At 35.0% G+C, this 72089-nt stretch overlaps 3 protein-coding genes across 6 annotated transcripts in view; 2 read left to right on the top strand and 1 right to left on the bottom strand.

The window, feature by feature from the left end:
* Window positions 1-3263, top strand: part of LOC110092510 (frataxin, mitochondrial) — a 15355-nt gene extending 12092 nt beyond the window's left edge. The window contains exon 5 of the mRNA XM_020817090.2: window positions 2876-3263. Coding sequence (XP_020672749.1) covers window positions 2876-3005 — 130 coding nt within the window. The 3' untranslated portion in view covers window positions 3006-3263. The remainder of the gene's footprint in view (window positions 1-2875) is intronic.
* Window positions 3264-23548: 20285 nt separating this feature from the next.
* Window positions 23549-32047, bottom strand: LOC110092491. The gene is made up of 8 exons (XM_020817061.2): window positions 31810-32047; window positions 27602-28842; window positions 27320-27523; window positions 26952-27264; window positions 26661-26847; window positions 25238-26547; window positions 24116-24841; window positions 23549-23640 (listed from the first exon to the last, which is right to left on the bottom strand). The coding sequence occupies exons 1-8, from the start codon at window positions 32045-32047 to the stop codon at window positions 23549-23551; spliced, it is 4311 nt and encodes a 1436-aa protein (XP_020672720.2).
* On the top strand, window positions 31794-64089 carry LOC110092469. 4 transcript variants are annotated; one of them, XM_028700029.1, is made up of 9 exons: window positions 31795-31991; window positions 32088-32180; window positions 32693-32753; window positions 35138-35446; window positions 36251-36439; window positions 36669-36752; window positions 48814-48873; window positions 49057-49101; window positions 64054-64089. In XM_028700029.1, exons 4-9 carry the CDS (start codon window positions 35138-35140, stop codon window positions 64072-64074), a joined length of 708 nt encoding a protein of 235 aa, XP_028555862.1. In that variant the 5' UTR covers window positions 31795-31991; window positions 32088-32180; window positions 32693-32753; the 3' UTR covers window positions 64075-64089. The 4 variants fall into 4 exon arrangements, with proteins under 4 accessions (XP_020672691.1, XP_028555862.1, XP_020672690.1 ...); XM_020817031.2 differs by lacking the exon at window positions 64054-64089 and adding an exon at window positions 56902-56961; XM_020817032.2 differs by lacking the exons at window positions 32693-32753; window positions 64054-64089 and adding an exon at window positions 56902-56961 and having other exon boundaries at window positions 31794-31991.
* Window positions 64090-72089: the final 8000 nt, after the last annotated feature.

Genomic DNA, 72089 nt, shown 5'->3' with positions numbered 1-72089 from the left:
GTTATGTATAGCCGTTGATGTAGAGGGTTCAGGCTCAGAGAATTTCAATATCTTCGCTAATCTTTGCAGATCTATTATGCTTTCTGACTCTATTTCATTTGACCAAACTGTAATAAGTCAAACTTTTAAATTTTAGTTGTATGTGTTGACCTCATTTTTGGATGAGATCACTTTGACCTTTTTCTGAACTCTAGAGCCTAGGACTTCCTAGATCATAGGATCCTTCTAGTTTCAAGACTTTAGGATCAATCTAGATCTTAGGACACCCATACCAAAATCCAAGGCCAAGGGCTTAGATCCTAAAAGCCTTATCCAGTGCTTTTTCAAATACTTCAAAACCAAGTTAACTTACCCCCGATTCAGAGTCTATCAATTCCACCCTCCAAGTTTGAGCTCAATATGATGTTTTTAAGCCTAGAAACTAAACTTAGTTCTAAAGGTTGTAAAACATTCAAATATTTATGACTTATGCCACTATACTTGTCACCTAGCGGGATTTGACCTTGGGACCTTCCCCAAACCACTTGATCATGTCCATGGCCTCCCCCATGACATATTGACCAGCAACCTGCACTTTTCCAGACCCAATTTAACCCATATTTGACTAGGGGTCAAAATGACCAAAATATCCTTTAAGGAGATTTTTTATCTTTTCCCCAAGTTTCAACATGTCCAACCCGTATCAAACTCTAAATTTCATTCTAATGGATCCTAAATGACTTTAGTAACACATTGAACACAAACTTACTATTTGGTTTGACCTGGTTGACCAAAATGCCCTTAATGAATTTAAACATCTATTTTTAACCCAAATGACCTACCCAATATATGGGATCATTTCCATTGATCTCAAAACACTCATTGAACTTGTTTGACCCAAACTTGACTCTTGGTTTGACCAGGTTCACCAAGTCAACCATGGTTGACCAAATCAATCCTTAACCTACACACTTGTCAAATTCAATCATTCAACCCATTTGAATCAAATCAATCCTTCAAAATTATTTAATTGGACACCCTTCACATGTCCAAACACTTTCAAGTCAATCCTCATCTTGGGTTGACTTGGTCAACTCATTTGGAGAGGTTAAAACCCTCTCCAACTTCATGTATTTGTTCAAAGCTTCAACCCTTTGATTCCAAACTCCTTAGGATAGTTTCCTACAGCTCCCTTGACCTTCTCCAAGCCTATCCTAGTCATCATTGACTGGTCAATAGGTCAATGAGTCAACAAACTCATTTCAAGCCCATTGAGGAGAGCTATCGGTGATCATGCATCCAGTTCAGAGTTACCCATGATACAGTTCGAAGACTTGGATGATGTTGGAACAATTGGACCTGAAAGGGGTATGTCGGGGAAAGGGATGAATCAAGGAAGTGCTAATAAAATGGAAGACTATACTTGACTATGATGCCACATAGGAGCTGTATGAGAGGGTGAAGTAGTAGTTTTCGTCTTCCCACCTTGAGGATAAGTTGGGTCTTTGGGAGAAAAAATTATTTTGTGCGGATCCGAATGTATTTGGAGACGGATCCTGATGCGCCACGTCACTGGATGCACTGGGTCCCGGTGATGTGGCATACCTGGATTTGCCTCCGACACGTTCGGATTCTGCATAGAATAATTTTCCCTTTGGGAGGGGGGTATTGTTGGATCGGTCTCTCCTGGACCAGTCAACCAGCTAGGGTTTATAGTGGGCTGATGTTCTACCTGCAATGAGATCCCGCCTCCTTTGGGGTGGGTCCCAGGTAGAAAATTCAAAGGAAGGAGGGGACGGCTAGGATGGAAAATTCAAATGGAGAGGGTTGTTCAGGATTTAGTTTGCTTTGTATGTTTTAAGTAGATGGTTTACCCTAGTGCTGTTTTTTTTTTTTAATGCTTTTGTTTGCTGAAATTAATTTTGCTTTAGGTTGAGAGGGCCATAGCCGACGGCTAGGGATTTTGGAGAATCATATCTTCTTCTCCAATTGAAGATCCAACAGTATCTTGTGTTTTTCTTCTTTGTTCTTTCAATAAAAAATTGTTCTTGTGTGATTTTCCTCCTGAATTTCTTGTCCCGTTCTCTAATTTTTTTCTGAAATTGCATCCACTTCCTATCATAAGCACCCTATTCTCTATATGAATTCATTAAATAACTGACATACAGAATAATCTAATGATCTTTCTTGCCTTCTACTATGACAATTGACAATGAATCTGTGAATATGATTGGGTATGAACTGGGAGAAAAGAAACTAACATGTTTTTCTCTCGAAAAAAAGAAATCATCATGAAGCCAGCAGTAAAACATTTCATAAAGGTTGAACAACATATGGATGGCTCCTAGTTCAATATGGAAGTCATTCAGTACTGTTATTTTGTTACTTAGACTATTAACTATTCCATTAACATTTACCTCTATCTACTTGCCTGGCATCGAGTTCAATGCAAGCGTGTGCCTTCTGATTTCAGTGTTCTCTGGTTATTTAACTCTCAAGTTCAGACGTACTCGTGGTCTGCTGAACCTTTTTGTTCCTGCATGATTATGTTCTCAGTTTCAATAACATTTCTGTCGAAGCAAGAGAACGCAATGATCATTTTTTAACTCTAAAATGTACTTGATGTGTTGGAGGGTGTTGTTTCCTTTGTTCTCTATTTAGCTTTTGCTGTTAAGGAACACTCATAGTTTGCATGCTTTCTTCTGTATTGAATTCACGATCTATTTATCTTGGTATGCGTCGACCTGGACAAATTATTCTGTGCGGAGTCCGGACGTCGTCCAGAGGTCAATAAAAATACGACACGTCATTTCAAACGGTACCGGACGTTTCTCCCGTCCGGTGTCCGCACAGAATAATCTCTCCCAGTGACCTGACGGCTCTACACTTCTTACAGCGGGCCATCTCGATTTGATTGGGACCAGACACATAAAGCCTGGGTGTATCGACGGACAAAAGCAAACTTATTGAGTCTTCTTGAGGATGAAGTTGAATCACTCTGTGGTAAGCCAATCACTCTTTCCTGAACCAAACCAAAATTGAAATCCTCCATTGTCCTGGTAAAGAAAAAGATCCTTATATTTGTAGAACAACTGAGCAGTGAGCTTTATAAAAATACCCTTGCAGTTATGTAGTTTTTCAATTTTGTAAATTAAAAGAAAAATATAGAGTTCATAAGTTCCAAATGCAGATATGCAATCCAGTTTTGTAATACTATTGATCTCAACAGCCTTAGAATATCCTAATTTTGTTTTTTGTGAGAATATGACAAATGGTTTTGCTCATTGTCTTGGTGATTCAGTTGATATACTAACAGCTTCACTAAAGCATTACATCATCTCTAAATTCTATTTAATCTTTATCTTATCAACATATATTGTTTTGCATATAAGCTCAATGAGATTGTTAAAAGAACTATATATTCAATTCTTTGCTCCATTTATTTGTGAATATCCAACCAGCTTGTATGTCTTCCTTTCATTCTCCTCCATAAAAAGATAAAAATATTGATGTTTGATTTACCTATGGAAATACTTCGTCATTTTGTAACTACAATATTCTTTGAACACGAATTGAAATTAATTGAATCATGTTCGAGCATTGATTGGACATGATCAAATAATGATCGAACCATGGTCAAATATACTCAATATATAATTAAGCTGTATTTGAAGACCTGATTGTATATTATTTTGACGAACTTAAAACATCTACCTTGTTAAGACATGGTTGTGCCTTATTCATCAAATTATGTTCGGAGATTGTTTGAATAAAGATCAAACAACATTGTGCTTTTCATCTGGAACTATATTCAATCATGGTAAGAATAATGTCCAAACATAATTCACGCAAATATTTTAACCAATATAGAAACATACTCTTTGAGTCTCTATTTAGCTTTGTGTAGGAGTGTCAATATTTGACACGACCCGAAAATCAGACTCGAATTCGATCCAAAAAATTTAGGTTATGGTCAACCCGGACCGAAACGGGCTGGGTTCGGGTTTAGCAAATTGACCCGTTTCAAAACGGGTCAGGATCAGGTTGCCCAGTAACCAGAAATTAACCTATTTTGACCCGAAAATATGTTTTTGACTCGAAAAACTGAAATTAACCCGTTTTTTACCCACTTTGACCCTAAAATCAGAGATTAATCTGTTTTTTGACCCGAAAAATAATAATTTTTGGTCCGTCTCAGGTCATTCGGGTCGTGTCGGGTTGACCCGGATCTGAAGCAGATCTGGTTCGGATATGAAAAACCAAACCGTTTGCCAAAATTGGTCGGGTTAGGGTTGACCCAAACCCGACCTGTGACCCGAATTTGACACCCCTAGCTTTGTGTTACATCTTTGTCAAAATGATATAATCTAAGCTACATGATGGAATTTTGGAAAAAAAAAATGTTGTCCTTGTGTGCTTAAGTAGTTGATGAGCAAAGAATCTTCAATTTCACAAACGCAATCCCTCATGAACAAAGAAACTCGGACGAAGATACAACAAATACCACAGATGAAAAAAAAGTCAAATGTTGAAAGGTGGGATATTTTTTCTCTTTTGCGGCAGTATATCAATACAACGGATGTATCTTGGTCATCAAGGAACTTTCAGGTATATTTTATCAATAAACGAAATAACTAACATATTTCTACAATTTTGAACATTCTAAGACATAAATTCAAATTTCTCCAAGAATATCATTGGTTGACCTCTTCATAACATGTGATTAAAGTCCTTAAAACAATCATTATCATAGTTGAAGCAACTCCACGATAAAATCTTGGTATATGTAGAACCTTTGAGAAAAATCAAAGGAGGAAAAAGTATTGCTCTTAGATAGGGGTGTCAATTTTTGACACGAACTGAACCCGCCGAAAAAATCAGGGTTAGGGTCAACCTGGACCCGAAACGGTTCCGGTTCGGGTTCAACAAATCAAACCGTTTTAAAAATCAGGTCAGCTTCGGGTTGACCCAGCAACCCGAAATTGAGACGAAAACTCGTATTTGACCCAAAAATTCGAGATTGACTCGTTTTTTACCCAAAAATAGAAGATTGACCCGATTTTTTTACCTGAAAACTAGTAATTTTGGGTCAACCCCGGGTCATTCGTGTCAGGTCGGGTTGGGATTGACCCGAATAGTTCCGGGTTCGACCCGAACCCGACCTATTGACCCGAATTGACACCCCTACTCTTGGATGGCTTAAAAACATTCGGTCTACTCTTAAAATTCCTTTCATGGCTATTCAATGAGCATGGATGATTCTTAGATTAGATTATTTGGTGACGCAATTTCCTCATACTCAATTTTATGGAATTTGGGTTAAGGCTTGAGCATTGCATAATTGATTACAAGAGCCGAGAAGCCTAATTTCACATAATGAAATATAGCTACAAACTCATTGGAATATCCAATTTGAGGAAGTCATACATTGAGTTAATAGGAAGTCACTGACTAGATGTGTATGATAAAAGAATAATCGAAAGCAGATCAATTGTTCCCATACGAAGGAAGTTGTCTAGTTAAAATGTTGTAGGTCCAACTTAGTAGGTTAAACTCGCTTGCTTGGGACAAATTCATAAGTTGATTCGGTGAATTCCGTTTGAGTTTGGATAGAATTGACCAAAGTTGAAATGGACTAACTTGGCTTGAACCTAATTTTTGAATAAATTATTATACATTTACTTCTTCGATTCACTTATGTTTTGCAGTTTTACTTAAAAAAGAATAATATAATATAAAAATATTTTTATTAATTATTCATAAAATCTTCATAAATAATTATTTTATGTTGAATATTTGTAAATCAATTTTTTTTCCATTGTGCCATGTCAAACATTAAATTTTCAACGTGGGGTCGGTGACTTTTCTATCACACAACATGCCCGATGCATTCCTCCACTTCAACCATCTAACTTGAATCCTACTAATAATATCCCCATCTATTTCACCTTCACTCTAAACAATAGGCCCAATATATTTAAAACGTGTACTCTTATTAATGACTTGATCACCCAAAATCACAATCCTCCCACTAGAACTATTATTATTAAAATTATACTCCATATATTCATTTTTAGATCCACTAAGATGAAGACCTTTAAACTCTAAGGTTAACCTCCATAATTCAAGTTTACATTCGACTCTCTATGTAGTCTTGTCAACAAGATAAATATATCAATAAAAATCATACACCAGGGTACAACCTATTGCAAATGTCTATTGAGACTATCCATGACCAAAGCAAAAAGATATGAGCTTAGGTCAATCCTTGATGTAATCCAACTCAAATAAGAAAATACTTGATCAAACCACCTTGTGTCTGAACACAAGTATCAACGTCTGCACATATCTGTAATGACTTAAATATAAGCATTATTAACCCCTTTCTTTTCTAGAACTCTCCATAGCACTTCTCTTGAAACTTTATCATATGTTTTCTCTAAATCAACAAATATCATATGTAGAACCTCCTTATTCTCTCTATAGTTCTCCATCAAACCTCTCAATAAATGTATAGCTTCCATAGTAGACCTACCCGACATGAATCCAAATTTATTTTGAGAAACATTAGTATCATGCCACAACCTATGCTTCATAACTCTCCCATAATTTTAAAGTATGACACATTAACTTAATTCTTCTATAATTCACACAATCTTGTGCATCACCTACCTAGAGAGATAGAAATTGGGAAAAAATATAAAGTTGATATATCTTTTGTTTTGTCGAATTAGTTGTACCTGCTACAGAGAATGATCCTAAGGCACCTTTAAATCTAGTTAGTTTCAAATACTTCAAGAAAAATAGTTAGACCGACTAATAACAAAGGGAATACATCGACTTCAACTATGAGAGAGTGTTCCCATGATATCCATAATGTGACTTCCAATACGCTGAGGGAACTATTTGAAGTAGCTTCTTTAAAGGGAGTTAAAAAGTTTTCCTTTGAAGTTGATTATTTCTATTATGAAGAATGAGTATGAAGATGAGAGATTTGACTTCACCAAATACCTTTATGAAATGAATGTGTCATTTACAAAAGTAGTAGAGACTTTTTGCTAGGAATTCATTGCACTTTGGCTGAAGTTGCCGCTAGTTGAAGATACATGAAGTATACAAAGTCAAATTAGTTCTTTATTGGAGGCAAGTTTGTATTGAAGCAACTTGTTGATAGCACAAAGATGTTTAGCCAAGTCACTTTTGATCCCTCTTTGCATTTTTTCTTTGATTCATTATATATATATATATATGAAATATATATGAAATTTTATATCCAATATGAAATTTTACATCAATCAAATTTTTGAATAATTCGCCATCAACAAAAAGATATTATGTCCTTATTATTACTTCTGATCCAATGAAAATTGACAAAATTTCTCTCCCATAGTACTTCACCTTTCTTCGCATTGTTGTCATCACAATAGTATTGTAATCCCCTGCATTAACATGATTATTGGCAAGTTCCAATAACTCAACCAAAGTTCTTGATTGTTGCAATCCAAGTGCCTATCTAAGTGTTAGAGTAGCTCAAGCCATAGTTAACTCTAAATCGTTCACATCAACTAACTCCTTCTAGAATTGAGTAATTTAAATTTTCAAAGTTTCACCTAGCTTCTGCCCCATTCACAGTAGATCCTATGAATACTTCATAGAGACCTTTGTGTGCTGAGAAGCTATGTGATAAACATCCTCTTGAGTGGAACACATGAGAATCATTGTAGAGGCGATTCCCTGAAGTTAGCAGAGAATAATCTAAACAAGAATGCATCTGTGATATCAAGTAATGTGACGTATAACTCAAAATAGGCAATGTGATTGGTAGGATACATCTTCCCCTTGTACAAATCTAAGTGAGAAATTATGAAATTACTAAAGGCTTTGCCTTAGCAATCTCCATTGAAAAAATATTTGTTAGTTGTGACTTCCTCTTATTAGCTCGTCTTCTTCCTGATAAGAAGTCAAGATTGACTCTTTACTATAAGGATAATAGGTCTCATCAATCTCTAGAGTTGAAGGTGATGTTGTAGCATTGAAAAGTTTTCTTTTCCTCATAATAGAATCATAAGAACTTGCTGGCAACTCCACCTTAAGAGTCTCCCATGGCATTCACTCTAGTGCTATCCAAATCATTCTTTTCATCCTCTATCCAAAATTTGCAAGCTACTTTACTGCAACAATTTACTGATTGTTCTCCATGTTCAACGATTATTCCTTGTGTTGCTCGAAGCACTCTTCTAGTTTGTGGCATGCTTTGTGCTCAACATATCTTCTAGGATATTGAATAAAAAATGGTTTAAGAATGACACCTTACTATACTAAGAGTATTGACTATTGAGTGAAAAGAGAGCAATGAAATAAAGAGAGAAATAAAGATTGTAAATGAGTAGCTCTGAGATTTCTATAAAATAATCTCTAATAAAAAAATTACTTAGATTGAGCTTACCTCTTGACCCCTTATTTAAAAATTTGGGATTGTGCTTGATCGTTATATAATTGACTACATATATGATTATGTAATAAATATAGTAAAAAAAAAAAGCAATAAATATAGCAAAATAAAAGAGCCTTGTATCCTAATTTTCTATAATGAAATATCATTGGGAAGTCGATTGAATATTCAATTTGAGGAGGTTATCTGCCATGCTAATAGAAAATCACAAAATTTTTGTACATGAATAGACAAATAGCTAAATAGCTAAATAGCTAAAGCCGTATGAAAAATAAAAAATAGTCCACTTGAAGACTTGCTAAGGTTGACTTGATAGGCCGTACTCATCTGCTTGGGATGAACTAACCAGCTAACTTGGTGAGTTCCTTGTGTTGAGATTGAGTTGACCTAACATGACACTAGCCGACTTGACTTAAATCTAATTTTTTTGAATAATTGATTGTACAATTAGAAAAATAGAGCTAAAAATAATAGAAAAAGAAATGTTATGAATGTTTAAAAATTTAATTATATGCATCTAATTATTTAATAGTTTAATTATATAAAGAGATAAAGCATTATATATGGAAATAATAATAAGTGTGTCATAAAAATGACTTCATCTTAATTGAAAATATGAGTATCATGATATCATAATCTAATATAATTTTTTATTCATTTTTTTTCTTGACCTGAGTTGCTCAGGTGAGGTTGGCCCAACCTCCAAGAGGCTTGAAATTATTAAACATGCATAGATAGTAATAATAACAATAATAATTTTATTTTATTATTATAAACTCTCTAAGTAATATGATATTTATGCGTGATACATAATATGACTTCAAATCCCCAATAAATAAATTATAAACTCTCTAAGTGAAGCTCTCTCGAATTATACACATATAAATAGAAATTCATCTTCGACATTATTAATTTTATATTACCAAACTTTTAGAGTTTTACTCAAAATAAACAAATAAATCAATCAATTTTAAATAAATATTACTAAATAATTAGATATTTACGTATACTTTTTTAATTGATTCAACTTTTTCTTTGGTGGTAGTTGAATCTGTTTGAAAACAAATTCACCAATAGTTATGGGGGAGCACAGCAGCAAAGCCTAAATGCTTAATAACTTATAGTTAAATAAGTAAATTTTGGATTTGTAAAAATATATTTGTAGACTTTGTACATATAAAGATGGTAGTTAGACTTGCAATGCTTTATGCATAGAATGTCGGTCATTAAAAGTGAAGCATAATATTAAGTTAAGTGTTGCATAGATGAGGATGCTCAGGTGGATGAGTGCTTTACTCTTAAAGGCATGATACAAAATGAGCATATATATATATACATGTGAAAAGGTTGGAGTAGCTCCAATGGCAAATAAGATTAGAGAGAGTCGCCTTAGATGGTTTGGTCACATAAAACAGCAGCCTTCTGATGACCCGGTTAGGAGAGTAGATGTATTAGATTTAACCTATATTAAGAAAGTTGGAGGTATACCTAAAAAGACTTGGTTAGAAAATATTAGAAATGACCTTTTTTATTAGACCTAAATGAGAATTGGATGCTTAACCAGACACAATGAAAATAAAGGATTCATGTAGCCGAACTCACGTAGTGGGATAAAGACTTGATGATGTTGTTGTTGTTGTAGACTTTGTATTGGTAATTATACTTATAACTTATAATAGGTGTTGAAACTATTAAATATTTTAGTTTAGCATTTAAATTGTCTTGATGCTTTGCATGTTTCTAAAATAAAAATTAAGTATTTAAGTGTAAATCTTCTAAAAAAAATTGTCTTGCATTTAAATTATCTTCAAAGTTATGTACTTTTTTTTGGCAAAATCATGCTTTTTTTCTTTTTTAAAATATTATATAAATCAGACAAAAACTTTCAAATCTAAATGGGTCAGCTTGTTGGGTTCACGTATGTGACCCGTTTTACAAATCTTGTCGGGTTAGGGTTATGTGGGATGATGATGGGTAAATTTCAGATTGGACCCGGACCAGACCCGAGGCCCATTTTAACACCCCTATTCCATATGCTTTGCATAACACGTGGCCTTAGAAGTTTAGTTGCACCTGACTTTGATATCACAACAAACCCCATATAGAGTTTCAGATTTTCAAACATTCATTTTAGATTGTCATTTGTACTTCACATTTACAGAAATACAATGCAATAATTTCCATGCACTTATCTTCATGCTTACTTATAGCTTCACATTCACTAATGCCTTCATTTATCTCCTGCACCCGCATATAACAAGTAGGGTCAGAATCCCTCCCACATTTGCATCAAGTAGGAGTCAAAAGAATACATTTATAGTGTTACTTAACCTCCCGCACCTGCTTTCAATAAGTGGGGCAAAAATTCCTCCTATATCTACATAAAAAAATGGGGTCATATGAGTACATTTATGGTCATTATAACATAATAGAGAATGAACTTTTCCATCTTTCATGATAGAATATCTTCAATGTCATATAATGCAAGATACAGATGCAATGAAATGGTAGTCAATACATCATTCATAAAGTGCATGAATTATTGGTAAATGCCTCACTACTTATAAAACAGAATATTCATTGAATTTCTTTTTTTCAATTTTTAACTTCAAAGAGACATTCACATGGATATTTCAAGACTTTTATATAATTATTGCATTTGACAGGAATGGTTCAATTTAATATTATACTAAGAAAATCGCATTGAAAAAATAATCCAGTGAAAATTTGATTTCTAATAGTCAAAATGTTCATAACAAATTTGATTTCTTATAGTCAAAATGTTAAGAACAAAGTTAAGCATTGAAAACTTTGTTAAACCCGAGAAAAAGACATTTTAATCCATAACTTATTATAAAACAACATGAATTAGAATTAGAGATAGGGATTCAGAAGCCTAGCTCAAGCTCTATAATTTTCTTAACTGGCCCAATGATCAATTCCCAAGCTTTGGCCTCCAAAACTCTTTATATATCTTTTTTATTTCCTCTTCTCCTCCTACCTTCTCCTATCTTCTTCTCCAGTAAGCTAGGTAAAAAATGAAAATGGCTCAATGGTTTTAGATGTTTTAATATAATATTTCCTTTATTTTGACATAGCACCGCAGTGCCCCCAAAGAATCTTCCAGACCCAAAATATTATCCCTAGGAACCCAATGCTGCGGTGCACACTAAATATCTATTTTTTTTTTTCCAGAAAACCTAAGAGATCAATGTTGCGGCACTGCCAACCCTGGCGTCGTGGCACTCGCAAAGAAAATTTTCAAATTTTAGATGTTCACTTATTATACCCCAAAATTTGGTTACTTTCTACTCCATTCAACCTCTAAGACTCATACTTATTAATTTACTTAAGATAAACAATCATTAATAGAAAACTACTACAATTTAGGGTGATAGATATTACATATGTGGGGTGGCAGTTGGCATGGAATGAGAGGAAATGTGAAAGAATGACAAGGTGAGAAGCTTGGCATCAGTTGCAATGTAGTTGAATAGGGAGACATGAGATGGTGAAGGAGAGCTAGGGCACAAAATGAAGCTAAGCAAAACCTTGTCATTTTATGTGATATTTGCAACTGATCTTGACAATCAGTTGCAAATCTCATTGCAAATATAGTAATTTTGCAGTGTATAACCTCTTCAATAAAGTTTTTTTTTTTTTTTTAAAGATATGAGCTATCAACTTTAATATTCATGTTGGGCTAATAATATTCATAATCCATAATATTTTGAATCACTTATCAATAAAAATAAAGAGAAGAGTCATATCTCTTCAGAGAATCATATTAGACTCTTGTCCATCACATTGATAGATGAATTTATGATCTCCCTCAGCACATAAATTAAAGTTGATAAAATCAAAATCTGATGACCAACTATATGTAAATGGCTCTCTGTTTCTCCTTCTTGAGTCGATATTAATGTGCATGAACAACATTTGAACATATCAAAATGTCTTTGACCAAACAATTCGAAATAATTACCTCCAAGAGGCTTGAAATTATTAAACATGCATAGATAGTATCACGCATAATAATAATAATAATAATAATAATTTTATTATTAGGGTTTAGGTTTTCTATGAGTTTTAATTTAACTCATATAAATAGAAATTTACTTCAAAACAAATCACCTTAGTGTTGCAGAGATGAGGATGCTCATGTGGATGAGTGCTTGACTCTTAAAGACATGATACAAAATGAACATATATATACATGTGAAAAGGTTGGAGTAGCTCCAGTGGCAAATAATATTAGAGAGAGTCGTCTTAGATGGTTTGGTCATATAAAACGGCAGCCTTCTGATGACCCGGTTAGGAGAGTAGATATATTAGATTTAACCTATATTAAGAAAGGTGGAGGTATACCTAAAAAGACTTTGTTATAAAATATTAGAAATGACCTTTCTTTATTAGACCTAAATGAGAATTTGATGCTTAACGAGTCACAATGAAAAAAAAAGGATTCATGTAGCCGACCCCACGTAGTGGGATAAAGACTTGATGTTGTTGTTGTTGTAGACTTTGTACTGATAATTATATGTGTAACTTATAACAGGTGTTGAGACTGTTAAATATTTTAGTTTAGCATTTAAATCATCTTGATGCTTTGCATGTTTCTAAAATAAAACTTAAGTATTTAAGTGTAAATCTTCTAAAAAAAAATGTCTTGCATTTAAATTATCTTCAAAGTTCTGTACTTTTTTTTTGGCAAAATAATGCATTTTTTCTTTTTTAAAATATTATATAAATCGGACAAAAACTTTCAAACCTAAATGGGTCAGCATGTTGGGTCCACAAATGTGACCCGTTTTACAAATCTTGTCGGGTTAGGGTTAGGTGGGATGATGATGGGTCAATTTCAGATTGGACTCGGACCAGACCCGAGACCCATTTTGACACCCCTATTCTAGATGCTTTGCATAACACGTGGCCTTAGAAGTTTAGTTGCACCTGACTTTGTGTCTTAAGAGATGCAATTGAATGGCTTTAAGTCAATTTTAATTTAGATTTTGATAATTAACTCTATATTTGATGATTAATAATAGCCCAACTTTAGGGTTTTGCTTAAAACAGTACAAGAATTTTGCAATATGAACTACTCAACATTTAATTATTATACATTTAAAATATTATTAAAATATTAATCAGACAATTAAGGATAGAAGCATTTTTTCTAAAATTTACTAACTCAGGCTTCGTTTGAATAATTTTCTTACTATTTTATAAAGTTGTTATAGATAAAGTAATTTTTTAAAATTGTTGTGGAAAACAGTTTTTTAATACATAATTTTCTTTTTAAAAATAACAAAAAAGTAATGGTCAAACAGAAATATTGATTACAGACTAAAAAGTAAAATAGTAAAAAAGTTATCCCACGTGTAGCATTAATTATGTTGAAATAAATTTTAAAATTTATTTTCTGGATTTTATGATTATTCAAATTTGACCTTTTATACTCAACAAAAAAAAATAAGAATAAAATCAAGTAGATGATATAGGATTTATTTGACTTATTAGTTAAATATCACTATCAATTTATTTATTTATTTTAGTTCTTATTTTTTCTGCCAAACGCTTCTTAACTATTCTCTCAAATAAATACATAATAAAAGGCCTTCCAACGGCTCACTTGATAAGCATTCATGGAGCCATAAGGAGTAAGGAATAGCACGAATTTGGCGTATACTCCAATTGATTTGGAGCCTGTCATTAGCATCAATGTGATTTCTTAGATTTTATATATATACAAAAGAAGAAAAAACAAAAGAGAGAAACTTTGAATTGCAGATTTTTATAAATGTGATTTTAAAGTTGCTGTAGAAAATAGATTCTCAATATAAATTTATTGAAAGCAATAAAAAACAGTGATTAAATCACAATTATGATTGTAATCTTAAAAGCGACACTGTCAAAAAGCTGTCCCAAGCGAAGCCAGACAATTTTCTTATTGATTTTTAAAACAACTTTCTAGTTCAAAAAATTTTAGTTAATTTTTTTTACTATAAATATTCTTTTGGCACGAATTTGGCGTATGCTCCAATTGATTTGGAGCCTGTCATTAGCATCAATGTGATTTCTTAGATTTTATATATATACAAAAGAAGAAAAAATAAAAGAAAGAAACTTTGAATTAAGGGTCTGTTTGAGATAATTGTAGATTTCTATAAATGTGATTTTAAAGTTGTCGTAGAAAATAGATTCTCAACGGTTAAATAAAAATTATGATTGCAGTCTTAAAAGCGACGCTATCAGAAAGCTGCTCGAAACGAAGCCCGACGGCTTTCTAGCTGCTTTCTAAAATAGCTTTCTAGTTCAAAAAAATTTTAGTTCATGAAATTTATGTTCTAGAAATCTGCTTTAAAAAGCAATAATTAAATTATCCTAATAATTGATTGTAAATTCATAGCAAACATGTTCTTCAATTATGAAATTAATTTATCATATGTAAGTAGAAGATATAAGTTTGAAATTATATATATATGATGAAAAACATTGTTTTTTTTTTTTAAATATTTTCTAATTTTTTAGATAAATATGTTTGACAGTCTATTTTGGATGAAATTACTCTTGCTACAATAATATATGGCATAATTTATAGCTGCTCAAATCTCTATCTTCCAATGCGTCTATTAATTGATTACTTAAGTATGTGGGGCTTATGACTTAGATATTAGAGTCGATCCAATTATTCGTCTTAGCATCTTGCCCTATAAGCACGACAACTCTATATTTATTTTTTATATGATGGCTTGATGGATTTGTATTGACATGATTTTATCACTACGGAAAATCCTACAGAAACTTACCGGCGCATATGGCGCCGGAATTTATCAGTTGTGAGTCGTCGGCACCAAGCCGATGTTTTACGCCGGTAATGCGTCGGTAAGTGCGCCGGAAAGGTTTCCGGCGCATTACATTCGTCGGAAAAATTTTATCGACGCGATCAAAACCGGCGTATGCATTTCCGCCGCAACGTGCGCCGGAAACTTATGGTTCCGTCGGATTATCTATGTGTTCTAGCGGATTTAGTCCGCCGGTAATAACGGGTTTTCCAGTAGTGTACTAAGGCGACATAATATTTATAGTCTTATAACTTTATAAGAGTATTTGAGGCCTCGTTGGGACAACTTTCTTGCTGCTTTTTAGTATAAAAATCATGAAAAAATCAGTGGTCTAAAACTGTCCCGAACGAAGCCTAAATTTATAACGCCGGATCTTTTCACATTAGGTTTTAAAGTAACTTAACATAGATGTTTTAACTTCTAAACTTGGGATTGCCTGTAAGTATGAGTCTTACTGTCCTGACTCAGCCCGATTGCTTGGAATATTGCAGTAGCAACAAGCGATTCAACATAAATTATAAACATTATCACATCACTCATAAGACAATATCTCCCAACTTGAAGAGAGTCAATTAACTCTAAACTTTATTTATGAACATTTTTTATATTACACTTTTTTTTTCTTCATTTTTTTTTTCAAAATTACATAAACAAAACTATTACATTTAAACCTCTATCTTCCAATGTGTCTATTAATAGATTACTTAAGTTCGTAGCATTATATAAGTCTCAAAGCTATCCTTCAGCTATACACGAACTCTCTTCTTTCATCCATTTAACCTAAAGGGAAGTTTCCTGAAAAATATATATTAACTAAAGGATGAGTTAAGAAACTTAATGCTAATTATATTTCTAAATTATAGTGATTTTCAAAATTTAGAAAATGATTAACATTATTTTCTTTTCATGAAGAAAATAGACATGGAACAATAAGAAAATAAAATATTGTTAGCTTACTTTATCTTTTTCCTATCTTAACTTATCTTATAATGCATCAATGTAGGAGTCATTGCATCAATTATGTGTCATTAAAAAAGACTATCTCATAATATTTTTCAAACCTAACCTTAGAGGGTATATAACTTTTTTCCATTTTTATTTACATATATGGGCACTGTATAAATTACAGCTCTTATTATAAATATCTTATAAATGATCATTATGGTGCAGATCTTACATAGGAGGTTGTTGTTAGCATAAATCAGCATCAGGTGGCAAAATAGAACATCATATGTTACGAACACGTAGGTGATTATTACCATGTGCATGGTTATTTATTGTAGTCACAATCAACAACACATGCTGCTTAACAAACTTGTACTCTACTTCACCATATATACACATCTGCATGCACTATAATAGATGATGAATTCAATATCAAATCACTATTTCATTTTTGTATTAAATTTTTTTTCCTCTTTTTTTCTTTGCTCTACTCTATCATTCAACATGGTATAATAGATGTAACCTTCACAGCCTTATTCGAACTAAATGGCCAATCAAGATTCATCTAGTGCTCAATCCATCACTTCTTTCTGTGTTTTAATGGAAGAATATACTATACCTTCTCCACTTAAATTTCTTATGTCCGACATCAAACTCATTGTCAATATTCATCTTACAAATGACAATTATTCCATTAGGTGTGTCCAAGTCTTCAAGCTCTTCTTAGCCAATGGATTTGAGGGCTACCTGACTGGTCGAACTCATTGCCCACCCGAGCCCTCTCCATCCATCATATCACCCACCTCGACCATCACCAATTACCACATGTGGCATATTACTGATCGTAACTTGGTCTAAGCCCTCTTCTCCACCAGATCACCCTCTATTCTCTCATACATCCTCAAACCTTACAACAGCTCATGAAATCTGGAATACTTTGGAAAACAAACTTCAACCGACTAATCGGCCTCGCGTAATTCAACTTAAGAATGAATTACACCACATCCAAATGAGAGACAACACCATGAATTTGTATCTTACCCAAATCAAGGCTCTTGTTGACTATATTCCTACGGCGCGCTCCCACATTGATTTTGAGGATATAATCTTACATATTCTCAATAGTTTGCCATCAATATACAACTCCTCCAAAACACCCATCCGCACATCTCTTCTTCCCATCAGCTTGGATGTACTATATTCCTTACTTTGCCTTGAGGAGATAAATTACAAAAAGAACTCCTCAATGAATCAAATTCTCTCAAGGAAAATATGGTGTAGTACACATATAGATCGACCCATCAAACCAACCGAGGTCACCACATATCCTCTAGTCATCGCTAGTCGTGGATAGTCAGCTTCCCTTACCTTGCGTCCTACTTGCCATATTTGCAACAAATCCAATCACATAGCTATTTCTTACTGGCACTGGTGCAATTTGCAATATGCACCACAACCCAGTTGGTCACCTCATCCATCTCCACTCACATGACAGCCAATGCCATCAACCTTCAGTAATCCATCCCTTATTAAGGTTCTGACAATATCTCCATTATAAACAGAAGCTCACTACCCATCCACCACAATGTCCAAGGCATTCTCTCTCTCTCCATGATTCCACTCGTAAGCTATTTCTTCATAATCTTCTTCATGTTCCTTCTTTATCTCATAATATTTTTCAATACACAAGCTAATATAATGATAATAATTGATCCATTTTGTTTGATTTGTCAGGCTTCTCATCGAGGATCTCTCGAAAAATCATATTCTCCTTCATGGTCACAACCGTGACAACATCTATCCTATTTTCGCCAGCTCCTCATCCTCTGTTTCAATGTTTCATAGCAATATCTCCTATAGTTCACTATGCCATGCTCACCTAGTTTATCCTAACTCCCACATTATGAACACTATAGCAAATGCTCATCATTCTTTTTTGTATTTCTTCTGTTTCAGTTGTATATCCATCATATAATGTGGCAAAGAGTCAAAAATTATCTTTCTCACGCAGTTCTACTCATGTTAGTTCACCCTTATCTTTAATGTATTCCAATGTTTGGGGTCCCACTCCTGTTTTGTCTCTCATTGGTTATCGCTATTATTTAACATTCATCGATGATCATTCTAGCTTTTTTTAATGTATAAAAAAGAAAAAATGCTTTCAAAATTTCAACAGTTCATTAAACTAGCTAAAAATTAATTCAACTATACCGTAAAAACTCTCCACTCTGTTGGACGAGAAGAATTCATCAACTCCAATTTTTAGCAACTAGTCTCACACCATGGCATAACACATCAGTTAAGTTGTCCCTACACACCAGAACAAAATGACCTCACTGAATGCAAAAATCATCATCTGCTCAAGAGAACTCGTATGTTACTCCATGCTTCCTATATGCCATTCAACTTCTAGGCCAAAGCTGTCCTCATTTCCAATTATCTCGTTAATCATCTTCCCACCATGACTCACAACCTCCATACACCATTCCAACTAATCCATGGTCATCCCCCTACCTACACTCATTTGTGAACATTTGGTTGTCTTCGCTTTCCTCATCTCAATCACTTAGCTCACCACAAAATCTCTCCTATATCCCATGCATGCATCTTTCTTGGATACTCACCCTCCCATAAAGGCTACTGATGTTTTAATCCTCAATCCAAGCAAATACATATCTCTAAGCACATCACATTTCATGAACATACATTTCCCTATGCCTCCATCTCCTCATCTCCATCCTCCTCATCATCTCTCACTGCCTCCTCTCCTCTTCTACTTATTCCAACCTCCACCATATCAGTATCCTCACAACCTCCAACCTACCTACCTCTGCACATCCTCATCCACTCATTAATTTATCATCATCAATCTCTCCCACTCTACTAGACACATCAGTCCCGTCCTCTGCCTCATCCCTTCCCTACAAACCACTCACTACGGCTCATCCAATGCAGACTCATTTCAAAACCAGTCATCTTGAACCCAAACGTATCTTCAACCTCTTGGCCACTTCTCAACCTTCCTCTACTCCTACTAGTTAGTCTTAAGTGGCCAAACCCAAGAACTGGAGTTCAGCCATGTCAAAGGAGTTCCTTGCATTACAAAAACAAGGCACTTGGTCAACAGTTCCAGCTCCGTCAAATCAGTCCATCCTTGGTTGTCATTGAACCTACAAGATAAAACTTTGGTATGATGTCCAACTCGAGCCCTATAAAGCTAGATTAGTAGATCAACAATCAAGAATACGACATTGATACCAAGATATATTCAGTCCATTCATGAAGATCCCCACAATTCATATTCTCCTCACTATTGCTCTCTACCACAACTGGAATGTTATTCAGTTAGATGCCTCCAATGCCTTTCTCCATGGTGATCTTTAGAAAATGTTTTTTCGCTGACGCTCAATTTCCCCATTATGTTTTTATACTTTACAAAGCTATATACAGTTTCAAGCAAGATCCAATGCAATGGTTTTAAAAATTCACCTCAATACTTATTATTCTTGGCTTCGTCTTCAGCAAATTTGATCCTTCCTTACTCATTTACACTCACACCGATATATAAATCTACCTATTAATATATGTACATGAAATGGTTATCACAGGTAGTCATCTCCCAACTGTTCGATAGATCATCTCCCATCTACGTGCTCCCTTTACACTCAAGGTATTGGGTTTGGTTTCACTATTTTTGGGCATACATATTCAACATACATCTCATGGTTAATTCCTCAACCAAACACACTACGCTCATGTCATCCTTAAGGCCACTAAATTCAACAACTGTAAGCCTTCCCTTACCCCTATGTCTACCAAACCTTCCAAATGTAAATTTGCAGATCAACCATTTAATAATCATGGTCTCTACCATCAACTAGTAGGTTCACTATAATACATAACTACATGACCAGATATTGCCTTTGCTACAAATCAAATCTGCCAACACGTGCACAATCCCACAAATAACAATTTTCAATCTCTCAAATGATTAATTTGCTATATTCTGGGTACCCTTTCCTACAACCATCCCATTCTTCACATCCCACTTCAACTCTGCACATATACAGATGATGACTAGGTAGCTGACCACTCTGATCACAAATCCATAACACGATTCTGTACCTTCTTAGCCGAAAACCTTATCTTATGGAGTGTTAAAAAGCAAACTACGGTGGAGAAATCATCCATGGAGGTTGAATATTGGGGCATCTACAACCTCCAACATCATCTGGCTTCAACATCTCATGGAAGTGTTTCAAGAATCTCAAACCTTCGCCACACCTCTTTACTGTGACAATACTTCATCCTTGGCCCTTGCCAACAATCCAGTCTTGCATGCCAGGATCAAACACATCAAAATAGATCACAACTTAATTAGTGATCACATTAAGTTTAAGCCGATTATGGTGCAACACATTAACTCGATTGACCAACCAGCTGACATCCTTACCAAACCATTGTTAGCCACTCGATTTCACACTCTTAAGCACAAATTGATGATCTAATCAGTGGATCCTCTCTTTGAGGGGGAGTGTTACATAAATTAGCATCAGGTGACAAAATAGAACATCACATGCTACGAACAACCAGGTGGTTATTACCATGTGCACGGTTACTTAGTGCAGCCACAAGCAACAACCATGTTGCTTAACAAATTTGTACTCTACTTCACTATATATACACATTTTCATGCATTGTAATAGATGATAAATTCAATATCAAATCGCCGTTTCATTTTTGTATTACATTCTTCTTCCACTATTTTTCTTTGTTATACTCTATCATTCAACAGTTGTAAAATAAGACTTTGTCAATGTTTGTAGTGCATAATTTCTTAGGCTTTGTTTGTGACGACTTTCTTATTGCTTCTTAAAATAGTTTTTTAGTTAAAAGATTTTTTAAACTAAAAATTTTAATATTATAAAGCTATTTTGGAAAGCATAATAAATTATCCCAAATGAAACATTGAGGTATTCAAAACTTCCTAACTTAGAAGTCTCTTGAAATCAACAGAGTGTTTGTTGAGCTGTATGTAATTTTAATGAAGGAACTTCGAGCCATCATCCAAAAATATTCTTTATAATTATAAATAGTACACATTGGATATCTCGTTCTTTCAAGACCAAATGGTGGCTAAATGATGTTAACATGTGGTTACTCAATATGACGAGCCTAGACTCTAATAACATGATAAATTGATGATGGTAGTCAATTAATGGTCACCTTCAATAATATTTATTAAGACTTTCTAGAGATAAGATTGCCCTTAGGGGTGTCAAAAAGGACAGGTTTATGTCCGATTCAAAATTGTAGAAATATTTTGCCGAGCTTTTTGGGTTAATACATATAATTGTGTAGTTTTCAAATTTTGGCATACTGTCTTTCTACATTTCTGCTTATTTTCATTTATGCATTTTAGTTTTAAATTCTGGCTTCTTAAAATCATCCATTGCAAATTCGTGTAATATGCCTCCTATTGCCAACACTTTTGGAGAGGTCAACTAATGTATTGAATTGAATAATCTCCCATTAGTAATAGTGCACATCTGAACTAATGCAAGCTTACACTATAATAAATATGCATAATGTAAAATGATTGATTAAAATAGATTTTTAAAATAGCAATTAACAAAGCACAATTATCTATATACTGCAAAATAGTTGAATGTACATTTGCAATACATAAAAAAGAAATTTCATTTTTTATTGTCTCCACCTAACATATCAAAACATTTACAAAAATGAACACTAATGTTGATACTGCAAACCAAGCTAAAAACATAGCTTTAATTTGTATCATCTCATAATTAACTGACTTAAAATTTTCTAAAGTCATTTCCTCCATTGTCATTATTCTTGGATGATTATTTTTAAACGATGAATGATTAGCTTCATCAATCCATCAGAAGAAGTTACAATCGTCTTGGGTCCTATTTCAAGGGCAATGATAAAATCTTCGTCGATGATTTTCACCTCGATATGCTTTAAATATCATGCATTGCAAGGTTTAATTACATAAAATTTGACGCAAGTGAATGCTTGTAGATCAAATTAAATATATTAAACTCATACATTCGAATAGCACAATACCTGAAATATATGCATGCATCAAATGAAATTGAATATTTCAGAAGAAAGGACTATCAACGAACAATACTAATGTAACATAAACTTAAAAAAATACATATTTTAGCTTGCGATGAATGCAAACGTCTTAACCCATGCCATAATGACAATGCATTTTTTTTCTTTCCACCAAGATTAACTTATCCAATATGTTGTTATACCGTAAGAAGCCCCATTCTATACGAAAAGAGAATATACAACGGGAGATGGGGAGAAAATTTTCACAATACTGAAGAAAAATTTCTACTTGTTGCATAGATTATTGTCATCATGTGAATAGATGACTATATAATGAAATAATCTCTTCCCTTGATTTCATTTGGCAATGTGATAAATTCACAATAAAAACTCATCTCGTGAATCTTCTAACAATGTGATAGATTCACAAAAAATCTCATCCATTGATTCATGAATCAATGTGACTAAATAGAATATTGTCATTTGTGATTGTAATAGTGAGCATCATAATTGATTTTCTATTTAGGACAAAAGAGGGCTTGGGCGGCATTTATATCTATAAATAACTTTTGAATTTCAAATAGTCAATTTTTTAAAAGAAAAAGCTTATTTCAACTTGATCGATGAGGTTGATAACAATAAAAAAAATTAGATAATTTATTATTGACATAAGATTTGAACAAGACATGATCCCAACATAAGAAATAATAGGAAAAAAATTAGGGCATAAGGACTTCTCACCATACTATTACAATGGAGTTCGTGATTAGAGCGGGAGCTCTCACTGGAGTGGGAGTTATCCAAATGATGAAGAAGAGTGTAATAAAGAACATCACTAGAGTAAGAGTTCTCCCGACGTAACAAACAATAGAGAAATAATTAAGGTAGGAGTTCTCATCGAAACAGGGCGAGTGAAGTTCGTGAATAGGGCATTAGTGTAATAACCCAGTCAAATATTTTTTTCAAGCAATCATTATAAGTCCAAATCACAAACCATCTTTGTCATAACATAGATATTGTAGTGATTTAATCACACTAATTTTTGGGCATTGGTACAAATTATTAGAAAATTGATATATATCGGGGCAATGATGCAAACCTTGAGAAATTGACACATGTCGGTATAAATGAAAATTTTGGAACTGTTATGTGTCTATTTTGCACCGATTTCATTAAATTTTGAATATAAAATATGTTATTTTATGATTTTTTTCTATAATTTTGAAGTTTCACACAAAAATCAACCATGTAAAAAACCAAAAGAAAAGAGTGCAGGATGAAGACAAAAAGCAGTCCGTCCACAAACTTGATCAGCAGCACTTTGAAGAGAACCTGAAGACAGGGAAGCAAAAATTCAGTTCCAGGAATGAAGAAAAGTAGTAGCCAAGGACTCAGTTTGGTTGCTGATGAAAATTTCGAAGAACCCTGGTTGCCCCAGAGGACCGTCCAAGGGGCCTGCAATAGGGGACATCATTGTCCAAGGCTAACCCCGCAGGCAAGTCCCACCAAAGCGACAATCGAATATCCAACGAGAAACAACAAAATCCCCCAGCTCAGAGATACTCCAGAAGAGAAGTAAAGTCCTTCCATCCTGAAATAATCACATGAATCGCTCTCTTGATAATGAGAGCAGTAGTAATAGAGCTACAAGATACATTGCCAAATCTTTTGTTGTTACGCTCTTTCCATATAAAGTAAATACAGGCATTGGAGATAAGAAGGTATAGATTTTTGAGTTGCCCGTTAGAAAAATACATATCTTCAATCCATTCCAGCAATTGTAAAAACGACGGCCTTAATAACAAACCATTGGCGATAGGCAGTAGACGGGAAATGACAGAGTAAGAGTAAGAGCATTCAAAAAACAAGAGAGAAGTAGATTCAGGAACAGCATGGCATAACCCACATGAGGGAGGAACCAAAATATTTCTCTTGAGTAAAGCATCTGCTATTTTCAACGCTCCCAGCACAGACATCCAAGAGAAGACAGAGTATCTCAACACAGATTTAGTATGCCAAATAAGATGAGCCCAAGTACAAACATTTTCCTGCTTATAAAAACCATTAATGTAAGTACTGAAGTAACCAATGCCGGCATTTTCCCACAATAAACAAATGTCAGAGTTTTGGTGAATATAATTGGCAGTAATAATATTCTTAATATAGGGAAATAAATTATCCGGGAGAACCCAGCTATTCCCCGAGATAATCAAACTAACAGTGGCATCCTCACTTAAATCATTCAGAATAGAATCACCAATAACCGTATCCGATAAAGTAGCATCATTACACCAATGGTCCCAAAGAATAGAGAAAGGTGCCAGTTCAGATATTCTAAATTTAAAGTAAGACTTTGCAATAACAGCAGTGTTGCAAATAGATTTCCAAAACTTTGTAGCATGAGAATTGGGAGGTCTCCAGGGAGAAATATAGAGTTTCCGCAACCAGGTGGAGAAGAGAGAGGTGGAATTATACATTCTCGAAATTACAGCACAGTTGTAAGCAAAAACAATAGCATTAATGGAGGGTAAACCTAACCCACCACAAGACTTAGGCTTACAAATGTTACCCTAGGAAATCATGTGCATTTTTCTCCCACCAGCATGATCCCCAAATAAGAGGAACTTAGAAGAGGATTTATTGACAAACTTCACAACCGTTTTAGGTAAAATTGAACCCCTAATCCAGTACGCTATGGAATTCAAGATAGTAAATGTAATAAACTGCAATCTGCCAGCAAAAGAGAGGAGACAAGCCTTCCAACCAGACATCTTGTAATTAATAGAATCCATTAAAGGCAAGACGTCCACTTTCAAAGAGAAAAAAGAAAGTGGAATTCCCAGATAAATAATCTTTTGACTAATATTGTGAATGGATAGAGCATCACAAATCTCTTTATGGTTTTTAATGTTTTTGGGAAACATGATACAGCTTTTTCCAAGGTTGATGTGAAGACCAGAGGAATTTGCAAAAGAGTTAAGGACTCTAGTGAGAATGTTGCAATTGTCAACGTTTGCTTCCCCAAAAATGAGAACATCGTCAGCATAAAGTAGATGGCTGATGTTATAGCCATCAAAGGAGAAGCCTTTGAAACCTCCATCATCCAGGGAGGCAGAAAATGCATCCATAGCTATACAAAAAAGTAATGGACTAAGGGGGAAACCTTGCCTCAAACCAGCGGAAGAAGGAAAATATCCCTCTAAAGCACCTTTTGTAATGATGGAAAAGTTCACATCATTAATACAAGCCTTAATCCAATTCACCACTTTGTGAAGAAAACCTTTCTGATACAACCTATCAGTAAGAAATCTTCCAGAAACAGTATCAAAAGCCTTCCGAATGTCAATTTTAGCACAGAAAGGTTTTTGTCCCTTTTTGGAACAGGTAGCCAAAATTTCTTTAGCTAGCAATATGTTATCAATAGAGACTCTGGATTTGACAAATCCAGCTTGATTGTTGCTAATAATGCTGGACATGATGGGAGCTAACCTGTTTGCAATAATCTTGGCAATAATTTTATAAATAACATTACATAAAGCAATAGGGCGGAAATCGAAAATAACAGAAGCATGATTGTGCTTAGGAATAAGAGCAAGTGCAGTGGTCTTCACCCCCCTAGGCATAAAACCTTTAGAGAAAAAAGAGCTGACCGCTTTGATAAGAAGAGGACCAATGATAGTCCACCCGGATTTGTAGAAATGGAAGTTGAACCCGTCTGGAGCAGGAGAGGAGGTGGAAGATCCGGAGAAAACAGCCTTTCTTATCTCACAAGTATTAACCGACAGGGTAAGAGAGGGGATAAGACATTCAGGAATGCAAGAGCCAATGGGATGAATGACTAAGTTCTCCTGATTAGACAAAGTAGGATTGTATAGCTCTTGAAAATGACGTATAATGTCTTGAATGCCCTCTAAATTAAAATTGGAATGACACAGGTTATTAGCCGCTTGCATTTTACTCCTTCTACTCCTGATTTTAGCATACAAAAATTTCAAATCATCCTCCCCATGCTTTAGCCAGTTAACTTTTGCTCTTTGAGCTACCCACGAGGCCATCATACTCGAAAGATTCACAATTTTACAGTTAATATCTTTGAGGGAGGCATTGAAGAGGCTGTTGAGGGGATCTTGCTGTATTTTAGCCATCCAGAAATCTTGTTCCCTATGAAGATTACTCAGTTGTGCATTAATGTTAGAGTAATGAGCCCAATTTTCCTTCTTAACAGCACTTTTAAACTGCCTGAGGTTGTTGCACAATGAAATAAGAGGATTGTCAGTCACCGGTTTAGAGAAGATCTCAAGGAGAGAGCCCAATAGTTATCAAGCTTGGTCCAGTAATTCTTGAAAAGAAACCTGTGATGTATGCTAGCGACATCACCTGGATGAAGAATGACAGGACAATGGTCCGAGCAAACGGGGCTCTGGAAAGAACAAAAAGAGTTGGGGAAATGAGAGCCCCAAGAAACATTAACTAAAGCTCTGTCCAACTTAATATGTATGGGAGAATCCATACGTTGATTGAACCAAGTAAGTTTATTGCCTACCGAGAAAAGGTCCGACAAACAGTTATCAAAAATCATAGAATTGAGATCAGCTAAAGCTCTACTGGTAAGAGGGGAGCTTCCAACTTTTTCATTAGTGTACCAACAGCAGTTGAAGTCTCCCAACAGAATCCAGGGGATGTCACAAGAGGGTCAGAGTTAGTGATGAGCGACCAAAGGGACAGACGATCATCACTACCAGCATGAACCATACCCGAAATAAGCCGAGGAGTGATGGTAGATGGCTGAAAATGAATCTTTGAGGCATTCCATTTCACCCAGATTCTACCCGACGAAGAGAGGTCGAAGTTGTGACAGCTACATTCAGAGGGAAAAATGGTCTGGGCAAGTTCAAAGGAGGGGTCCTGGAGAGTAGAGAGGAGGATTCTATTCTCAAGAATGTATAACATGTCCAGCTTAAATGAATCAACCAGACGCTTACAACATAAAAACTTATCAGGGCGGTTAAACCCCCTGATATTCCAAGCAGCCAAGGATGGCAGAGACATCAGGAGAAAAGGTGCGGAGGAGGTTTTTTACCCTGCTTCCCCTAGCAGGTTTCTTTTTGGTACCCAAACTGGAAGCTTGATTCTGCTTCCCTTTTAGATTCTTGCCTAACTCCGACTTATCACCTGTAGCAAGAGTGTCCGAAGAGGAGAACGAGTCCTGCTGCTGCTACAGAACATCAAATTTGTTTGGGGAGATAACAATAGTGGGAGGGTTAACTTCCTGAGAGGGAAGAATAGTGGATACTGGGAAATCCTCAACATTGGTGGGAGCTGGAAAATCATCAACATTGGGCGAATTCAAGTTTGAGATGGGTGTTGCTTCGATAATATCTTTACCTTTATCTATCACATTGTCTAAGGTGTCCAGACCAGGAGGAGGATCATGGTCTTTAGAGGATGGAGGAGCAGTAGGAGAGTGAGGATGGTAGTGAAGAGTTTGTCCGAAGCAGTTAGAGATGGGGTTGTCTTTCGGTTTTACAACATTATCATTGAGAACTTGGGGGGAGGAGTGAGGTATAAATTCCTTACTCGCCATAGGAGAAGATCGAGGGGTAGAATTTCTTCTAAAGTTTGGTTTTCTGCTAAAGCTTCTTCCTCTATTTTGACGTTCTTTAGAAACAGCTACGTGTGGATGCTCGGTTTGGACGAAAGAGGACTGTGGGTTGCTCGGGAAAGAGGCAGAGAATTGAATTAAAGACTTACAATGAATACAGGGCGAAGGCCTCCACTCGTACTGAACTTTCAGCGATATAACATCTCCATCTAGCGACACATCAATTTCTTCAGGATACTTGGAATCCTTATCAACCAGAACACAAACTCTGGCAAAAGTGAGTCTTGTTCGTTGAGAAGTAAGGTTATCAGCAGCTACAGGGATACCCACCTTGCTTGCGATTCTGGAAATACCCTCCGAGTTCCAGCAAGCTAGTGGTAAATCATGGATTTTAATCCAAATCAGGACAGATGAGAAGTCCTCTTTCACGGGCTTGAACTTCGGGTGCCATTTATGAAGAATGAATGGCTTACCTAATAGGAACCAAACGCCTTTAGCCCAGATCTTGTCATAGTCTTCAAAACATGTAAAGCAAAGCAAGAAGAAGCCATCGCTTAGGGAGAGGAGTTGCAAAGATCCTTTGAGTGCCCATGTTTTCTTCATAAAACCAAGTAAAGCTTCATAGAAAGGCCTGCGACCAATCGAGTAACCCACTAAAGAAAGGTTACAGGATTCAGTGCCTTTAGCAAGCTTCTCACAAGAAAAAGGTATTATATCGGGCTCCGAGGGGTGAAAGGTGAAGTGGAGGTCGGACGGGTTAGAAACTGTGGGCGCAAAGAAATGCTTCCAAAGACGATTAGGCGGCGAAGGAGAGGAGGATCCACCTGGGAGAGGAGGAAAATCCGAGGGGGAGGGAGTAGATGCCATGATCCTCCGGCGAAGCCGGAGGAGGAGAAAAAGGAGGGAAAACTCAGGGCGGTGGGAGGAAAAACCTTAAAAACCCAGAGCACTACTAAATTGGAGCATCGAGAAAAAAGAAATTTTGAGTTTTGAGGCTATAGAGTGATTTTGACCACTTAATTTTGTTGGAAGATTTTCTCCTCATTGTGAGAAATCATTATCATATTTCTAATTTTAATAATTTGAAGTTTTTAGTTTTTTTTGATTAAATTTGTATTTTTGTTATAAAAAATGAGAATAATTTTGTATTGATAAAACTTTTATCTTATAAATTTTTATATTTTATAGATATTATAATTATGAATATTTTGGGTATTTATTTATTACCAAATGATTTTTAAAAAAAATTGTTTTTTTTTTCAGTTCAAAAATTTATTTTAACATCTAAAAGTGATTATTTAGTTCAATTAAAGCTTCAAAATGTTATTATATATGATTTATAGTAATTTAACTATTTATGAAAACATGAATTTATGCTCAATAGTATTTTTTGTTGCTTATTGATATGACATTTTGGAACTTTTTGAATTAAGTAAAACTATGTATACTCAAAGTATTGTAAAAATGAGATAAGATCCAAAAGATAAAAAATGTGCTTCTATACCTTTTATTTATAGAATTTCAAGGGTTATATGTAACTCTTATCCATAAAGGTAAAATGGTAAAAAAAGTATAGTACTAGCAACCCAAATCTAGATTTATTAGCATACTATTTCGATACATCCATCTCAACTGGGATACAAGTGCATTATAATCTGTATGTGCTACCTTTTGTGTTATTTATTTGAATAGGTTTGCCAAATATCTTTCCAATGGCAAAGATGTTACTTCTAACTAGTTACATGTGGTCTTAATCAGGCAAGGCAATCCAAATGAAAACCACCAAAGGCTCATGGGCAGCTATTTTAATGTATTATAACATTCCAGATGAAATGACAAATAAAATTATTTTAATCATGTAATTTCTTTTTGTTATCAGTATGCTCTTTTATGGGAAATAAATAATATCGTACTTAATAGAAAATGCTAATATTGTGTTTTAATTACACAATATTAGCTAGCCATATATATAGTAATGTCATGCCCCTACTTCATGGAGATACGCCCCCTAAATAAAATTTTTAGCTCCGCCACTGGTACTATGATAATAATATGAGTGAAAAATTATAAGGCAAGGCTAGTTATTCATTGAAGTTGACTAGAGATTGTTGGCCTGTACAAGATGGTGGGTCGATGAACTTTTCTTTTAAATATTATGACTTGTTGTTATCCTCTAACAGGGTTGTCAAAATTGGATGACGTTCCCTTCCAGCTGCATCAAAAGTTACAACATTTTGATTGGAAGCAATGACAACTATTGGAGTTCGCTCGCTCGTTTGACGACACAGTGTAGTGTCGCGTTGTCTTTGCCGTTGACAATGCCCACTACCTGTTCTACTTTGCTCCTTGGCCGCTGTTCCCTTCCAGTTGTATTGGAAGTTACAACATTTTGTTCAGAAGCAATGACAGGAGTTTGCTCACTGTTAAGGTAACTTTCTCCCTTTAGTGGGCTTCCTTGTTCGCTGAATCGTTGCTGGTTGGATTCCAAGTCAAAACTGGGTCAAAATTGGGTTTCCAGGTCAATCCGAACCAGACCTAAATTTTGAAACGGGTCAAAAATCAAGACCCGAAACCGACCAGTTTTGGGTCCTGAACCCAAAATTTCTGTGACGGATTTGAGTAGGGTTTTTGGGTCGTGTCAATTTTTGACACCAATATCCTTTACTAATTCATGCGATATTGATTGTGACTTAAAAGTAGATGATTATTGTATTGACATGCATAGAACGACAACTCTATTTATTGAGACAATGATTTATTGCTACTGATATGATATTGAAAAAAGACCGATTAAGCTAAAACTTTTTATTTGTTTAGTATGATTACTAAAATGCATATTATTGATACATTATTTTTATGATTGTACAAATTTATTATTAATGCATGAATTTACTGTTACTACATTATTTTATTGCTCTTCTCACTAATCTATTACTGTTACCGATATAGACATCGATATTGTTTGATAATACTGATTCACTATACTGATATTGAGTATATGTACTAAACACACAATATATTGAGCATGTGACATGTGTAGACTATTCTGCGATTTTAATGTATTAATATAATTTTGACGGTTTTCATTGAGGTTTTGATTTTACTACTTTAAATGATTTTTTTTATAGATTGATTATACTAATACAACAAATATTTTAGTGATTTAGCGCTAGTACTTATTTATTGATTTCTCTATTGTACTGCTTTATTGACTTTCACATTGCATCACTTTATTAGCTACAGAATTTATTTCTAATGTATGTACATTTTACTGTTTCTACATCGATTCATGATCATATGATTGCTATTGCTATGATTTAACTGCTAACATGTATATTGCTCTTTTTCCCGTGATTTGAGTTTAGTTATAAGATTTAGGTATTAAATAGGCTTTTGAGCTTATCATATATAGTTAAATAATTTTAGGTCAAGAAATGGAGTAAGAGTGCGCAATTGATCATGATCATTCAGGTTTTTATTATTTAATTATTTTTTTGTACTTATGACAGAATAATTATGATATGATTATATAGATTCTGAGTAGCGTGTATGATTTTTTTAGAGAAATAAATAAATAAATATATATATATATATATATATTAATATTTTAATCGATAATTTTGTTTTCGTTAGTATTTATGTTGATAAAAAAATTAGATAGCTTTAATTGTCGTATATTAAAATATAAAAAAATAATTTTACTAAATTAAATTCTGAGACATAACAAGGAAGAACAGACCAATCTTATAATAATAGAGAAGATATGTAGCAAACAGAATGATAGAAATGATTCAATAGGAATATATACATGTTGTATTATAAGTGTATTTTAAAAAAACTTCCAAAGTGTTAGAAATTTAAATTGACAAGTTTCAATTATTATGTCGGTAAATCAGGACGGGCATCGGGAGCACTGTAACTTTTGCGGGCTCGAAAATCTGCGAAGTGTTCTTTTGGTCGCCAATTGCCGTAGCAGCCGCGCTTCTTCTCCGCGTTTAATCTCCACAGCCCACTATCATTTTTCTCAACGCTCCTTCCGTCTTCCACCTGCTCTTTATCTCTCCTCAATCCGCCACTACCGGTAAGAGTACTTTCACTTTGATCTATCTTTGTATTGTTGCTTTTCCTCATCGCCATTTCTTCGTGCCTACTTCGGCCTCGCGTGCTCCGCGTGAAGTGTGGGTTGAAAGAGTCGCTAAAGAAGCTTCTTCGCCTCCTTCGACGACGACGTAGGATCGGAAGTCTAGACGGGAGCTCGCTCGCTGCGAAGGTAACCATCTTTATCACTTTTGCGCGCTTCTTTGGCCAAATACCATAAATCCGCCTAACAACAGGATTTAGTAAATCCGAGATTTATGGAAAATAGAGGGAAACGGAGGATTTATTACGCCGTGAGAGTTACCGGGAGCTCTAATCTCCTTTGGCAGGATTTAGGAGCATAAATTCTGCTCAAATCCTGTTAAATCCAGTTGCCAAACATCCCCCAAGTAAATTTTTATTGTTCTTTCCAAATATCACAAAAAAAAATCCAGAAGCAAAGAAGTAATCTATCTTTTTTGCCTTAAGCTGTTAAACAATTTTAATCTTGTTGGAAACATTCAATATGAAGCTGGCAATTACTTTTGTAAGATTCCATTACTGTCTTGCTGTTTTTATCAATAACCCTTAACAGGAGGTAAGGTCACCGCTTTGAGATGTTGTTGCTATCCTTTTTTGTCTGGATTCAATGGTGCATACTTTCGCCCCCTTTTTGCTCTAATTCGTTGCTCCTCTCGGCTGCAGCTAGTGGCTATTTGCTGGAAAACGGTCTCGGAGATCAATCCTCGGCTTCTATTTGTAATCGGTAGGCTGAAGATTCGTCTTTTAGTCTTTCCCTATTGTTAACCTATCTTTGATTGCTACGATAATGTTAGGAGATGTTTAAATTTAACCTTGAAGGATTTGTGAGGTCTGCTTTTGGGAAACCGATGTATTTTCTTTGTTAGATTGGCTAAAGGTAGGTCTTTTAACTGTTTTGAACCTTTGGGTTGCTTTGATCGTGCACTTGTAGTTGTCCTTAGAGTGTCTCGTTGATTGTAGGAAGATTTTTGATAGTAATAAGATTGTACTTGATTGGATTTGATTAGTTCGCATGGGTAGATTTAGTGAAAGTTACTTATCAAATTGCTATTTGGGTTGTTAAGCTTCGTCTAAGTCTTCTTTTGGCTTATAAATTTGTCTTCATGTGTAGTACTTAATAGGACTAGCGGCAAGTCTTGTGATAGGATTGCTGTGGCTCGAGGATAGTTATGTATAGTATTGAAACTCGTCCCCACCTATCCTCCTAATGCATGTAGTAAACTTTTCACATCCTCTCTTTTTAAGTTGTTCTGCATTTTCATTGAATTGATACATTATTCTCACAATGTTTTTATTGATGTAATTAACATGAATTATTTAAATTGCCACATTGAGTCTAGCAAGCATGTGGGCTCTTCTAAGCCACTCGAGAGGAAACTTGAAGGAATAAACTACCAATGCTAATGCTTCATAGAAGACTTGGATTTGTATTAAGGGATATTTGGTCTGTTGAAAACTTGATGTAAACATCATAAAATTGAAGTCTTCATATGCAAGGTAACTTTTAGGGGTGTGCTTTTAAGTAAAGTTGGTGAAGTAAACGTGCTTAACTTCATTGCTAATTTCCTTGAAAAACTTTGATAGTCACATTTTTTTGTATGACTTTAAATTGCATTATCTATGCAACGAATCAAATAGAATTCCAAGAAATTTGAAAAGTTGGCAATTGGACGTTCACATTGACACCTCCATTTTTATGTTGTACTTAACAGTAATAAAGGCATTGTACTTTTTAAATGAAGTCTTAAACTAGTTTGAATGATAAAGATGCTTTTCTATGCCCTCCTTCCAAGTAAGGACGACTGTGTTAATTTCATTACTTTCCTTGGAGTGGTGTTACGAGGACTTGAAAACTAAGGCTACGAAATCTAACATATTGTTCACATGAACCCAAGAGAGATGAAGATATCCTTAGTTCTTCTCATCTCATTCGTTAAATCTTTTGTTTAGTTTTATCAGAGGGGTTCTAAAAGTTCCTATAGGAAGACTAAATTCCTTCTTTCTTTGTTTCTTGGTAAAGCCTTGCTCCTAAATTTGGGCATGATAACGACTGCTACCATTCTTCCAGTCTCATCATGTAGGTTGAGTGGGAAAGTATGAGTGATGTGAGCGACTGAGAAAATACATGATCCCATGTTATTCATTTTCTCATGTACTTGTATATTCTGGATGGCAGTGGAATTAATACATCTGCCTCATAAAGTTAGCTGCGTGAAATTTTCCCTTAAAATCAATCCATAAAAAATGTGTCGTCAAAATATTAGTTTAGCTTATTGTTAATATACTAACGAACACTCTTTCACTGACCATGCATAAAGTAATATACACTCAAGAACATATTAATGTTTTAATCACAACTTTCCATATTAAAATTAATGCTAGGATGGAGACTATGAAGTTGTAAGTGATTTGGATGAAGTGGAGAGAGGAAGAGACTAGTGAGAACATTAGATACTTTGTAAGATCTTAACCTATGGCTTGCAAAACGGATAATAACAGTGTGGTATGATGAGGGCCAGTTTGATGAAATCCATACATATAACGTGGACCAACTTTAGTTCAAGTGCTTTTTTTTATGCTCGTCTCTTCTAGACTTATGCGAAATCATGTTCATGCCATGCCTGAAAGTTTTCTAAAAAATGTTAAGGGGCATGCTTAAGAATAGGCTAGACACATCTGTCTTGCCTTGCTACTGTCTATTTCTATCAAACATAAGGTATGATTGCGTGACAACTCTAGAACTACTGTTTATTTTTGTGTAGCTTATACACCCCCTTTGTAGATTGATTTACCACTGCTTTGCATTTGAATCTTAAGATTTATTTTGAATAAACTTGAAGGGGATTTTTAATTCTTCCACTTGTGTAATGTTCTTCTTTGGGCCTCTGCTTTTTATTGTTATAATTTTACATTAAATCAGATTACAAGGAAAAAAATGGTCAAATTTAGCTTATTTTGCTGTCATTTTCAGCAGGTTTTGATTATGATTAATAAGTGCTATGGGTTCTTAGGTGTATTAAAACTTTCTAATAGTTTACTTTTTTACTTAATGCTTTTAACCTTAACAAATTTCTTTTGCTCAATTGCTTACCTTTTTCCCTTCTACAGATGAACATGGAGAAGAGTGAAGATTCTGGTAGTCCTAGATGGGGTGCTTCCTTTTTTCTCCAAACAACTGAAGAAGTTGCTAATGTTGCCTCTTCAGCTTCAGCTTCAAATGTCCGTTCCCCACGTCCATCCGTTATATATTCTTCTAAAGATGAGAATAGCAATAGTCAACTTCAGAAACTACAGCGTCATGTTGCCAGAGTGTTGAAAGGTTTTTCACCACCTCCTCAAGTGAAGAAGGGAGCATATAATCCAGAAATTCTTACTACTCAGAAGCGCCAATGGGCGAGATTTCAGTTGCAGACCTTGGTATCATGCCCTTGCTCATTGAGGCTTTCTTTTCTATCTATAGTTCTTTCTTCTTTCTTCATTTCTTTGTTTCTTTCTTTGCACATCGCTTTAACATTTTCATCAAATGATGATTTCAAAATTCTCTTGATGTACCCACCCTCAGTTTTCTATTAAAAATTGGGCCTTTGTTGGTGTGGTGATAAGATGAATGCTACATTTTTGTTCAGACACGCTAATCAATAGCGTTCCTCTGAACCTTTTGATTTAAGTTGGAATTGTTTGTGAAGTAATTATTAGGTATTTTGAATTAGAAGTTTGTAGGGTGATTTTTAATGCGATGGAAGGTTAGAGGCCTTTTGGATGGAACTTCAAACTTCTGTTTTCTAGATTGCTTCATATAAATTTTGTGTTAAATAGGAGGAAATTGAAAATGTCATATTTTTACTAATCTCCTACTAGTACAGGTATATATACGCAGATTCGCTAAGGTGCTGTTTGTAAGTTTGATGTGTTTATTCACGTGGATGTCTATTTGGCCGGCTGTGTGCCTAAGCCAAGACAATTATAGATGCTATAATGAAACTTGGTAGGAAGATAATATTAGAATTGTGTATCAATTGAAGAAGTAAGGTTTTCCTGCTAACTGCTGGTTTCTTATTTTCTTCACATCTACATATATTAGGTATTGTGAAACCTTTTCTTTATCCACCAGATATTTGCCAACTTCTCATTTTCCAGTTAAAAATAGATCACCGAAAATTTCTGCTCGCATTGTTACTTCCCCATTCTTAATTTTTTTGCAAAATGTTTGCATTTGAACAGGATCAAAAATCTTTCAAAGAACCAACGAGGCTGTTTGAGAGCATGGTTGTTGTTGGGTTACATCCTGATGCTGATCTCAAGGCACTTGAGAAGGTAGCAATGGGAAGAAAGAATAGCGGCACAAAAATATCAACAAGTATGCTGAAAGGTGAAGACCACGTTGAAGCTGATATCAATATTATGCCACAGGTCCTTTTTCATTGATGTAACCCTATAATTAGCTGAGTTGCATTTTTTTCCTTATTAATTTTCTCTGGAACGGATTAATTTTCAAATATTTCTTTCCTTTCTTTTTTATTTATTTTCTAAAAAATTGGTTTTCATTATTGTATTGTACTAACTTTTTCTTTTCTCCATGATTACCTTGAAAGCAATAAATGTATTTATTTTCTTATGCCTTCGATGCCGTTATTTTTAGGTTCTGTTTGTATATCCTCCAGACAAACCGTTACCACTGAAGTACAAGGATCTCCTTTCCTTTTGTTTTCCCGGAGGACTAGAGGTTTGGTCATCAACTTTTATTTACATGTTTCATTTAAGTTCACATGATAGCTGACAGTAGGCCTTCTCTAACCTGGATCATTAAATATTCTTTTAGTTTCCTTACTGAACATTTGTAAAAATATTGGTAAGATTCATTGTTAGTCACATTTATTTTGCCATATCATGTAGGCATGCCAAATGGTTGGGTTTAAATTTGATCAGGCAGATTGGGATCCAATCTGAAGTTGACCTGGGTTAGCTTAGGAACTGTACAAGGTGAAGGTTGTTCTAGGTCCAGTTTGTTTCAAGCTTAATCGGATGTTTGAACTAATTACTTTACAACAACAACAACAACAACAACCAACCTTTATCCCACTACATGGGGTCGGTTACATGAATCCTTTTTCTTCATTGTGTCATATTAAAAGTCAAATTCTCGTTAAATCTAATAAAGAAAGATCATTTCTAATATTTTCTAACCAAGTCTTTTTAGGTCTGCCTCTACCTTTCTTAGCATAAGTCATATCTAATACCTCTATTTTCCTAATCGGGTCATCGGAAGGCCGCCGTTTTATGTGATCAACCATCTAAGGCAATTCTCTCTAATCTTATCTTCTACTGGAGCTACTCCAACCTTTTCACGTATATGCTCATTTCGTATCCTATCTCTAAGGGTAAAACCACTCATCCACCTGAGCATCCTCATCTATGCCACACTTAACTTAGTATTATGCTTCTCTTTTCATGGCCAACATTTGACACCATAAAACATTGTAGGCCTCCCCACCATCTTATAGAATTTTCCCTTAAATTTGAGGGGTACTTTTCTATCACAAAACAAGCCTGATTCATTCCTCCACTTCAATCATCCAATTTGAATTCTGCTGATAATATCCCTATCTATTTCACCATCACTCTGAACAGTAGATCCAAGATATCTAAAACATGTACTCTTATTAATGACTTGATCACCCAAAGTCACAATCCCTTCACTAGGTCTATTACTACTAAAATTACACTCTATATGTTCCGTTTTAGATCTACTCAAGGGAAAATCTTTAGACTCTAAAGTTGACCTCCATAATTCAAGTTTACCTTCAACTCTCTCTTCAGTCTTATCAACAAGAAGAATATCATCAACAAAAAGCATACACCAAGGTACATCCTCTTGCAAATGTCTAGTAAGAACATCCATGACTAAAGCAAAAAGATATGGGCTTAAGGCTGATCCTTGATGTAACTCAGCTGAAATTGGTACATCTCTTTTATTTTATGCCTTCAATAGAATGAATATAAGCAATATTAACTCATTTCTTTTCAAGAACTCTCCATAGCACTTCTCTTGGAACTTTATCATATGCTTTTTCTAAATCAATAAATGTCATATGTAGATCCTCCCTATTTTCTCTATATTTCTCCATCAAACCTCTCAATAAATGTATGACTTCCATAGTCGACCTATCCGGGATGAATCCAAATTGATTTTGAGAAACATTAGTGTCACGTCGCAACCTATATTCCATAACTCGCTCCCATAGTTTTAAAGTATGACACATTAACTTAATTCCTCTATAATTCACACAATCTTATGCATCAGCTTTATTCTTAAAAATAAGGATTAACACACTCATTCTCCACTATTCTAGCATCTTTTTAGTCTTCAAAACAGTATTAAAAAGTTTAGAAAGTATAGAAATTCCTTCATCTCCTAAGCATTTCCACACCTCTATTAGAATATCATGTCCAACAGCTTTTTCACCCTTTATTTTCTTTGAAGCCTCTCTAACTTCGGTTTTACTAATGCGCCGATAAAAACATAAATCTTTATTTTTATTTAGGTTGCTAAGGTCACTACAACCAATTTTATTTTCATAATCTTCATTAAAAGTTTAGCAAAATATCTCATCCACCTTTGTTGAATATCATCTTCTATGAAAAGTACTTTTTGATCTTCATCTTTAATACACTTCACTTGAACTAAATCCTTACTACTATCTCTTTGTTTGGCTAACTTATACATATATCTTTCCCCCTCCTTAGTATCTAATTTATTATATAAATCACTAAAAGCTAAGGTCTTTGCATCACATATTGCTTTCTTAGATTCTTTACGAGCATCTTTATATCTTTCCCAATTATCAGAGTTTTTATAATTAAACTAATTTTTATGACAGATCTTTTTTATTTTTAATTTTTTCTTGCATATTTGGATTCCACCACAAACTATTTTTTCTATTAGGAGCTTTTTCCTTTGATACTCCAATCAAATCTTTTGTAATATTCTTAATATTACTAGCTACTTTTTCCCACATAACATTAACATCCTTATGCACAGACAAAATTTTAAGATCTAAAATTTTACTCTCAAAAATATTTTTGTTAATATTCTTTAATTGCCCCCATCTAATCTTAAAATATCATTTTACTTTATTTTTTATTTTTTGTCCTTTTATCTTAAAGTCTAAAACTAATAATCGATGTTGGGTACATAAACTTATCTTTGCAATTTAAACGATATAATTTTCTTATAAGAAAATTGATGTGGAACGTACATGCGAAGATGAGCTAATTAATGAATTTGCACGCTTAATATTTAGAGCACAATAATTGTAAACTTTATGTTGATTTTGAACGACAAAAGAAAACACGAAGAGCGGCAAGACAAGTTTAGGCTAAATCACATGCATAAAGGTTAAGATCGTAAAACAGTCAATTTAATCTAGCGTTGCATGCATGAATGGGTTCAAAAATAAATCCCAATGCTAACAATAAGATTAGTCTCTACAAGAAGTTCCTTCACTCAACTCTTTCAATTTCTAGGCATTAGCGGAGAAGTATTAACATTATCTTCATGACTATAATAATAACCACAATCAAGGATGTAACTATGAAGATAGCAAATCAGATGTTGAGTTTACCCAAAGACGAGAAATATGCACTCCGGCAGGATCGTTTGAGTGTTGGGGATGACTAAGACAGCCACCATGAGCTTCCTCGCACCATCGATTAGCCAAGACAAGGTGCGGATCTTCAAGACAGCAGCAGTTTTTGATCTGGACAGATTCTGGACATCAATTGGAACCTTCCGGATGAAGTTATGGTGCTAGGAGATTTGTATAATCAGTGGACAGCAGGTTGTAGGAGAGCAGCCAGCAGTTTGAAGGTTTTAGGCGGCAGGAATTCAAGTTTCCCTTGCTGGAATTCTTCCGGATGCTGTTGGGCAGCAGGTCAGCAAAGGGAGAGCTCACCAAGACTGCTGGTCAGCAGTTTTAATGCTTCAGAAAATACTGGACAACACTATATAGCAATCAGGAAAACCTAAACTTGGTGCTGTTTGACGTTGGAATCTTTGGACTTCAATTTGGGAATGCACTGGGTACAAAACAACAATATACAATTGCTGGAATAGAGATACAGTAAGCAGGAAACCAGTAAGTTTGAAGATACCGTGAAGGGAATTAAGGAGGGGCGGCTAGGTTGAAAGTTTGAGAATTTTCAAATCAGAATTTGGGAGTAATGGAGATTAGGAGGGGCCGGCTGATTAAGTGAGCATTACTGAGTTGATTGGGAGCATTAATTAGATGATTAAATATGAATTAATTTCAGATTTGAGAGGTTGAATGTGTTTTCCTATAATAAGATTCATTAATATGGGATTAATTTGAATTTCAAATAATTTTGAATTCAAATCAAGAAGTTTCCATATTAATGGAAAGATATTTTAGGAAAGTAATTAAGGGGGATTTGAATTTTGAAATTCAAAAAGCATTAGGCATTTGGAGGGGATTAAATTTGAAATTTTGATTTCAAATTCAAAGAGGGTGAGGGCTCAATGAGGAAACAACACAAGCCATGCCCAAGGAAGGGGGGCCGGTAGCATGAAGAGGAGGGAGGGGATTGTGGGAAGTGTTTTATTTGTTTCCAAAACAAGCTTGACCAATTATGAGGGAAAATAATGAGTCATCTCTAAATTGAATTTAGATTGGATTCAAAATTTGAAAACTTTCCTTAATTTGATTTTGCAAATAAGGAAAGTTTTGGAATTTCAAATTTTGAATTTCAAAAATTCCTAACTCCTTTATTCAATGCATGAGCCAATTCAGGGGGTCATTATGACGATTAAAATCATCATAATGATTTGAGATGTGGGTGGGGCCGACGGCCAAGAGGGAAGAGGCAGGTTTGGCTTTGGGTGGAGGTGGCTAGGAGCTAGGCCGGCTGGTGGGATTGTGGAAGGGGAATTCGGTGGGGTTCAAGGGGTATTTTGGTGGCGGAATGAAAGTGGAGGGATGATGAGAATTCGGTGGGGAATAGACGGAGATAGAATAGAAAATGTAAATGAAGACCACGAGCCACGGACTCTTCCGGTGACTAGTAGATATTGCGTTTGCTCACCTTGAGCTCTCTCTCCCTTCTCTCTAGTGCACTCACAAGAAGAAGAAGAAAAACACATAAAATTTCATTATCAAATCATCATCCCAAATACAAAATAACTAGCCTATAAATAGGCCTCATGAAAATAAAAGAAATAAAAGACTAAAATGCCCTTTGGGCTACAATAATACATGACCACTCGTAAGGGTATAAAGGGAAAAATAACAGTATAAAATAAACTAGTACAGAAAACATTTAAATAAAAAAAACTCAAGATCATAGCTGTTGATCTCCGATGTCCTCATCAAAAATAGTCAATTTGAGTTGTACTATATCCATTTTTATAAGTGATGAGATGCTCATTCCTTTTCTTAAATAAAGTATTAGCAATTAAAAAATCATAAGCTAAAAAAAAATCTAATATGGTCTTGCCATCTTCATTTGTCGTTCCAAACCCATGGCCGTCATGAATGTTTTTAAAATCATCTACTTTTCTACCAATATGTCCATTTAAATCTCTTTCAATAAAACTCTTTCTTTAAGAGATATATTTTGTATTAATTCTTCTAAGTAATTCCAAAAATTCAAAAATTTAATTTTGAACTCATATCCAAATCTATTTTAGGAGCATAAACATTTATAATATTAATAATCGTAGCATCAACAACAATCTTTAAAACTATAATTCTATCTCCAATACTATTAATTTTTATAACATTATCCTTCGAACTCTTATTTATAATAACACTTACACCATTTCTAGTATAACTCATACCCGAATACTAAAGTTTAAATCCTAAACTATCAATCTCCTTAGCCTTCTCTCCAATCCATTTAGTTTCCTGAATGCACATAATATTTAACTTCCTAAGAATCATAATATCTATTAATTTAATTATTTTTCATGTAAGGGAACATATATTCCAAGTTCCTATCTTAATTTCAGTTTTATGGACTAGCTTCCTTGCCCACATTCGTCCTTGATGTGGGAACCCTTGCCTATTTAACACTGCACCCAGGCGCCGGTGCAGTAGCCCTTGCCCACTTGTCACTGTATTTAGGCCATACAATGCGTCGTTTCCAGGGGACGCCCTAGCATTAACACAATTTCTTAAATGATTCATGTCATTATTATTCGACAAGTTTACACAGGTTGTTGACTACCTAATGCAACTCTCAACTTTTTTCATCCAGGACTTGGGACCTGGCAACGATAATGTTAGTTTGAACTAATTACTTTGAAGTCGAAAATTCGAGAGAGAGTGAAGAAAATGGTTATCAAGGGCAGCACTGGAATTCTTGTGCAACAAGCTAGGGAAAACTATATTCTCTTTCCAACAAAGTAGGTGTGGCAGTGGCGTCAAGTGTGGCAACTTGCCAAGCATACAGCTTGGTCGACTTGGGCATTAGCCATTCCTGAATGGGGCGGTGATATCTGTAGGGTAAAGGGTAATTTTATAAAAAAGAGCGTGTTTTAAACTAATTTAAGTTTAAGTAGGGTTATGAGATAATTAAAAAAGGAGTAAATATATAGAATCAAATCACGCATTATAGAGAAAGCGGAAAACTAAATCACGCAAGCAGAATGCAAAAAATCAAATTCAGTATTGAACAGAATGCGGAAAATTGTTATCTGCACTCTATTGAATGAGAAAATTGATTTTCCACTTTCAACTTTTCAAATTCTTTTTTTTTTTTCGGTTCATGAATAAACCTTTATATAATTTAAATGTGATATTTGATAAACTGGTATTTTTTAACATATTAACTGTGAAAAAAAAATTTGATTAAATAAAAATATATATTATATTATAGATATGCGGTCTCCGAAAATTCCGCCCCGGCCTTCCCGCCGCGCTGATTATTTTGTGCTTTTGCTTTTTCTTTTCGGCAAGGGAGTTTTAACAGAATAAGTTCCGGGGTAAATTTTGGAAGGCAGATGGGTTTGTAGATAAGACACTACCCAAAGATTTCACCCTCATTTTGCGAGGACTTTATGATCTGAGTTATGGTTTCCTATAGGCGCAAGCCCCTATAGTTAATTACCTCTCCCGATAACGAGAGAGAACTTTCGATTAAGGCTAGTCATCAATCAGATACGTAGAGATGCGTGTTATCTGGCATATACTAGCAGCATGGGTATTGAGAATTGGAAAATTTGGAGAAATTTGGGAATTGATATTTAAAATAGAAATTTCACCACCTTACACTTAAAGCGGATGGTGGAGGAATGGATGATGGACCCGATCAAGATCCCATGGTTCCGTCGTCCCGGGCCATCGTGGTCCCTGGTCTACTTAGTCAGAGGAGGTAGTCGACCCAACCTGACAAAAGCATTCTTGTCGGCCGCCTTGGTTTGCTTTGTCCAAGGGTACCTTATAGACCTGAGATGAATGTTTGTCTAAGGGGACAAATTTGAATTTACCTTAGCTGACAGAGGGCTTTATACCCTATCGATCATATCCTATTGATTCATATCTCAAGAATTTGATGCCACTAAGGAGCGTATTGTCTTTGGCCATAACCGGTATTTCATGGTGCCATTTGGCGGCAAAACCACTCGGTTCAGAGGGCCTCAGGTCATAACTGTTTATCCCACGGTGCCATTTGACGGCAAAACCGCCGGTTAGAGGACACGTACCACGTCCTTACTGGCAGCAGATTGTTTGGGAATGAATCCTAGTGATACTTTCGACTAGGCATTTAGCTCTTTGTGAGCTGAAGTAAATTTTCAGTTGTTCACCTCGACAAACTGTTGCGGAGGGTGGATGGATTTTATTTTAAGTGGTTTGATGGATTTATTTCAATTTTAAATATTTTTGGGATTTTGGAATTTTTTGGAATTGTTGGATTTTGAATGGACTTTTAGGAGGTATTTTGAAAATATTTGTGAACCCCTCCGGTTGAGATATGCATTCAACACGGCCATCATCGGGGTATGGGGTTATTCATTGACTAAACCTTGTCGACCTTATCAACCTGCCGATAGAGGATCGGGTTTCATAGGCTTCTTGCCTTTGTTTGTGAATTTTCTTGATTATAGGCCTTGAAGGCCTAATATGAATGTATAAAATAAATATCTCGATCGACCTCGCGATCAGATACTTATTTAAGGGTTCCAGCCTTATCAACTCCTGTTTGCCTGAACAGAAGGATCGGGCTCGAACTTGAATTCACTTATTGACCCGCATAGCATCCCTAGACGTCACATATGTTTCTACAACATGCTCGCTGAGGCCCATTTGGGTGTTTGGGGGTATTTTATAGTTATTTGTTGAACCTTGTCGACTCCTATTTATCTGTTTAGGAGGATCGGGTTCACATTTAGCGACCCGCGCAGCATTCCTAGACGTCACATGTGTACCAATAACACGCTCGCCGGGGCCCATGTGGGTATTTGGGGGCATTTTATAATTATTTAGTGAACCTTGTCGACTCTTATTGATCTGAATAGGAGGATCGAGTTCGAATTTAAATAACCCACGCAGCATCCCTAAACGCCACGTGTGTATCAATAACACGCTCGCCGGGGCCCTTGCGGGTGTTTGGGGGCATTTTGTAATTATTTATTGAACATTGTCGACTCCTATTTACCTTCTTAGGAGGATCGGGTTCAAATTTGTTGACTGCGCAACATCCCTAGACGTCACATATGTACCAATAACACGCTTGTCGGGCCCATGCGGGTTTTATTATTGCTTTTACCCCTTTTAGTGTACCTATATGTTTACAAACTACGGTGCACGTGAGGGGATACTTTGAAAGTATTTGTAGACGCTTTCTGTCCGCTTGCATAGAAGTTGTGGATCCGGTGGCGTGGCATAGCAGCTTCTTAATAGAATTGTTCACTGTTTTGTATAGGTAGACTGTCGTGCACTGCTTGCATGATTTGCACAGGTAGATTATAGTGCACTAACTAATCTCCTGCTTTGGTTTTCCAATTCTTTGCATTCTGAATCTTTCTGCGAATTCTTTGTTGGGGAAAATCATCCAGCATATCACTAAGGAAAAATTTCTTTAGATCCACTTAGTACAATTCTAATTGAACGATGGGGAATGAAACTGGGCCCCAGTAGTCTAGGAACTTGGATGGGTCAGTTTTGTATCATAGTTCGTAGGTAACTCATTACATCTCTTACGGTTCCTATCACTTCTTATGAATGAAATATACCATATCATTCTTGTAAAAGTGACTCCTATGCCAAATCATATATCTTTCAGTCTTTTCGTTGTTTGCAAATGACATTCTTCCTCATACATATGAACTTATGTACTTGTACAAGCGTCATGCTCGTGTTCATTATATATCTTCATTTGTAGGAGAGAAGTTCATTCATCAACAAACTGTATCACATACATTTATATGAAGTATTGTCATTTGTACGCAATATTACTACGCATGTTTGCAATAAAGCAACTTTGATTGTATGCAAATTGCATTTCATTTCGAACCTCTTGGATACACATTGACTAATAAGTCATTGCATTTGTTGTTTGTAAGGGATTGGTGTATTCTTCCACAAGGGAATTGCTCTTGATTATCAGGGCATCGTTACATCTTCTATAATATTTATTAGTTACTCTTTGTGCATGAGTCATATCATATATCATGGGTCCTTTGTTGATTTTGAAGAGAACTCATATTTCACGTGGTAGATTCACATACTGATGTTGGTACGATGCTCATTTGATATTTCATTGAAACCTTGCTATTGATTGTGGACACATCATTGCACCTCCTATTTCATTATGAGTATGTCATTGTATTCTCCATTTGCTCCATGTTAATGATTGATTGCAAGTTCATTATTGTTCAAAACTCAAATTCTTTGTATTTGTTCATTTGAGTTCAAGTTATGCATAATCCTTTGTATTTTCTTGTATGCAAGTCCAAGTGACCCAAGTTCAAGTTTACAGATCTTCATAGTTAAATTGCAAGTCTTTGCTTGTGTTCAAGTTGTTCAAGTCTTTGCTCACATCATTTGATTTCTAAATCAAGTGTGAGTTCAAGTTCAATTAAAGCTCAAATCAAGTTTGAGTGTAGTCCTTTGTAGTTCATCAAGTCCCTTGTATCATTTTCAAGTTCAAGCTTATTATTGTTCAATTCGAGTTCAAAGAAAGCTTGAGTCAAGTTCTCATTTCAATTTTATTTTAATTAAGTTTAGAATTAGTCATTTGCATTTTATCCACAAATCTTATGCGAATGTTCAATCAAATTCAAAGGTTCATAATTTTGAGTCTGAGTTCGGTTGTCCTTGAGTTCAATCAAGTCTAAGTGTAGCATTGCGTTCACCCAAAATTTCGGCAGCCCCCCCGTTTAGGGGCAAACAACGGGAAACTGGGCCTTTCCCGCCATGCTAAGAAAAGCGTGTATGGTAGGTGTCCTCGGACGAGGACACCGCGACCGTGTATTTGTTTGATCCCCCACCACGCCACGCTAAGAAAAGCGTATATGGGTCTTTGGTACATGTTGCAAGAGAAAAGCAATTGTTTCCCCGCAAGAGGGTACTTATGGGTATCCCGCTTTGTCGTACGTATCGCACCGGGTTCCCATCCCACCATGCTAAGAAAAGCCTGTATATGTGATTTTCCGACGCGCTACGAACTTTGAAGAAGGAACTTCAAGTGATCATCCGATTCTTCGAGAGCACCGCGATGAACTTCCTCCCACCACGCTAAGAAAAGCGTGCATATGTGGTTGTTTCGTCTTGTTGCAAACATCGAAAACGGGTTCTCGGAGTTTTAGGGTTTAGTAGTGTTATACCTTAGCGACCGTCAGCGTGTAGATCGAGGCAAAAGGAGAAAATTTTCTTTCTATATATTTTAACAATTAATAATTATTAATCATAATAACCATAATTAATTATAGTTAATTATAATTAACAATAATTACTTCTCTGCTATGGCTTGCGGGATCGAACGACAGAGAGGGAGATTGGGAGGTTTCTTGGTTTTGGTCTGGGGAGTTCGGTAGGAGCGGCTAAGGGTTCGAGAAGTGGAGGTTTCAGCAGCTAAGTGGATCTCTCTCTCTCTCTCTCTCTCTCTCTCTCTGTGCGGATCGGAGCTCACGATCGAGAGCAAGAGTCGGCCGTGTGCAAGGCTCGAACGTCTGGATGGGGAGGCGAGGTGGACGTTTGCCTTGGGCTTGTGTTCGGCTGGGTGAGGAGATCAGCGGGATAGGGTGTCAGAGGCTTGCGAATTGGAGGTAGGAGGTTGGGATCGTGTAGGAGGGTGAAGTGGGGAGATCAGGAGGAAGGCTAAGTGGGGAGATCAGGAGGAAGAGCTGTAGCCGGGGTTAGTCACGGGAGAAGAACGGGATCGGAAGTGGCTTTGGGTTCGCGTGGAGGAGGCGAATGTGTCGGAGGAGTAGCCCTGAAGGTGTCTGCTCGGTTGGCTTTTAAAGGCGTCAAAAATTAGCGATCAAGGCTGTCGTTGCGGGATTCGCGGGGAAGCGACGTGAACGGCGCCGAATCGGCGCGATTTCGGCAAGATTTTGAGGATCCGACGGGTCAACTTTAGAGTCTAAAGGCTTTCGTTTGAGTAGATTTAAAACTGAATATATGGAGTATAATTTTAGTAAAATAGATCTGATGGGGGGATTGTGACTTTGGTGATCAAGTCATTCATAAGAGTACATGTTTTAGATATCTCGGGTCTATTGTTCAAAGTGATGGTGAAATAAATGGGATATTATTAGTAGAATTGAAGTTGGATGGTTGAAGTGGAGGAATGCACTAGGTCTGTTAGTGATGGAAAAGTACCCCTCAAACTTAATGGGAAATTCAATAAGATGGTGGTGAGACCTGCAATGCTTTTATGACGCAGAATGTTGTCCATTAAAAGAGAAGCATAAAGTTAAGTGAAGTGATGCAGAGATGGGGATGCTCTGGTGGATGAGTAGCTTTATTCTTAGAGACAGAATGCAAAATGTATATATGCATGAAAATGTTGGAGTAGCTCAAATGGCAGATAAGATTTAAGAGAGTCGCCTTAGATGGTTTTATCTTGTAAAATATCAGCCTTCCGATAACTAGGTTAGGAGAGTAGTTGTATTAGATGTGGACTTTGCTAAGACATGTTGGTTAGAAAGTATTAGAAATGACATTTTTTTAGATTTAAATGAGAATTTGATTCCTAGCAGAACACAATGGAGAAAAATAATTCATGTAGCTGACCGTACGTAGTGAGATAAGAGCTTGATGTTATTGTTGTCCCTCTCTTGGAAAACATTCTAGGTTGGTAGCTTGCCGGTGGTCATCTCTCTCTTTGTCGCAAATAGGCACACATGAATGCAGACATAATTGAGTTATCAACAGGGCCAATTGTCTAAATGGTTTGGGTGGGGTTTTAATTAGGCAATCATCTCCTGTAGGAGAGAATAGGGAAATAAGAAGGGCCTACAGAATATTTGTAATGGGAAAGGGCTGATATGAAGCTTTTAAAATTGGCAATGCCATCTTCTTACTAAATTAGAGAGAGTAATTTTAATTAAACTTACTAAGAGTTAATGTTGAAATTTGAAGTTGAATGAAGCCTGATTATTTAAGATTTATATTACTGTATATCTTTCTTGGCAATTGTGTTTACTTATTTGTTCTTACGCTAGCTAAATTTATGTAGTACATTTTAATTTTACATGCAATTGGATTTTTTTCGTATAATATATTGTATGCTACCTTGATTGAACTTGTACGCATTACTTTCAGGTTCGTGCTGTTGAAAGATCTCCGTCTTTAAGCGAGCTGAATGAAATCCTCCTTGGACAGGTGGGCTAAGAAATAGATATTTTGGAAATTGGAATATGCTCATAATATTTTAAAGTAAAACATGTATGATTTTTGTAATCTCCAAATCTAATTGCTTAAACAAATTTTGTTGTATGCCTTCATCAATTTAGTACAATATATGATGATTGTAGCCCAAATGTCATTTCGAACTCCTTTTTACAGGAACATCTAAAGCAAAGAGATTTGTCTTTTGTATTTCGTCTACAGGTCAGCTTTTCTATTTCTTTTGCTTCATTTTTGTTTATTTTATCCTTTTTGATTTCCTTGCATTGTTGTAGACACATACTTATTTCCTTGGATTATGTTACATGTTTTCAAACTACCAATGCGACAAGAATTTCAAGAAACTAATGTAGTTGTATTTTAATGCATTTTTTTAAAATCCATATGAAATATGCATTTTTCTATTGGAGGTTCTACCCATTTGTTTACGGCTCTGTTATTGTTAACCTCTTAATTTATTGTCTAATACGCTCAATTGTGACAGTCTTTCTTTAACAGTTTTAACTCATATACTTGCAACATTGTGTTCTGTTGAGCCCTTTTATTTGCACATACCCTGATCTTGATTTCATCGCCATCATGCTTTTTTACTTATTTTTCATTTTCCAGATATTCATCTATAATATGAATGGAAAAACTTCCTGTAACTCAATGATATGGAATTTTTGTCAACATATTTTAAATTATTATTTGTGATTATAGCATAAAAATAATATATTTTCTTGGAAGATTAAAATATTATTTTATTTAAAGTTTAAAACTGCGCAATTGGATATTGAGGCTATTTTTGTCCGTCAGGCGGGCGCACGCCTCAAAATCCAAAAAATTGCGTAGTCAAAATGAAGACTAAAAATGAAATTTTTTTAGGTATGATAACCAAACAATATATTAAAGGATGACATAAGAAATAAGTTGACATATATTTTAAATAAAAAAAAATGCACAAGATATAAATGACAAATGATAAATTGTGTGAAATATAATTGAAATCTAAACGTCACAATAACAAAACAATAGAAAATCAACATTTTATCACCATTAAAGAAATCAACATTCAAATCTTCATCTCGTAATTTAGATAGTGCTATATCCACATTATCATCTACAAATCACTTATCATTTGATGCATGTCATCATTAATGAAAGGGTCTTTGTTATCCTTCAATCTTCTTCTTCAAGTTTTTGTCTGGAAGTCTCTTATTATACATGATGTATAATACTAAGGAATTCATCCTTAAGGTTTTAACCCTGCTCTTTACATCTGATCATCCTTTAAACATGATTGTAACCCTTATCTAGCCTAAAGTCCTCTTAATTTCCTTGATACTTCTCTCACTATTTGTTAATTTCTCCTTTAAAATCTGTATTCTTAAGTTATACATTGAAACCTCTATCAATGTTTGACTTTTTTTTTTTTTTAATTTTTTCAAAAAAAAAAGTCATACATTGATGGAGGTTTCAACCCTCGCTCATGTGCTCCAATTGAACAAATCATGTTGTCGTAAGTAGGGAGATTGTAATGTTAAATGGGATAGTATTTTCGTAAAAAAATCTGCTTATATCCATGCATACACATATCCTTGCCTCCCTGACATTCTCTGAGGTCAGCTTTTATGTAGTAAAAGTGTTTATCTTCTAATGTGTTTGCCATGTATTAACCCATGGGACCCTTTGCACCCCTAGAGGACATGGGTTCTGCTGAAGAAGATGAATACGATCACTGTGCTCGCTCCCGTTGTACGAGGCACTTCAACTTTGTCATCAAATTGTATCTGTGTTAGATGCTTTGACATTAGTGACTTCTTCATACATGTTTTGTTCTCTTCCCTTATGATATCAGGCACTTTGGCACTTGGTGTGACATTTTTATGTGATCCGGATAGGTGCTCCTTCCCAATGACCCCACATTTCACCACTTTATCACAATAGTTACATTTCAAATATACGTACATGGATTGCCTTTTATCAATTGCTTTTGACCATCCTCTACAAAATCTTATAATAACAAGTTAAGAACAAAAAAAAAAAAGGAACTATTAAAAATCCATGCATGTATGCTTTGGGGATCATCACAATTGCAATGAATTTGATTCCAATATGCATATGCAAGGTTATTCTTAGCATAACATCTTTCTATTTAAAACCCACCAAAGCATAAATTAATTTCTATACAACTCAGTTTTGCCAAAGCATGTAGATTCAAAATATCCATAGGCAATACATTCATAGGAAAACATCACACAAGATTTTATCACTATTTGTAATATGTTGAAGGGATATCAAGTATCTCTGTCACTAAAGGTGCAATTTTATCTATTCAAACTAGTGTATATGGTTATGTGTGATAACAATTTCAAAATCATGCATTCAACATTAAATTTAAGAATATCCATGCAACTCTTAGTTTCTTATTATCAGTAAGGGGTTACACAATATCTCATCATGCTTGAAATAAACTTGAAAAGTAAAAGTTTTTTCAATCAATTTCAATTTTTAAAGTGACAATGATACATACATTCAAATAATCAAATCTTTGCAAAATCACTAATCTCTTCATCAAATACATGAATTTTATTCGCCCATTAATTTCATTACCCTATTTCTTTCCATAAATAGTGCATTCAATTGCAAAGTGATCCATTTAATTACATTTAAAACAAACTTAGCAAATATGGTCTATAAGGAATGTATGCTGTTCTTGTAAGAATCTATTGGATTGGTTTAATCGAACAAGTCCCTTAACTCAACACGCGGGCAAAGGCGGATGAGACTAGTGAAATAGCGGGTGAGTGTGGTCGAGCAGCGGGATCACGTGAATGAGCGAAGCAATGCATTCATAAACGAAAAGTTGTGACTCCTCACGTGAGATAACTCCGATTCGCTTCGTTACCAAACGAGCAAAAGGAGTTGAGAGGAGATGGTAATTGTGAGGCAGAGAAGAAATTGAGATGGAGAATTTCTGTGAAAAGAAAATGGAGCAATGAACTTTAGAAACATTTAATGTTACATAAGTGATGTTTGAATGCATTTGATTGTTTTTAACAAAATCCAATTAATTCAATGTTAACTTGATGGAAATTGATTTTTTTAAAGTGGTTTAATACTAAATTAATGCAAATGAATGTTATTTGGAATAGTGAAGAATGCAAATTGTTGAGATGAGGCAAAGTGCTGTAGATAACGAGAGTTCTTAGGTAAAATTAGGTAAGAGATACTTATATTGTTAATGCAAAATTTATTTAATTTTAATGAAGAGTATAGTTTTAAGATAACTGTACATATTCATATAATTGTGAACGCGACTTTAGGTTGCATATAAAGTAGGCTTGGAACTTGAAAGAGTGTCAACACATGAAAGAGAAGTAAATTGGGTGATTACGTTATTTTATAACAATTTTAATTTCTTTTGTCTCATTTCAATTCTTGAATATTTTGTCATACGCATGTATTTATTAATATTTAATTGTTTGTTAAGTAGCAAATTGAATATGACTAAGCAATCAAAGCTTACACATATGTATGTGTAAAATGAGTATACAGATTAATAAGCATGTGTAACAAAAATGAAATGAGTAAAAAGAATTTTTAAAAACTTGTAATATGTAAATGAAAAATATTCAAAGGGAAGGGAAAAAGTATATGCATGCAAATACTAGAGTTTACCCTTTTATAGTATTGACTGGGGATGCAACGTTATCCGTACACATTAAATAAAAAAAATAAAAATGAAAATAGTTGTATCTTCAATGGTACAAAAATTTAATGGTACTCCTGTAATAAATGAAATGTGAAAGAAACAAATGAAATAGAAAAGAATAAATACTATTTAAAAGATATAACTTAAATCTATGGTTATATTAAATTTCATATAGATGACATTAATGAAAAGTTTGATGAATAAACATGACTATTTGTATACATTTTTAATTGCTATGCTATAAACTGTAATTATTTACTAAGTTTATTATGAAAACTTAAATTGTTAAATTTGAAATATTAGGTAAATCCCCTATGAATTAAATGACTGAAAGAGAAGAATTCGTTTACAGAAGGAGATGATCAAATAATAATAGATATATTGGTTTATTATATGTTTAAATTAAAAAAAATTTAGTTTATAAGTATTTTATCTTATTGAAAGAATTGTACTAACTGTCCGACCGTCTGTTTCCTGCCTCGTTAGTTTGAGCTTCTGTTTCAAGTTGTGAGACTTTGAGTGCAAGTAATCTTAATTTTTCCATACTGATCGATGCCTATGTAGCAAGCGAACTCTTGTGAAGTAGTTAGCGACTCGTTTAGAACTCTACCTCACGCGAAGCAGTCAAAGTCGAACAACAATAAAGAAACTACGACGCATCCAAGGAGGTGAAGAAGCGCATGTCTCGTTCAAACTCTATCTCATGTGAAGCAGGCAAAATTGAACAACTTTGATGGAACAAAATCTATCTCATGTGAACCAGGCGAAGTTGAACAACAACGAAGGAGAAGTTGAGCAGCGAGCAATGACAAAGCACGTGAAAAGGGAGAAAGATGGCTTTGGTCGCAGTGAGCAACCTCCTGTTATTACTTTCGATCCAATCAAAAGAACGTCACTAGTTGTTGTGGCTTCTAATCCGATAGGAAGGAAACCTCGTCGAAGGAGGTATATAAGCTTTTAGCCATTCATCGAGCAGCAATGATGAAATTCCGAAGGAGGCAAAGAAGTTTAGGGATTTGTTTAAAATTCTAAGCAGACTAAGTCGACCAACAATGAAGAAATGACGAATAGAAACTTAGGTTTACGATTTAAAATAAAAATTGTGTATTATTTGAGGTGTACGGCTCACACGAATGAGACGAGGTGTGCCTCAACCAAATTGAGGCGCACGCCTTATGAAAAAAGCTCAAGGCGTGCTCCTCGAAGCATTTTTGAAGGAATTGCGCTGAGTCGCGTATCTTATTACACAATTTTAAACAATGATTTCATCTTGTACTTACTATAAAATTTGCGTTCTATTTATTCTCAAATATTTTTCTCTACCAATATGTTTAATTGAATATGATTTATTTTATTTTAGGGTGAAAGTTCCAATAAGGGCAAGTTCTTATGTTTAATTATATCCTAAAATATATTTTTTCCTTGAATTTTTTTTTTTAAATAGTGGTTTACATTCTCTTAATTAAAAAGATTAACAAATCTATTCATATAACTTCAAGGATTTCAATTTCAAGGATATGTGAAATTGATCTTGAATAGAAGCTAAATGACTAAAGATCTTAATACTTGATCCTGAGAAGCTCAGAGGTATTTAATACTACCTAATGATCATTTCTTTAAAAGATTGTAGTTTACATTTCAATAAACAAGATTATCAAAATGCTTACGAAATGAAGATTTATAACATAATTGAAAAGTATATCAATATCTGAGTCCTTGATTTAAAATAATAACCATGTATAAGATAGTAATTTGAACCTAATTCTAACAAATGCATGTGACTTATAAACTTAAAATCTCATTAGAGGTTAAGGCAACTTGACCCGTAATAATGTAATTTTACTTAAGCGCTTTTAAAATCATGAATTTTGGACTCAACGCATATGCAAGGTATGATTGACAATTTTTATTTTAGGAAAAATGACCTATAAGTTAATCATTTAAGCTAAGGTGCCCTGCCATTATGGCTATTTATGTTAACTCATCAGTGCAATTTTTCTTAGCTTTCTAGTCCGTAATGCGAGAGTTTTTATTTTTGCAGAAGACTCATGAGGTTATGCATATGTTCATCAACTAACACAAATGGGTTTAATGTTGATTTGGGTAAGCATGTTCTTATGGATGAGCTATACTTGTCAAGAAAAAAATTATATTTAATAAATAACTTTTTTAATAAAAAATTATTAATAATTCTATTCTATAATGATCCTAAATTAAAAATGAAATTATTAATATTTTTTTTATTAAAAAAATATTTAATAATTTTTTAAAAAATTACTATTACTTGAAAATTATATATAATAAATAATTTATTTAAAATTTACTAAAATAACCCTTGATTTAACACCATTAATCTCAAAATTTGATATTAGGATAAAAAATGTCCTTTTTAAGGAGTCAAGGGACCAAATTGGTCCCTCAAAAGAGTTAGGGATCATTTTGGTCCTTTTCTCTTAAATATTTTAATTTCTAAGTTAATATAATAATGAAATTTAAATTATTTAATATGATAAAGATAGTTTAGTTAGGTTTTTATTAGACTTTATCTGCCTTTGCCGATTGCCCGAACCATTCGACACTCATGAAGCCTTAGGGTTTGAAGCTCACTACATTCGCTGTGGTTCGAAGCTTGCTGCATTCACCTACTTCTGTCGAGTGTAACTTTCCATCTTCTTCGTCGCTAGGTCATGACTCATGACACCTTCTTTGTCATCTCCTTCGACAAAGGCGTCGGATATGAATTCATGAAGGAAGCTCGCCGTAAGGTAATGATCTTTGATATGACTTCTTCCTCCTTTGTTCTTTTCTTCTTATGTCAGCTTGTATCGAATGTAACAAGACCTCTCCCCATCATCTCTAGGTTACGAGACTCATGAATCTGTCCTTTCCCACCGTAAGTTAATCCCACGTCTTTTCTTACTTCAGCCGAAGCTTACAAGCCATTTCTTCTTACATCTCTTAAAACTTTGACTTTGGAGCTCTTTCTGTTACCCTCTATTATATATACCCATATGTTGAATTGATGTTAGTGCCTTTCAGAGGCTATATATTTCTTACTAGCAGCATTTTTTCTATAGTATAATTTATAATTGGTAGTCCTTTCGAATCACACTATAAATTTGTATCTATGGGATCTCTCCATTAGTCAATATGATATTTAATTAATACCTATTCTTATAATTATTTTATATTTTGCGACATTTTTAAAAAGGCGCGCGTCATGCCGTGCGTTATGTGCCATAGCTCTACGGGATGCTTTGTGCAACCGTGCGCCATTCGTTGTTGACAAGTATGATTTAGACTAAATCTTGAAAAAAAAAACGGTAGCTTTAAATCCTACTAAAAGTTAAATCCCGTTCCTTCTCCATTTTACTTTAACACAATTTAGTTGAAGAAATGTGTGAAAGGGAAGAATGATCTTTGCCTTCATCGTGTGCCCACCTGCGACTTTTGATTTGATAGGATCATCATCGTCGAAGGAGGCAAGGAAGCTTACTTGAGCAACTCTTTTAAAACTCTACTTTAGGCAAAGTGTGTGAAAGGAAAAAAATGATTGTTACCTTCGTTGCAAGCCCCCCTTTAACTTGCTTTGTCGTTGTCCAATAAGGCGAAAAAAGCTTCATGGAGCGACTCTTTTAAAACTCTTCTTAATGCAACACACGCCAAACTGAACCATCAACGAAGAAATCGTAACAACAACAACATCATCATCATCAACGAAGAAATAGTGACGAGAAAAGTAAATCCTAAATCCTATTAATATAAAGTAAAAGTTTTGATATTTTATTAATTTAATTTGATGTTTAATTAATTACTAATTAATTATGATATTAAAATATAAACTCTAAAAATTTTAATGATAAATTATAATTTAAAATTTATGACATGGTAACAAAATTACATGTGTTATTTGCACCATGCACCTTTGCTTATGCATGAAACAAATAACATACGCTATTTTGAACTTCTGCGCCAAATAACACCATACAGGTGCCGGGATGTGCCGTGCAAAATGAAGTGGTTTATTGACATATATGGGATGAGCAACTAGTTAAATATTAAATTGCTTGCTATGATCCATAAGGAGGTTTTTCAATTTAATTTGATTTTAAATCTTAGCTTATTTTTGATAAGTCATGCAAGTTTTACATGAAAAATGTTACCCTATGGTTGATTTTAATATTATTTATATCTTTATGGGTGAAAAATTTAATCTCCTAATAGTCTGCTACACAAATATGTTCAGACCACTTTCATGCAAAGCATATGAAAATATCTATGAAAAATAATTCATTTTTTGTGTGCAGGTAAAGTATACACACAATCATCACAAATCAAATCAACCAAAATAATGATAAACGCCAGGTGTGGCTAGGTCCATACTAAACCATAAAAAAGAAAGTTAAAAAAAACAGTTGTGCGTCAGTAGGAATTCAGCAGGTCGGTTTTCAAGTTTGGATTCTATTTCTTTAAGGCTTTTATTTGGTATTTATCGTTTTAGTTCATTTATTTACTGTTTTCCATAGGCTTACATAACTTCGTAAACTAAACTTCATAGCATCATTTATTTGTTTTCTATTTCCTACAAAACATATGTTAGATAGCATGCATATATTTCATCCATATATTTAGTCATTCATTGCCCGACAAAGATTGCTGCCAAGCTATTTTGGCCCCTATTGGCCTTGCCTATTCAGGTTTTAAAGGCTATAATTGCAAGCAAAAGCAAATATATTTATATCTGCTTCAGTCACCCATTTTAGACATGTCCACTTGCTTGAATAATATAGATATTTATCCTAATACCCAACAGAAGTGTCTACAACACAAGCATCATTAAATAAATATTTATACTAAACATTACAACCACATGCAAGAAAGAAAAAATTTTTAATTATATTGTATCCTATGATGCATGAGGTTGTTGCATCTAGTGTGTGCGAAACTGTGCGTCCTTATATTATTATTTGATGAATTGTTTCATTGTTAATGTAAAAAAATATATATATTTAATTTATTTTTTACAGGTGAGTTCATTTCAAGTTTGAGATTTAAAATATTTATTTGATTTAAAAAAAAATTCATATTTTATAGGGTTATGAGAAATCATTAAACGACCATTGCTTACTTTGAGGCAAATTTGTTATACATATTTTTCTAAGATAAAACAAGTCTTTAGCCCACTATGCGGGATTAGCTGCATGACTCCTTTTTTTTAATTGTGTCAATTAAGTATCAAATTCTCATTTAAATATAATAAAATAGACAAATTTTAATACTTTCTAACCAAGTCTTTTTTATGTCCACCTTTATCTTTTTTAACATAGGTCGCGACTCCAATGCATCTGCTCTTCTAATAGCGTTGTTGGAAGGCTGATCTTTTATGTGGTCAAACCATCTAAGGCCACTCTTTCTAATATTATCTACCATTGGAACTACTCTAACTTTTCATGTATATACTTGTTTCACATTTTGTTTCTAAGTGTAAAACCACTCATCCACTTAGAGCATCCTCACCTCTACAACACATAACTTAATTTTATGCTTCTCTTATAATAACCAACATTTTGCACCATAATGCATGGCAGGTCTCACCACCATCTTGTACAATTTCCCTTTAAGTTTGAGCTATGTTTAAAATTGCGCAATAAGAGGCGCGCCTTGAGGCGCGCCTCTGCGCAATTCGTCTAAAAACCGTCTCGAAGCTTACGCAATTCCATCCCTGGCAGAGGCATACGCCTCACATGGACTGAGGCGCGCCTCAGAGGCGCAATTGCGCAATTCTTAGTGAGGCGTACGCCTCATGGGAATGGACCCACCCACTTAAAATGAATGTTTTTTTCTCCTTAAACCCGCACGACAGCAGCTCCTTCCGAATTTTTCCTACCCGCACGGCTCCAATTCGCGAAACAGAGAGCTCCCGCACGGTCCTTACCCACCAGCTTCCCTTCCCGCCGCTTCTCCCGCCGGCGCCGCCTCTCTCCGGCGAAGTTGAAACTTCCGGCCGCCCTCTAGGAGTACTCCACATTGGATTTTAGGTATTTTTTTTAGTTTAGGGTTAGATTTTTCAAGTGTAAGAAAATCTAGGGTTTATGTTTTTTTGATTGTAAGAAAAATCCTTAATTTCTCATTTAAGCAATTCTGTGTCCGTGAGGCTTACGCCTCAAACCGCCTCGAGGCTTACGCCTCGCCTCACGGACGAAAACCGCCTCGAGGCTTAATTACGCAATTTTAAACCTTGAGTTTGAGGTGTACTTTTCTATCACTCAACAGGTTCAGTGCATTCCTTCATCCCTTTGAACAATAAATTCAAGATATCTAAAATGTGCACGTTTTTTAATGATTTGATTACCTAATTTCACAATCCAACCAGTAGATCTATTCTACTAAAATTACACTGAACATGTTGATTTTAGCTACTCAAACAAAAACCTTTGGGATCTAAGGTTGAGATCCATAATTTAAGTTTTTATCAAGCTCCCTTTGTATTCTTATCAACAAGAAGAATATCATCGATAAAAAACATATACTAAGGTACATCCTCTTGCAAATGTCTAGTAAGAGCAGCAAATGGCTAGAGTAAAAAAATATGAGCTTAAAGCTGATCCTTGATGTAATCCAACTTAAATAAAAAAAACACTTGATCAAACCACCTTGTATTTGAACATAGGTAATAGCTGCTCTATAAATATCCTTAATTACTTTAATAAACGAATTATTAGCTCCTTTCATTTGTAGAATTCTTCATAACACTTATCTTGAAACTTTATCATATGCTTTCTCTAAATCAATAAATATAATATGTAGATCCTCCATATTCTCTTTTACTTCTCCATCAAACATCTCAATAAATGTATAGTTTCCATAGTACACCTATACGGCGTGAATCCAAATTGATTTTGAGAAACATTAGTATTATGTCCTAGCGTATGCTCAATTATTCACTTCCATAATTTTAATGTATGACACATTAACTTATATAATTCGTACACCTTTGTGCATCACTTTTATTTTTAAAATTAGGAACCAACACACTCAACTCATCTTACATCTTTTGAACTTTTAAAATATTATTAAAAATTTTATTAAGCTAAGAAATTTGTTGATTTCCTAAGCATTTTCACAGTTAAATTAAAATTTCATCATATCTTATTGCTTATCTACACTTTATTTTTTTAAAGCCTCTCCAACTTCTACTTATTAATATGATGATACAAATAAAAATATCTATTTTCATGTAGGGCGCTAAGGTTATGAAAGTGAATCGTATTCTCACAACCTTTGAAAAATTTATTGAAATATCTTATCTACCTATATTGAATATCATCTTCTAGAAAAAATACTTTTTGATCTTCATCTTTAATGCAATTCAATAACATCAACAACATCAAACATGTATCCTACTATGTAGGGTTGGTAGCATGAATCGTTTTTCTCTATTGTGTCATATTAAGAGTCAAATTCTTATTTATATCTAATAAAAAAAAATCATTTTTAATACTTTTAAACGAGCCTTTTTAAATCTCTTTTACCTTTCTTAACATAGGCCGAATCTAATACATCTACTCTCCTAATCAATCATCAGAAGGCCAACGTTTATGCCACCAAACTCTATGGCAGCTCTTTAATCTTATTTGGAACTTGTGATACTCCAATCTTTTCATGTACATACTCATTTTGCATTCTGTCTTTAAGAGTAAGCCCACTCATCCACTTGAGCATCCTCATCTCTACAACATTTAACTTAATTTTATGTTTCTCTTTAATGTCAACATTATATGCCATAGAACATTGTAGGCCTCACCATCATCTTATAGAATTTTTCCTTAAGTTTGAGGGTACTTTTCTATTACACAACATGCTTGACTTATTTTTCCGCTTCAGCCATTCAACTTGAATTTTACTAATAATATCCTCATATGTTTAACCAACGCTTTGAAAAATAGACCCGAGATGATTTAGACAAAGGGGGGGTCAACACAAGTCCAAAATAAATCAAATTTTGGCTTCCCTTGAGTCTAGTAGTTCATCATATTTGAGCTGAACTTTTAGTTCATTTATGAGCTGGACTTTAGTTCATTTATTGAACTAAGGGTTAGCTCATTATGAACTAACATTTTAGTTCATTTATTATCTTTTATTAAATGTTATTTTATGATTTTTATGTTTGTTTTAATGTTTGTCTCTTGGAATTCCAAACCGGCCTTTGGAATTCCAAGATTTCTTTTTCCCATGGTGGCTCCTTGAATTCCACCATGGCTTTATTTGTTTGCCTCTTGGGATCTCACGGCTGGGCTCCTTCTTCCGTGACCGTCCCTCATTTCCCGTGGTCGTGGCTCTTTGGTCCGTGCGGTTCCTTCGTCTCCCACGGCTGTCTCCTTGGTTCCTGGTTTGGGTGTTTAACCGTGAGCTTGGGGGGAGATTCCCATGCTTTTAGTGCTTAGTTTTATGTGTTAGAATTTATGTATGTGTCCTTTTGTATTCCCCTTTCATACCTATAAATATGAGGGGTTATGTATTGTTTGAAATAGTGAATGATATTTGATTTTTGGAAAAACATCTGTTAACCTGCGGGTTGCTTGGAAATCCTGCGGGCTCTTTCCACCCTTCTTTCTCATCCCCTCCGGAAATCCTGCGGGCTCTTTCCAACCTTTCTTCTCAGGCTTCTAATCTCTTTCGTCTTTCCGCAAGTGCCACTCCACCTGTATCTTTCTTCTCCAAGTGCAGCAACTTTAGGGTGTCGTCATTTTGTTTGCAAGAGTCGTTTGTATTGTTGTAAGTTTTCTTTTGTTTAGTTTAATTTGAAATGTAAGAGTTTGTTCGTCTCTTTTCTCGTCCTTTTCTCATTTTCGTCCATAGAAGTCCGTCGTGTCTTTTGCGATCAAGAGTATAGCTCCCTATATTCTTTTGATTACATTACGAGATATCTAAAACGTATACTCTTTTTAACGACTTGATAGCCCAAAGTCGCAATCCCCCTACTAGCTCTATTATTAATAAAATTACACTCAATGCATTCAATTTTAGATCTACTCAAATGAAAAGCTATAGACTCTAAAATTGACTTTTATAATTCAAGCTTTCCTTAAACTCCCTCTCTAATCTTGTCAACAAGAAGAATAACATCAACAAAAACCATACACTAGGGTACTTCCTGTTGCAAATGTCTAGTTAGAACATCCATGAATAAAGTAAAAGGATATTGACTTAAAGCTAATCCTTGATGTAATCCAACTGAAATAGAAAAATAATTGGTCAAACCACCCTGTGTATGAATACAACTTTTGTATACATGTCTTTAATGACTTGAATATGTGAATTATTAACTCCTTTCTTTTCTATAACTCTAAAGCACTTAACTAGAAACTTTATTACTTGCTCTCTCTAAATCAATAAATATCATATGTAGATCCTCCTTATTCTCTCTATTCTTCTCTATTAAACATCTCAATAAATGTATAACTTCCATAGTAGACTTACTCGACATGAATCCAAATTGATTTGAGAAATACTAGTATCACTTCGTAACCTATGCTTAAGGACTCTCTCCTATAGTTTTAATGTATGATGCATGAACTTAATAACTCTATAATTTGCATACTTTTATGCATCACCTTTATTCTTAAAAATAAGAATCAACACATTCCTTCTCCACTAATCTGACATCTCTTTAGTTTTCAAAGTAAAATTAAAAAAGTTTAGTAAACCAAAAACTTAATCTCCTAAGCATTTCCATATCTTTCTTTGACTATCATCAGATCCAATAGCTTTTCTACATTTCATTTTCTTTAAAGTCTCTCTAACTTCAATTTTGTTAATACGATGATAAAAAATAAAAAATATTTATTTTTATTTAGGGTGTTAAGGTCACTAAAGTTAATGTAGTCTTATAATTTTTATCGAAAATTTTATCAAAATATCTCATCAACTTATGTTGAATAACCTCTTCTAAAAGCACTTTTTTATCTTTTTCCTTAATGTACTTTACTTGAATTCGATCCTTATTTCTTTGATCTATTTGTTTGGGAACTTATAAATACATCTTTTAAAAAAAAACCTTATAAATACATCTTTCGCTCTCATTAGTATTTAATCTATTATATAAGTCATTAAATGTTAAATTCTTTACATTGCATATTGCTTTATTAGACTCCTTACGGACATCTTTGTATATTTTCCAATTTTCTGATCTTTTACATCAATACCAAATTTTATAAGAAAATTTCTTATTTTTGATTTTTTCTTGCATATTTTAATTCTATTGCTAATTATTTTTACTATTAGAAGTTTTTCTTTTTGATGTTCCAAGCACATACTTTACAATAATTTTAATATCACTAGCTATTTTTCCCATATAACATTAGCTTCCTTATACCCAATCAAAATCTTGAGATCTTGAATCTTATTCTCCAAAATTTTATTGTAAGCATTCTTTTGATGCCTCATTTAATCATAGGATAACAGTTTACTTTAGGCTAACTGATAATCTTAAAAAAAAAAAATGCTAAGTGATAATCTAGATTCAGGGAAAATTTTTGAGTTTAAATCTAGATTCAGGGCAAATTCACTTGCGTAGTTTGGGTTCAAGTCAATAAAATGGATGTTTCAATAGCTTTGAGGCATATGAAACATGATTGGTCTTATGGCTTTGAGGCTAAGGGAAGGGAAGTTATGTGATTTTTATTTCGCATAAAAATTTTGGATAGTTATTTGAATTTTGTTTAAACAAATACAATATGGTTGAACATTTATATTTATAATATAGGAGCTGAAACCAAAGAGACTATCCTAAGCTTAGGAAATTTAAGGGTGAGTTTCTTTTGTTTATTGAGTAAAACAAATAACGCATGCTAAATATGAAGCCCAATGCAGAAGACTTGGGATGACTTATTGATTTTGAGGTCAAACACGTAGAGAAGAGTTCTAGATTTTGGCTTTTTAATAGACTAATACTAATTCATAATCCCTCAGAGGTCGGTTAGAAATCTCTATGTGAGATTTAGAAAGAAGCTAAATGGGAGGTTTGCATTGAAATAGTTCAATCCAAACAAAAGCAAACCTCAAAATGACTCATCTTGCTTTAGCAATTATTTATTTCATTTTATTGTTTCAATATTTGAAAAATACAAATAATGAGCTTAATTAATTCCAAATCTATGCTATTTAGACCAATGAACCTTTGAGGGTCCACTGAATATTGCGTATGAATTTTAGAAATTCTTTTTGAAACTAATTAGCTTCATTAAATAATTTTTCAAAATTTAAGAGAAATGAAAACTCTTATCAAATAGCAAATTCTTATATTTGAGACTAATTTTTGATTAATCTAGATTTTACTTGGAATTTAATGTGATTTATTTTGCTTTTTTTTGTTTGGATAGAGATATGCTTTTTTTTTTTTAACGTTTTTTAATTTATTTATTTCAAATGATTTACACTATCAGATATTGACTGTACAGGTCTTTTTCATGCAACACTAGAATTTGGCCTACTAGTTTGGAGGAGTAGAAGTGGCAGCCATGTTAGAAAGTGGATTGAATGACTGAGATGAGACTTAGGGTAGCTGGTTTTGGTCGATGAATGTTGTTTTCATGCAATAGTGATATTGGATCCATATCCAATAATCCAATGTCTCCATCGTCTTCTTCCTCAAGCGATCAATCACAGCCGTCGAAGAGGATAGACATTGACTTTATTAGTGTGGAAGAAGGAAGAGGAGAGATTTTAATCTCAATCTCTCTGGAATTCCTTAGCCCAGGTCAGCCTAACGCTCTAGGGTTTTCACCACAAACAACTATCCACAATACAGCGTAGGGCTTTTTAAGTTTTTAAGGAGAGTATCTCACCGAAGCAAATGTTTGTCGTTAAGATGGCCATAGTACCTTCGTTTGGTAGAGATGAAGGCAATCGAGAAGATAAATGATCGCTTACCAATGCTTGGATTATTTTGGACATGGGCACTCCCATCAGCTCAGTGGAGTATGGTGTTTTGAGCTTGATTGTCACTGCCCTCCACATTTTTGTGTAGGAACCGCTTTGTTACACTTGAAGAGAGAAAAAGAGAGTTGGGTATACCTTATATGCTTATGAGAAATTTGTGTAAGAATGTCTTTTAGTGCATCTTGATGTTGGGAGCTTCCGCTGAGTGGAAGAGCTAGGGTTTATGTGACAGACCTCTACGGGTTTCTCTAAATATTGATGTTCTCCCTCGCCTGTTTTAAAATGAAGAACTCATCAATTCCTACATCCTGCAGGTTTAAAACGAGGATGAAGAGCAGAAAGCCATCATGCCATTTTGCATTTATAGATCAACGGCTAGGATGTGATTGTCCTACCTCTGATAGCTGTAGTTCCTGATATCGTCAGAAGATCGTATAAAAAGGCATGGGAATGGGGACTGTGGGTGTAGTGGATGCTTCTCATTTAGGTTCTCAATTGATGAACCTGAACAAATACATTTATAAAACATTCAGAGAGGCGAAACAGTTATATTAAATACGTGATTTGAATATAAGCTTAACTGGGTATGCTTATTTAGCTGTTTGGATTGAACTGAATGAGTTAATAGAAGCCTGCTTGGCTTGATTTGAATTTATTTAGCCAATTTGAATGGGCACAAGTCAGACATTTGGTCAACACCTCATCAGCAAATATCATGGAGATCAACTAGCAGCTATACCTCACCTACGCTCTGCCTTGTAAAAATTTGCAATGCTCTTGAAAAGATTGAAGTAGATAAGGATTTTTTCTCAGCTGAGACGAAGCTGTTGGGAGAGAAACATGCATTGGCTTCCCTCTTGATTATTTTTATTTATCTTTTTTATTTGGGGACCACGACTTGCTAAACAATGGCTAAGAGCATTATTGCAATCTTACCCTTACATTGTTAGTTATGGATGACTTAGTGAGATAATGCCCTGCTAACTTGAAATCGTTGGCCATAGTAGGGGATCATAGATGAAGCGAGTGAGCAACATTGAGTTCAACTGTTTCCTAGGATGAGTAGCTTCTCCTTTGCGCCATTTGCCTTTGATTTCCAATGCTTTGATTTGGAAGGTGCTTGGAAGTTAAAACAAGCCAATGTACAGCTCTTTTTGGTAATGGGTAAGCTTCTTCAGCTGATTTAGCTTGATGGAGTTTAGGTTGACTCAATTGAAAGGTCTAGAGTGGCTTGGGTCAACTTAAAAAAAAAAAGATGGAGTTAGCACTCCAATGCTAGCTGGGCTGCAGATACAGGCTATATTGGATCTATGTTGTTACAATGTGATGGAAGATTTCATTTAAGGTTTAAAAGCATAATTTAGGTTGCGATTTCTCAAATATCATAATTTGATGATTAGAGTGACAAGTTAAATGTGATAAAACATAGGAACTGTCTTAAGTAGATATTAGAGTATATATTTGTCCATTACACTACATAAAACACTGGCATTTTGATAGGAAGTGCTTGTAGAAGTTTAGGAAAAATTTAGGTTGAAGTCTGATTTCAGCAATTTTAGAAACTAACAACAAGAAAATCAGGAGCATAACACACATGAACACTTGTTTTATTAAAAGTTTTGATGAAAGAAATTACAAGGTGCAAATGGATCTTCAATTGAAGAGGAAGATCTGGCTCCCAAATCTCTAGCCGCCGGTTAGAGCCCAAGCACCCTAAGAACAATCTAATTTCAGCGAACAACACATAACCTTAACCCTAGGAAAAACCCCCTATTTAAAGCATACAATAAATGACATACCCAAACAACCCTCCCTCAATTCCCTCCCAAATCTATCCTATCTCCTTAATTATTTTCCTTTTTAATTTGCCCCCACATATGCCCTCCTTAATTAGGAAACATTTCCTAATTAATCCCTCCAAATCAGCCCCCAAATTTTCTCTCTTCAATTAGATAACTTTTCCTAATTAATCCCCTCTAAAGCAGCCCTATTTAATTAGGAAACATTTCCTAATTAATCACCTCCAAATCAGTCCCCAAATAATCCCCCAAAATTTCCTTCGTCATTTAGAAAATATTTTTTGATTAATTCCCTCAAGAGCCAGTCCAGGAAAGGACCGGCAGGACCAATCTAGGAGGCACCCGTTCTAACAATATACCCATCCCAAAAATCCACCTTGTCTGCAAGGTGGAAAAATGGCTCCTTCCTCAATTTCCTCATCATCACAAATGGTGAGAACCTAAATAATTCGGTCCTTACATCTGTGCCCTAGTGTATACTCCTCTTCACATCTGAAACACAATCCCTTTGTCCTCTTCTCTTGTAGCTCCGTTTCTGTAAATTTCTTGAAGTTTTCCCCACGTCTTCCTTTTAGAGTTTTCTCCTTTGGAATCTGCCTAAGAGTACCAGGTGTCGACTTCTTGGATGCCAAAAAGGATGTGGTCATCCTGTACGACCCCCCTGAGCTATTACCTCCAGCCCCTCTTTCCAGGTGCCTTTGATCCTCCACTAACTGGGCTAGCTCCATAGTCTGTCCCAAATTATAAGGCCTCATCATTCTAAGTGCTGCCCAAATTTATGGTTTGAACCCTTTCATAAAATTCCACTCCACTGCAGTCTCCAGAAGCCAGTCCAGTTGACTGGCTAGGTGCTCAAACTTCTTATGATACTCCACCATTGTTCCCTCCTGCATTTGAGCGAAGAACACCTCATAAAAATCCCCTCTCCTGCTAGTTCGAAAATGTTCCAACAAGTAGTCCTTAAATTCCCTCTAGGTCCGTATGGGTCACCTCGTATATCTCCACTAGTATCATGCCAACACTTTCCCCTCCAAGCACATCCTAGTAGTCTCTCCTCCTCCGTCAATCTATTGTTGGTAAAATACCTTTCCACCCTATATATCCACCCATGTGCTTCTTCTCCATAAAAAATAAGTGTCTTCAGCTTCCTTACCCTCATATCTCCTTCGTTCTTCTTATTTTCTTCATAATGTCCCATTCCCCAAGGAGGTGGTTCCCCCAGGTGTCCCAATCATCTCTTCTATGCTTGTACCCAAACCTTTTGTTAAATTCCCACCATCTCCTTTCAAATTCAGCACTCATTGGATCATAATATACCCCTCTCCATTCAAATTCAGTGCCCCTTCGATCATAATCAATCTCACTCCTTTCAAATTCATCACCCCTTCAATTATAATTAGCACCTCCCCTTTCAATTTTCGTTCATCTCCTCTTAAATTCAACACCCCTTCTTTCATGCTTAACCTTCTCACGTCTCTCCCCATATCCTATACTCAGCTCCTCCTTAGGAATAGGTTATAGGGAAGGCATTCTCTCTTCTCCCACCAGAATCTTCACCTCCTAATCTTCACTTCGCCTTATCGGATTAGGGTTTTCCCCACTTCATTTGTTGCGGTTGGTTTCCCTCGCCTCTGATGACACTGTTTTGGGTTGGCCTTCGAGCAACGTCTTCAATATCTCCTCCAAGATGAAACATTTTCCATCAATCTTCTCGTGGACGGCTGAAAGTTGACTTTTAAAATCTAAAAGTTAAGTTTGGATATTATAAATTTTATATTTCAATGGTTCGATCTCACATTCCAATACTTCTATCTTTCTTCGTGCCATAGGCACCTAGATTTAGGCTTTATTAACAAAAAATAACTTTGATATGAATCTTGACTTCAAACAGCAAAAACAATAAGATTGGAGAGGAAACACAACCGAAATCAGCGAGAAAAATTTCTATTTCAGCCTAGGAACTTGGCTCTGCTGCTAATTTGATAGGAAGTGCTAGTAAAAATTTTGGAAAAGCCTTGGTTAAAATCTGATTTCAACAATTTCAAAAAACCAATAATAAGAAAACTAAGAATAGAACACACATGAACAATTTTTTATTGAAAGTTTTGATGAAAGAAAATACAAGATACAAGTGGATCTTCAGTTGGAGAGGAAGATCCGGTTCTCCCAAATCTCTAGCCGCTAGCTAGAGCCCAAACACTCTAAGAAAAATCTAATTTAAGCAAACAGTGCATGACCCTAACCAATGTTTAAAATTGCGTATTCGGTTATTAAGGCGTTTTTCATTCGTGAGGCGAGGCGTAAGCCTCAAGGCGTTTTGAGGCGTAAGCCTCAAAATCAAAAGATTGCGTAAACATAAAATGAGAAATTTTTTATATAATAATGAGTGAATATATAAAACATAAAAAAGTATAATATATGAAGTGAAATCAAAATATCTCAATAATAAGACAACATGAAATATAGTTCAACTCAAAATTCTATCTTTCCCAAATCCCAATATTCTTTTCATTAACATATAATTCAAATTTCCAAAAATAAATAGCAATGACATATCACATAAGAACTCATTTTTCATGAGCACTGTCATCACTAAGGGGTTCTTCATTTGAATCATCATTATGATGAAATGCTCTTTTCCCTTCCTCCTCTCCTATAGAGTCCAATGTCGGGTATTTACTTCAAGATTTATGTAAGTTTTAATATATATAGCATGAGACGTAAGCCTCATGCCAGTGAGGCGAGGCGAGCCTCAAGGCGGGCCTCAACCAAGTTGAGGCGCAAGCCTCATAAAAAAAACTCGAGGCGTAAGCATCGAGGCGTTTTTTACTGGAATTGCGCAAAGGGCGGGCCTCAAGGCGAGCCTCATATTGCGCAATTTTAAACCATGACCCAGGAAGAACCCCCTACTTAAAGCATACTATAAATGACAAATACCCAAACATCCTTCCCTCAATCCCTCCCAAATCTTTCCTATGTCCTTAATTATTTCCCTCCTCAAATCAGCCCCCAAATTTGTCCTCTTCAATTAGGAAACATTTGCTATTTACTCCTCTCCAAATCAACCCCCAAATCTGTCATCTTCAATTAGAAAATATTTCTTAATTAATCCCCATCAAATCAGACCCAAAATATGCCCTGTTCAATTAAGAAATATTTTCTAATTAATTTCCTCCAAATTAGTCCCTAAATAAACCCCCAAATCTATCTTTTTCAATTAAAAAATATTTCTTAATTAATCTCCTCCAAATCAACCACTAAGAGACGGTCCAGGAAAGGATTGGCAGGATCGGTCTATGAGGGATCCATTCTAACAAATGCATTAAGCATAATTGGAATCTATGCAACTCTTCTTTCTGTAAACCTGCCACAATATTTGGTGATGCAAATGCAATTTTAAACTTAATTTCACTTGGTTCCTAAACTGATGTGGTCTTTGTTTCTTTGCTTTGTTCGATGGTATTTGTTGTTGGATTTGTAGCTTCTGATGTGAAACAATCCCATGCGAAAATGATTTTCTTAATGAAAGTTTGCACGCTTAGATTTAGAGGTAATAATAAGCAAGATCTCATGTTGATTTGAACGATAAAATAAAATATTAAAGTGATGAATAGCGTTGGTTAACTTACGTGCATAAAAGTTAAGAGCATAAAAATCAATCAATTTAATCTGCTTTTGCATGCATGAATGGTCTCAACAATAAATCCCTTTGTTAACATTAAGACTAGCTACTACGAGGAAACCTTCACTCAACTCTTCCTATTACTAGGCTTTAGCGGAGGGACCAACAATATCTTTGTGAATCAAAATATAACCACGTGGGAGAAATAAACTAAGAGGCTAAAAGAGTAGGAGGTCGAGTTTACCCGAAGTATGAAGGATACGGGGCTCCGGTGGTCATAGGATGGCTTGGAAAGAGGTAGGTGGCATCCACGAACCTTCTTGAAGGTGTGATCAGCAATCAGACGCGTCCTGACAGCGTTTGAAGACCTTCCACTTTGCTGGACAGCAATAAACAGGTGCAGGTTTTCTCAGGACAGCACACTCTCATACCCGGAAAAGTCTCAGGAAGTGGACGGGGACTTATCCGATCAGTTGGACAGCAAGTAAACGTTCAGGATCTTGTAAACAGCAGGTTGCAAGTGCTTGATGCGTGAAACAGCAGCAAGGAAGATGTCTGGACAGCAGGGGGGGTTGAGTTTCGGGGCTGCCCAGTTGGTGGGGATGTGCAGAATTCAGTGGACAGCAGTTTTCCTGAGGTTGAAGTTCAGGACAGCAGCAGTTTTGAGTCAAGGGAGTCTTGGACAGCAGTTGGGGATCCTTCTACGCGGCTAGGAAGCAAGTTGTTGGCTGAGAAAATCTGGACAGCACACGTTGGGCAACAAATGGGAAAGTTCTGGCTGTTGCACAGTGAAATTTTCTTTGCTGTAATTCCAGGGCAGCAAGGTAACGTCCAGGAATTAATGCAAGAATTAATCCAGCAATTTTGATACACAATTTCGGAGGATGGGAATTGAATTAGAATTCAAACTAATTCCAAAATTGGGACCACTAGGGGCGGCTGCTGTAGAAGGGGATTAATGGGTATTAATTATGGAATTTAGGGTTAATTGGAGAGAGAAATGCTTCCATCCATATCTGAAAATAATTTCAGATTTTGGATAGAATAGGAGAGAACTAATTTGAAATTTGAATTCAAATTAAGTTGTAATCAATGCCTTAATTAATGGGCTTGAATGGGGCTCCATTCATGGTGAGGCCGGCGGTTTCAAGAGAGGAGGGAGGGGGTTTCAATTCAAAAACCTGAAATTAATTTCAGGATTTTAAGTGAAATGGAGGGTTGGAGAGAAAGAGGGGAAATCGGGTATGGGGGATAGACCACGAGCCACGGACTCTTCCAATGACTGGCGGGTATTGCTTTTGCCCTCACCTTGGGCTCTCCATAGAACTCACATAGAGATCTAGGAGAAAAGAACTCACTAAGAGATCTTCAAGACGGAACTCACACAGAGAACACAAGAGCCAAATTTTCATTCAAAATATTCATTAGCGCTTCTCCAAGAAGAGGAGGGATTTAAATAGACAAATACAAGAAGGGAAAATAAAAGACAACAATGCCCTCGGGGCTTACAAAGAACTAATCCCTTAAGCAAGGGCATAAATGGAAAAAGACAGTAAATAAATAAATACATCACATATAATTGAAATAAAAATGCGTCATCATAGCCGTCGATCATCGGCCACGTCTCTGATGGAACATTAAGGGTCTGATGTTCGCATCATTCTCCCCGGCTGGGAGAAAACTCGACTCCGTCGAGTTGGTGTCTCAAAGGCTCATGTAGAGCCGCAAATGAATCTGGATCCAACTCTGTAACTTCTCTCGATCACTCCACGTATCTTCTGTCTTTGGTTTACCTCGCCACCTTATTAAATAGCTTATTCGTCTACTCTCTTTCGTGGAAATAATTTCATCACTTAGAATCATGTTAATTCACTTCCGCTATAAGTATTTTAGGAATATTTGGGAGTGGAGGTAAGCTTGGGTTCTCACAGGGTGGGATCACACAAGGCTTAATTTGAAGTGGATTTGGGGCTTAAACTCTGGGTCCTCATAGGCTACTAAATCTTTATGTTAAAAGAGGAATGAACGTTGAATTCTGCAGGCAGATCCAATCATGTAAGCAGTGTCATGGATTATAGTGACTATTTTAAATGATCCCGCACTTCTAACATGTAAATCTTTCGGACGAATCCGC

Source organism: Dendrobium catenatum, unplaced genomic scaffold (assembly GCF_001605985.2).
Source record: "Dendrobium catenatum unplaced genomic scaffold, ASM160598v2 fragScaff_scaffold_9, whole genome shotgun sequence".
In the NCBI taxonomy this organism is placed as follows: domain Eukaryota; kingdom Viridiplantae; phylum Streptophyta; class Magnoliopsida; order Asparagales; family Orchidaceae; genus Dendrobium; species Dendrobium catenatum.
The sequence above is the reverse complement of the archived record's forward strand: the minus strand, read 5'-3'. Positions and strand labels throughout refer to the sequence as shown.

What these genes read in the sequence shown, in the direction of transcription:
- LOC110092469 (XM_020817032.2), top strand. Translation starts at nt 35,138, where the DNA reads ATGAACATGGAGAAGAGTGAAGATTCTGGTAGTCCTAGATGGGGTGCT. An exon ending in GTTTTCCCGGAGGACTAGAG is followed by an intron (nt 36,753 to 48,813) that starts GTTTGGTCATCA and finishes CATTACTTTCAG; the next exon opens with GTTCGTGCTGTTGAAAGATC. An exon ending in CTTTTGTATTTCGTCTACAG is followed by an intron (nt 49,102 to 56,901) that starts GTCAGCTTTTCT and finishes TTTTGTGTGCAG; the next exon opens with GTAAAGTATACACACAATCA.
- LOC110092491 (XM_020817061.2), bottom strand. Translation starts at nt 32,047, where the DNA reads ATGGCGATGAGGAAAAGCAACAATACAAAGATAGATCAAAGTGAAAGT. An exon ending in GTCGCTAGCATACATCACAG is followed by an intron (nt 26,548 to 26,660) that starts GTTTCTTTTCAA and finishes CAACAACCTCAG; the next exon opens with GCAGTTTAAAAGTGCTGTTA. An exon ending in CATCAACCTTGGAAAAAGCT is followed by an intron (nt 24,842 to 25,237) that starts GTATCATGTTTC and finishes GTGGTGGGTTAG; the next exon opens with GTTTACCCTCCATTAATGCT.